General features: G+C 43.8%; 1 protein-coding gene across 1 annotated transcript; it reads left to right on the top strand.

Moving 5' to 3' along the window:
* Nucleotides 1-42,092: 42,092 nt before the first annotated feature.
* On the top strand, nt 42,093-71,783 carry LOC119161044 (defensin). The gene is made up of 4 exons (XM_037413367.2): nt 42,093-42,228; nt 56,030-56,109; nt 58,937-58,996; nt 71,371-71,783. Exons 2-4 carry the CDS (start codon nt 56,067-56,069, stop codon nt 71,490-71,492), a joined length of 225 nt encoding a protein of 74 aa, XP_037269264.1. The 5' UTR covers nt 42,093-42,228; nt 56,030-56,066; the 3' UTR covers nt 71,493-71,783.
* The last annotated feature ends 306 nt before the right edge of the window (nt 71,784-72,089 follow it).

Raw genomic sequence — 72,089 nt, 5'->3', positions numbered from 1 at the left:
TTTCCAGCATTCGTCGTCCCGTAAAGTCTCTTTAACATCTCGCGAGCCAGGCGCTCCTCTCACTTCCCCAACACGTCGATAGATACCGCTAGTGCCTCTGGTGTAAGCTGACAACTTTTATTCTGCCGCTCATATACATGGAATCATACGTAAAGTCGAGGCAGCGGGAGAGTCTTCTCAGTCGAAACGAAGATGTATAAGCGCATTTCAAGCTACAGAACGTTATAATAACAAAATGTTCGGTACTTATATATTAATATAAGGATAATTAGCGAATTCAACCAGAAAAAAGAGTCGCGAAATGAGAATAACATTCATCTCTGCGCTTTTGCTGCGCGGACCGCCATGAGTAATTTTTTATGACTTCATTGAATAAATGAAATTGTTATCGTTCTTTAATAAAATATACAAAGGGTTTGTTTAGCCAGACGAGTCAGCAGTTTTTCTAATACTGGGGTTACTTCTGTTCGTGTTCAAAGCAGTTGTCTGTTACTTTAGGGGAAGTAGTCTATTGATGTAAACGATTCTGGCTGTCAAATTATGGCATATTGTTTTTTTAACGTGATATCGTTAGAGAGCTCGTCTCACAGAAATTCCGCCGTGGGTCTCGGCACTGTTGGTTGTGAGCGAAAAATCTTCTGTGAGCAAAAAATTCAGAAAGAAGCAATTAAAATAACGAATAAAATTTTCGGTCTCATTGATGATCGGACCAAAGCAGTTCGCGTGACAAGCAGTTGTCCTACCACAACGCCACGACGTTACTTGTAGCTGCTTCGAAAAGAGAAACACTGCATAAATGCTATGTAGTCGAAGGAGTCTCCTCCTTCCGCATTTTCTTCGACAGGTCTCGCGACGAAAACGAAACCATTCGGTGGTTTGTAGGCGCATTTGGGAGGCCATCAAACTACGTCGAAAAAGGCCGGGATAGTGCAGCTATCGCCGCTAAAAACACACAAAAACTTTCTGAAAATGGACAAAACAGCTCTGAAAATGGAGAAATCTGTTCATGTAGCACAAAACCTATCATGCGTTTCTAGAGGCGGTGAGCAAGCAAACAGCGAATGCTAGATAGTGTGCTGCCATCTGTGAGGCATTCTGAGACTCTTTATGGCATCCGAGATGGCGAGCGCGCGGCGTGTATCTTGGAAGCCATGCGAATGTTACTTTTGGTCAAAAACCTCTATGTGCCATTCTAGGCGCATTTGGGAGGCCATCAAACTACGTCGAAAAAGGCCGGGATAGTGCAGCCATCGCCGCTAAAAACACACCAAAACTTTCTGAAAATGGACAAAACACATCTGAAAATGGAGAAATCTGTTCAACTAGTACAGAACCTATCATGCGTTTCTAGAGGTGGTGAGCAAGCAAACAGCAAATGCTAGATAGTGTGCTGCCATCTGTGAGGCATTCTGAGACTCTCTATGGCTTCCGAGATGGCGAGCGCGCGGCGTGTATCTTGGAGGCCATGCGAATCTTACTTTCGGTCTGAAACCTCAATGTGCCGTTCGCACGCGCGCGCGTGTGTGTGTGTCTGTGCGCCATCCGTGAGGCATTGTGAAAAACGTGTCTCGACTACAGCAGAGTGCCTTTCTAGCAGAGGGAAGGGGCCACACTGCACAGTCACTGCATTACTAAAGATACGTCGCGCTGGTGCGCGCACGTGTTTGTGTTTGTGTGTGTGTGTGTGCGTACCTAAACATATTAAAAAGTATGCACTTAGCGATTGAAGGCCGCACTAGGGACCGGATTTCGCTATCACGTTCAACTCTTAAAGGCAAATCTTAGGGTCACCCAATTTTTTAAAGCCCAGTTAAATACGCGTAACATGAAGTATAAAATCGTTCGTGAACCACTGTTCAACGTATTCATAAGTGGCTTCAGAATCCGAGTTTATTACCTGGGGAATCGACTGCCGTCATAGTGTTTTGAATACTTCAAAAAAAATTGTAGTTACGCAGCTTTGTAGCTCGTTTGAACTGTTTTTCCCCTTCTCTCTTGCGCGGTAGCAGGTACACAGACAGTAATGCCACGTGGAAAAAGTTTAAGTTGGCGCGTGTTAAGACACTAAGCGCGTGCGATGAAGCGTACTCGTTCGCTCTCGTTACGATGCCTGACGTGCTGGTGTGATTACTGTATAATTATAACAAAAGTTTGTAAACAGAGGTTTGTATGGTGGCACGCCATGGCAAGAAGCGGTTTTGATACGAACATCTATCATGATTTATGTTGCCTACTATTGGCCAATAGCATGTCGTTTGTCATTAGACGTCAAACAGCAGGCACCCGAACCTTTGAATACAGTCATCTCATTCCCTGTTAGGGAGAGGACGGCAGATAAAATAATATCGTCGTGCTTTCCTTGGGAATTGTCCCTGCCACGCACCCTGCAAGATATGGCTCAGATTTTCAAAGCATTGTCGGCGTTTCGTATGATGTGTTCTTTATTAATCACGATGAACCATTTAAAACTCTTTGAATTATGGTTTGAAGGCCCTAGTATTGAAACCGAGTGCATCAGGCGTGCACAGCGCTCGCAGTTATTAACAAGGCATTTTTTCTCAACGCAGAGTTGCAGTTCGTCTGTGAAAACTACCGGTGCCTTACTTTTATAGCGAGTTTCCTAAAAATCTTGGCCGTTAAAGAAACACATCTATCATAGTTCCTAATTAAGTGATTTATTGCAAAGATAATAGCAAGAATGATTGAGCAAATGAGGTTTATGCATGCTGATGCACTGAACATTGCATTACTGATTGTGCTAGAAAAAGTAACTTCTATTCTTCTCGCGTACTTGCGTCATTCACAAAAATATCAATTATACGTCTTCAGGGTAATATTAGTTGCTTAAGGCACACTTCAACTAACAAGGCAGAACGAATAGCACACCAGGAATTACTAAAATTAATTAACTTACACGAGTGCACGTCTTCTATTCCTGTTTTTGGGGCTCTATAGTAGGCACATGCTTGTGTTGATTGACTAGGAGCTTGTGCACTGTGGCACTCGGGCCGTTCTATGGGTATTGAATGCATTGCTCGTATTGCATACATACTGATGGGCATGGACGAAAATATCCAAGTTTCCACATGCCATAACTGCTGTTTAGGATGCATTTCCGAGTGCAACCGAAAGTCCTTGACCTGTACTAAAGTGCTTATTTGGGCCGGTTGGTACATGGTCAACGAAGTGAAAAAACAGCGCGTAACACAGGACACAGGACAGAGAAGAGACGGACGAGGCGCTGACTTACAACCAAAATTTATTTCGTACAGGGGTGTATATATAGCACACGAAACTTGAAAAAGAGGGAGTGACATGAAAGAGTAATTTTTGTTATGATTGTATGCGTATAACAAATAAACTGTGATTGCGCAATCATTCGCTTGTCAAATACGCCAATTCCCTGGTGAGGAGCGTTATCGAAGGTGCACTGACACACATATCGCCTTTCTTGATTATGCAGAATGCCTCATAAATCTCACGTGTCCTTTTATCTCTGTAGCGTCGAAGTATCTTGCATTTGTCAAACAATGCACGGCATCCACAAATGGAGCTGTGCGCAGCTAAGTGGCTGCCAACAGAACCCCGCATTAGATTGCGGTGTTCCCTGAGGCGGTCATTTATACAGCGGCCAGAATGCCCGATGTAACAGCGGCCGCAAGAGAGGGGAATTTCATAAATGGCACAAAAACAACATTCAACAAACTTGATTGCGTGTTTTTTATCACACACGCGAGGCCCTCTGTCCTCTCTGTTCACCTGATGGCACATACTAGAGAACTTATTTCTGGCTGAAAAAACAACTCTGATTCCAGCTTTTTGTGCTACCTTTTTTAAACAATGTGACACCTTATGCAAGTAAGGAATGACTGCTGTTCTTGAAAAAGAACTTTTTTCTTGACCACTAGTCGGTTCGGTTAGCTGTTTGATGTCTTTTAAGATACTTTCAGCTATGGAACACAGTATGTTATCCGGGTACCCTGCCTTGCGCAATCTGCGCACCTGTGACTCAAAACTAGTACACAATGTGTGATGGCAAGACCGCATCAGGGCCGCCTTTAGACAGGATTTTGCAATCGCTCGCTTTACAAGTTTTGAATGCGCAGAACTGTAGGGTAGCAAACTTTTTTTGGAGCGGGGGGCATACTGCCAGCACACGTGGTCGGACAAAAAAACTTCAATGTCAAGGAACCGGAGTTTGTTAGCAATGGGGAATTCAGTGGTTAGTTGCAGTGAGCCCAAGCAAGTGCGAAACACATCAACAATTTGATCAGCACGTTGCTGAGCTTCAGAGTGGTTGGACCGGTACAAAATCAAGAAGTCATCAACAAATCTAAACACTTTCACGGCGCTCGTCAGTTGTAGGCAATTAATGAGAGATCTGTCATATTTGGCTAAAAGAATGTCACTTAGGATCGGGGCGAGACAGGAACCTATGCAAACACCTTCTTTTTGAATATAAAGTTTGTCATCATGCTTTATAAATGTAGAACGTAAATAAAAGGTCAACATTTCTAAAAAGTTTCTGACGCTAATTCCGCACGAGTCCTGAAATTTGACGTTCCCATAGCGGTCTATGCAGTCGCTCACCTCTGCGCACACCTGGTCCATCGGCAGGGAATAGTATAAGTCTTTTACGTCCACAGAAAAGAAGCTCACTTCTGAAGGGCACTCTTGTTGAAGAAATTCGGATACTATTTGAGGCTTTCTGATGAGGCAAGGGTCTTCCACAGGAAGGACAGATAGGGAACGCTGCAGGTACCTTCCCACCAGGCGCTGCCATGTGCCCTGTTCCGAGACAATGACGCGGAAGGGAACTTCCGGCTTGTGCGTCTTTGCTGAAAAGAACACTGAAAGGTTCACACCCCTCGCTGCTCTCACTGATGACGCCAGTTTTTGAAGGCCAGCCTCTTCACAAAGTTTGCTAGCTGTTGCCTTGACCTTGGAAGGTTTTACATTCGCGACTTGGAAGTTTTCGGTGACAGCAGCGTCCGCCTTTTCTTTGTAGACGGTTGTCGGGGCAAGGACAAAACCGCCTTCTTTGTCCGCCTGAAGGAGCTTGAGATCTGCAGCGCGTAGCGACTTAATCACGGAAGGCTGACGTGATGTTCCGGTTTGCTTTGTTGGCAACAAACAATCCACGCCTTCTTGAATGCACCTGTCTCTATTATCAACAGAGGCTCGTGCCGCCGTGCTCCTTACTAAGCTCAAAAGCTCTACTTGGTCCAATTTTGGTGGCTGCTGTCACCGAAAACTTCCAAGTCGCGAATGTAAAACCTTCCAAGGTCAAGGCAACAGCTAGCAAACTTTGTGAAGAGGCTGGCCTCCAAAAACTGGCGTCATCAGTGAGAGCAGCGAGGGGTGTGAACCTTTCAGTGTTCTTTTCAGCAAAGACGCACAAGCCGGAAGTTCCCTTCCGCGTCATTGTCTCGGAACAGGGCACATGGCAGCGCCTGGTGGGAAGGTACCTGCAGCGTTCCCTATCTGTCCTTCCTGTGGAAGACCCTTGCCTCATCAGAAAGCCTCAAATAGTATCCGAATTTCTTCAACAAGAGTGCCCTTCAGAAGTGAGCTTCTTTTCTGTGGACGTAAAAGACTTATACTATTCCCTGCCGATGGACCAGGTGTGCGCAGAGGTGAGCGACTGCATAGACCGCTATGGGAACGTCAAATTTCAGGACTCGTGCGGAATTAGCGTCAGAAACTTTTTAGAAATGTTGACCTTTTATTTACGTTCTACATTTATAAAGCATGATGACAAACTTTATATTCAAAAAGAAGGTGTTTGCATAGGTTCCTGTCTCGCCCCGATCCTAAGTGACATTCTTTTAGCCAAATATGACAGATCTCTCATTAATTGCCTACAACTGACGAGCGCCGTGAAAGTGTTTAGATTTGTTGATGACTTCTTGATTTTGTACCGGTCCAACCACTCTGAAGCTCAGCAACGTGCTGATCAAATTGTTGATGTGTTTCGCACTTGCTTGGGCTCACTGCAACTAACCACTGAATTCCCCATTGCTAACAAACTCCGGTTCCTTGACATTGAAGTTTTTTTGTCCGACCACGTGTGCTGGCAGTATGCCCCCCGCTCCAAAAAAAGTTTGCTACCCTACAGTTCTGCGCATTCAAAACTTGTAAAGCGAGCGATTGCAAAATCCTGTCTAAAGGCGGCCCTGATGCGGTCTTGCCATCACACATTGTGTACTAGTTTTGAGTCACAGGTGCGCAGATTGCGCAAGGCAGGGTACCCGGATAACATACTGTGTTCCATAGCTGAAAGTATCTTAAAAGACATCAAACAGCTAACCGAACCGACTAGTGGTCAAGAAAAAAGTTCTTTTTCAAGAACAGCAGTCATTCCTTACTTGCATAAGGTGTCACATTGTTTAAAAAAGGTAGCACAAAAAGCTGGAATCAGAGTTGTTTTTTCAGCCAGAAATAAGTTCTCTAGTATGTGCCATCAGGTGAACAGAGAGGACAGAGGGCCTCGCGTGTGTGATAAAAAACACGCAATCAAGTTTGTTGAATGTTGTTTTTGTGCCATTTATGAAATTCCCCTCTCTTGCGGCCGCTGTTACATCGGGCATTCTGGCCGCTGTATAAATGACCGCCTCAGGGAACACCGCAATCTAATGCGGGGTTCTGTTGGCAGCCACTTAGCTGCGCACAGCTCCATTTGTGGATGCCGTGCATTGTTTGACAAATGCAAGATACTTCGACGCTACAGAGATAAAAGGACACGTGAGATTTATGAGGCATTCTGCATAATCAAGAAAGGCGATATGTGTGTCAGTGCACCTTCGATAACGCTCCTCACCAGGGAATTGGCGTATTTGACAAGCGAATGATTGCGCAATCACAGTTTATTTGTTATACGCATACAATCATAACAAAAATTACTCTTTCATGTCACTCCCTCTTTTTCAAGTTTCGTGTGCTATATATACACCCCTGTACGAAATAAATTTTGGTTGTAAGTCAGCGCCTCGTCCGTCTCTTCTCTGTCCTGTGTCCTGTGTTACGCGCTGTTTTTTCACTTCGTTGTCCTTGACCTCTTATGCAGTTAATAGACCAGAACTAATCACTACCCTAAAGCACGCCGCTATATTGGAGGTCGCCGCCACCCCGATTGTTATGAGTGGCGTAAAGCAAGAGGGCTTAGAATAATAAATATATGTGATTGATATGTGGGGTTTAACGTCCCAAAACCACCATTTGATTATGAGAGACGCCGTAGTGGAGGGCTCCGGAAATTTTGACCACCTGGGGTTCTTTAACGTGCACCCAAATCTGAGCACACGGGCCTACAACATTTCCGCCTCCATCGGAAATGCAGCCGCCGCAGCCGGGATTCGAACCCGCGCCCTGCGGGTCAGCAGCCGAGTACCTTAGCCACTAGACCACCGCGGCGGGGCAATAAATATATCTAGGATTCAACATTCTAAAACTACCATATGAGTGTGAGAGGTGCTGTAGCGGAGGGCTCTGTCGATTTCGACCATCTGGTGTTCTTTAACGTGCACTCACATCACATAGTACACGGGCCTCTACCATTTCGCCTCCATCAAAATGCGACCGCAACTGCCAAGATCAAATCGGCAACCTGCGGGTGAGCAGACGAGCACCGTAAAGGCTACACGACCGTGGCGGACAAGCAAAGTGGCTGTCGAGTAAGAACAGGCGCCAAAGGGCAAAAATGAAACTTGCTTATTATAAAAAGTTTCGGACGATGATAGCAGTTTTTGTTTTTATAGCAATTTCAATATTCTCGGCACTCCAGGCAAACTTTGGAACTCCAGGTTTCGTAAAAGGTGCGAGTTCCGATAACATCACTATGCACATTGCATTCTCCACGCATGAGTGAACTCGCGCTAGGGCAAGAGATGATCGCGGCTTAAGCAGAAGGGAACGCAACGGCCGTCTTTTGTTGCGCGAAGCGCCCACACGGATTATCAGAGTGGAGTGAATGGTAACTACATGGCTCCTGCAGAGACTGCGGATTTTTCATATAGCCCGAGATTACCCCTTGGTAGTTTCAATTAAGCTTGGAGACATCACTTAGGTCTCTAACGACTTGAATCGTGGCCGGCGCCGGTTGCTGTAGGGAAAATGTTGAGGTAATAATATTCTTTTAGACTGTACAAAAAGTCAGTCATAAAACCCGCATATATTTTGGCTCACAACCTGTAAAAGGAGACCACGCTGTTCAGGTGCGTCGTGTTATGATGGGCTACATAATGCAGCTCTGTGAGAACTCTGCAAATAATACTGTATGTCGCAGTAACTTGTGTACACGGGTGTTAAATCTTTGATAATTCGAACGATGTAGCGGCGTTTGCATAGCTACTGCCTTAATTGAAAAAGAGAGTGACTGCCTTCTATATCTCACGTCATTGATTCGTTTTCTGTGCACGCCCTTACAGTTATTTTTATATTAACTGCAGCCGTTACACAATAGCTGTCGTACAAATTACCCCCACTTTCTTTTACGCTTTTTTTGAGGAGTCAAAACAAACCTATAATGAGCAACGAAACGTTTTTTGGGAAAATTGTAAATGGGAGCAGATGAAAAAATTGCAGCATATCCACGGGGTGAATGATGGAGAGTGGGGCGAATCATCCGTCTCTCCATGCGTCAGTCTGTGTGACCGTCTATGCATCCATCCGCCCGTACGTGCGTGCGTCTGTTCATGCGTCCATACGTCCGTCCACGCGTTCGTCCCTGCGTTCATCTATGCATCAGTCCCTGCGTCCATCCATGCGTCCATCCGTCCGTGCAACCATCCGTGCGTCCGTCCATGTATCTGTCTGTGTGTTCGTTCGTCCATCTAGTCAACACTCCAAGTACCACCATCTTGCATCTTTTCTTCATATAATTCGCATATAAAAGTACCGCCATCCAGCGGACATTCCAAGGACTAAACGAGAGGTGGCACACGCACACTTTCTTACGGCTTGCGCTTCGTGTCTACTCCCCACCTTTAACCACCTCGAGTTCATGGTTTATACTAGTTCACTGCATTCATAGCACAGCGGCCCAACGCTCGCTAAACTTTTCTAAAACCAAGGAGGTCACGCCCAGAGGGTATAACGAAGCAACCCTTTCTTGTCAGATAGTGCTCAATGTACATGCCAATGGCTGCTAATGGGGAATGAGACAGGAGAATTCGGCTTTTAGTTAATGCGCACGCTGCGAATATTTTGTTGTTCAACAACGCACAGGAGAAATCCCCCACCGGCACCACCTTGCAGGTAAAAGCGTAAGACAAGTTACGTACTTGACCAGGGACTAACGGGTGCCGCTTTAAGGAGCTCTGCCCCTGAAATGAGCAGATCCTACGTGCAGCGGGAATTGATGATTTGCGAAGCACGAATGAGAAGGGCTGATGATGAAGTTTGATGCTTTGTGGCGCAAGAGCCATTTCATGACCAAAGAGCGCCACTACATCTTACTAGAGATATGGACAATGATTGTGATAAGTGGCTGTAAAGGGCCGTAAAATTCCTCGCACTAGGGCGGGTAAAAACATAGAATAAAATCATGACCGTGCCGTGAAAGGTGTATGGTGCTAATGGATGACAAAACTTAGTTGTAATAAAAACGATGGTGGACATGTATGGCATTAGCAGAAGTGCCTCACTCATTCCCACCTTGCGTCTACGGGCCGTGAGGCAAGTGCTTTATTGAGTGCAGCTACCACAGCGGAGACCTCTCTGGAGAGGTCTTGCGGAACGAATTTTTTTTAAAAACGCTAACAATGATTTATGACTAAAAAGTGAATCCCTACCGACTAACATTGCAGGATGGAGTGGTATCTGTTGTCGGTGTAACGGAAAGTGTTGTCTTCTCAGCGCTTCTAATTCTTTACACTGGAATAAAATGTGAAGTACAGTGAGTGCTTCTCGACATCTATCACACAAAGGTGGATCGCCCCCAAACAAAAGAAATGAATGTGTTGTACTTGTACGCCTTGTTATTAACCTTGCAAGGATTACTTTTGTGTGGCGTGACTTTGATACTGGCGGCCAATGACCAAGTTGCGGCTTGATGACATGCAATTTGTTATCTGTGTGTGTGTCCCATAGCTCTGCCAATAACCCCTGAGCTTTCGCTTTAGAACAGCTTTCAAGTCGAGTGCAGGAATCGGTATCGAAGTATTGATAGCGGTTTTGTTGGCGGATCCAGCAAGCTGGTCCACTAGAACATTGCCTTGTATTTCGCGGTTTCCTGGCACTCAGCAAACTTTGACATGCTGCTTGGATGAGTAGACTGTGAATAAAAGCAAATAAAACGAGACAAGAACAGGGTTTTTGTGCTTTTTAGGTGTTTTCAGAGCTTTTACTACACTTAGGGAATCTGTATATGTTATTGCCTTCTGTAGTTTTAATTGTTTAATGTGTTTAACAGCCGCTAGTATCGCATACGCATCAGCAGTAAAAATGCTTGTATCAGGGTGCAGAACGCCGGCTTCCGAAAAGGATGGGCCGACGGCTGCGTACGAGACAGAGGTCTTAGACTTTGAAGCATCGGTAAAGAGCTCAGGATATGTGTATTTGTGTTGCAGTTCGACGAAGTACGTCTGGATGTGTGCGTTTGGTGCATGCTTCGTAACCGCCAAGAAAGACACGTCGCAATCTATCGCCTGCCATTGCCACGGTGGCAGACAAACTAAGGGTGCCGTTAAACGGTGTTCGAGTGGCACACCGGTTTTTCTTCGCTTTGCCCCTCACACGAAGCGAGTAGGGCTGTCTCAAAGAAGGCTGTTTTTCAAACACAGCAAGGCTTGACATGTCATTAATTGTGGAATGTGATGAGTGATCCTTGTCTGCGTTTACAATAAAATAATATTTTTAGGACATGTAATATCTCTGTAGGTGGAGCGACCATTCGTTCGATTCCACGCACAGGCTTTCCACACGGCTAGTGCGAAAAGCACCCGTGGAGAGACGGATGCCTAGATGATGAACAGGGTCAAGCATTTTAAGGGCAGTAGGTGTCGCAGACTGATATGCTATTGCGTTATAGTCTAGGCAGGTACGTACAAGGCTTTTATACAAGTTCATTAAACACTTCTTGTCGCTTCCCCACGTAGTGCGTGACAACACATTTAGAATGTTCATAGTTTTTATGCACTTGTTTTTTTTAAATATTTGATGTGTGCTGTTAAGGTTTGCTGGGTGTTCAAGATTATGCCTAAGAATTTGTGTTCAGTATTAACAGAAAGACGTTGGCCATGCAGTTGAATATCGGGTTCAGGATGAATGCCTCTTTTTCCGTGGAACAAGATACACGTGCTTTTCTGTGCATTCAGATGGAACCCGTTTTCTTCAGCCCATATGGAGACTTTGTTCAAACCAAGCTGAACCTGGCGCTCACACATGGCCAGATTGCAAGATCTAAAGCCAAGCTGGACGTCATCGACTTATGTACAATAAAACATATTGCGAAAGATGGAAAAGTGCAAAGAATTCATTTTCATGAGAAAACGTGTGCAACTAAGTACAGCACCTTGCGGTACACCTGTTTCCTGGACAAATGTTTGGGAAAGAACGCTGCCTACTCGTGTTCGGAATGTCCGGTTCGACAAGTAACTTTCGATTATAGAAAACATTCTGCCACACATGCCAAGGAGGGACAGGTCTCTTAGTATTCCAAAGCGCAATGTTGTATCATATGTGTTTTCGATATCAAAGAACACAGAGAGGAAGAATTGATTATGAAATAAAGCGTTTCTGATCTGTGCCTTGATACGAACAAGGTGGTCGGTGGTGGATCTACTCTCTCGAAACCCGCACTGAAATGGGTTGTTCGTTTCAAGGAAATGTACAAGTCGGCAGTTTATCATTTTTGTTCGAGAAGCTTGCATAAGCAGCTTATAAGAGCAATAGGCCTGTAACTCGAAACTAAAGAAGGGTCCTTGCCCTGTTTCAAAATAGGAATAACAATAACCTCTTTCTAGGAAGTAGGGATAGTGCCAGAGAACCAGATAGCATTGTACAAACAAAGTAAAGTTTTTTGACTTTCGATTGGTAGCTTTTTTAGCATTTCGTGCCCAACACAGTCAGAAACTGGAGCGGAATCACTGCAAGAGTTCAGTGATGCTTGAAGCTCAGCTAAGCTGAAAGCTTGGTTGTTCGCCTCGTATCTAGTACATTTGTGTTCGAGTTTCTGCTTTTCTATTCTTGTTCTGTATTTTTGGAAAGCATCAGTATAGTGTGACGAGCTCGACACCCGCTTGAAGTGTGCACCGAGGAAGTTCGCCTGATCTTCCAAGGTGTAACCATGTGTGTTTACGAGTGGGAGTGTGTGTGCTTGTCTTTCTGCTACCCTACCAACCATGTTCCAGACTTTAGCCTCCTGTGTGTATGAATTGATCCCTGATAAAAACTTTTGCGAACTTTTTCTTCTGGCCTGCCAACGTGTTCGCCTGGCCTGAGACTTCATTTTTTTAAAGATTTGAAGATTTTCGGCTGTCGGTGAGTTCTGAAGCAACCTCCATGCTCTGTTTTGCTGTTGGCGCACGTTTCGGCACTCAGAGTTCCACCATGGCACAGCCGTTTTCTAGGGTGTCCATTTGTTTGTGGAATGCATTTTGTTGCAGCATCAATCAAAAACGCTGTGAAGTAGTTGACAGCAACATCAATGCTCAAAGTACATATGTCACTCTAACCTAAACGAGCGATGGTATAAAACTGTTCCCAGTCGGCCATTTGGGAACACGCGGTGGACACTCAGTTTCTGTGGTTGTGCTCAAAACTACGGGGAAGTGATCTCTTCCGTACGGATTACTGATCACTTTCCACTGGAGTAGAGGCACAAGAGATGGAGATACTATGCTTAGGTGTATGGAGGAGTAGGTATTATTAGCGAGATTATAATAGGTTGGTTCTTTTCGACTTAGGAGACATGCGCTCGACGAGAGAAGGAACTGTTCAATCGGTCGACCTCGCGCGTCGCAACGAGAGTCACCCCATAGCCTGCTATGCGCATTAAAGTCTTTAAGGAGAACATAAGGCTCAGGAACTTCATCAATTAATTAGTATAAATCACGTTGTTGCAGTTGATAGCTAGGATGAATGTAAATAGTGCAAATTGTGATCAGTTTACCAAAAAGAACCACTCGAACAGCCACTGCCTCAAGGGATGTTTGGAGTTGTGTGTGCATGCAATCCCTTTATTCACTATATTGGCAACACCTCCGGATGATGTCATGGCATCATCACGGTCTTTTTGGAAAATAACGTATTTACAAAGAAAGTTGGTGTGTTTTGAATTAAGGTGTGTTTCTTGTACACATAGCACTTTTGGTGAGTGTTCATGCAAAAGTTCTTGGATGTCGTCAAGGTTTTCTGAGAAGGCCTCTGACGTTCCATTGTATAATTTGAGTGTTCTTGGTGAATGTAAAATAGTGCTGTGTGTACGAAAAGCGAGTGGCTGTTTAGACAGGGAGTTTGAGTTCACGTAACAGGGCCGTCACCAGGCCCTATTATCTGATTCACATAAAAAACAGCGCCAATAACGAGGGATAAGAAAAAAAAGGAGACAGACAGTGGCCCTGACTTACAAGATTTATTTGCTAGAACCGCCCAATATATACTTGGGCAGTATCTCACAAAAAAGAGAAAAATACAAAACAAAGAAAACAGAATTTACCTAACAACCACGTAATCATCGTCATAACGCAGCATGAACAACACGTGTGCCAACGTTCTGAAGAAAATCTATTTCTTTTTGTGATAGCGCAATCGAAGGCCTGCTGACACATGCACTTCCCAGCTTTTCTATTTCTACAGCCTCATAAATTTCACGTATCATATAGTCCCGATGACGCCTAAGGACGATACAATGCTGAAAATTGGGGACACAACCGCAGTCTCGGCAATGAATGCCGAGGTGGCCCGAAATGGTAGAGAAGACGTTGTGAGCGTGCTCTTTCAGCCGCTCATTTACACACCTGCCTGTTTGGCCGATGTACCACTTGCCGCAGGACAGGGGTAGAGAGTACACTACCCCTTCGATGCATGGAACGTACTTCTTCCGATGGTTAATTTTGCAGTCTCGCTCTCCCCTGGAACCAAGGTTCACGGCCCTGCACAACCTAGCCAGCTTTTTTGGGGCAGAAAAAATCAGGTCTACGTCGCACCTGCTGGCCACTTTTTTGAGGTTGTGGGTGATGCTGTGGATATAGGGAATAACGACGAGGTTTCGTTTCTCCCGTCCCTTTTCCTTTGTACGGGTTCGAGCATTATTCTCTGGGCTCATTCTGATTTTTGGGAGTAGACACTCAGCAATCGCGGTCAAAACGTACATCGGGAAACCAGCCTCAGTAAGGTGTTTAGTTTGCTCATTAGAGCTAGACCAAATCATGTGGCTCCTTGGAGTCACGCCACTTCTTGGCGGCGCGCTTCAAGGAGCCACGCCACTCTTTTGGCATTAAGGGTACCGACGTATCCATTGCCTCCTTGGAGGCACTGGTTGCCCACACGTGCGAGCTGTTAGTTCAAATTTTGGGCCTCATCTGGTGAGGAGATGCTTTGAGACCTGATGACTCTGGAGTCTCCGGTCTCTGTTCTGGAGTAGGCGGTGTAGCGTAACTACAGCCGCCTTGGGGGCAGGTGCCACAACCACCAGCTCGCTATGTGCGGGCCGAAGGAGTGGCGAGGGCTGGTGCGGCTGTGCCCCCTGACGCACTGCATCAGCGTATGTAGGCCCATAGAAAGGTGTGACTCTTCGCCATGCTTCCTTAAATGAAATGTTCTCCTTCACCTTCAATGTAATTATCTTTTTCTTTCTTCCAGTATGTTGTGCAGGAGCGTGAATATGCGGCATGGTTTCCTTCACAGTTTACACAGTGTGGCGGTTGTTAGCAGTTCTAAGACACGTGGCCTAGGATTCCGCATTGTGCAAAAGTCTGGCGACCACGACAGCTTTTAGAGACATGGCCATACCTCTGGCATTAGAAGCAACGACGAGGGTTTGGTATGTACGGCCTGATAGATGTCTTCATGTGCCCTGTTTGAATAGACTCTGGTAGTTTACTGGATGCAAACGTGTGTAATAAGTGTTTCGTCGGTGTTTGCTCGTTATCTCTTTTGATGATAATTACTGTACATTAGTGAAATTCTGGCTCTTCAACCCCTCCAAAAGTTCAGTTTTGGTCAGGTTAAGTAAGTCTGCGTCAGATACCACTCCGCGAGTTATGGTCATAGATCTGTGTGGTGTTACGGTGATCGGTACATCACCAAACGTTGAGAGGCTGTCTAGCTTTACAAAGTGTTCTTTGTTCTGAATTTCAGTGAGAAGGTCTCCGCTAGCCATTTTGGTTACTTTGTATCCATCCCCGAGAGTTTCAGTAAGACACCTGGCAACTACGAAAGGAGATATGGTCCTGGCTTGCTTTCCAATTTTCTCACTGTGAATGACGTGGACGTGGGAAATATTTTCTATTGGCTGGTTAAAAAATTTATGCCATCGGTGCGTACCCGCTTTAAGCTGGTACGATCAGACAGTAGGGAGAATGCTCCATGCATGCCGGTCTTATTTTTATTAAGCAGCGTTGGTGGCCACCCACCACGGAGCCCAACAAGGGGACGCTGCTAGTTTGCAGGTGCTGAAAGCTTGCAGACGTCAGCCGTACAACACTGCCATAACCCAATGCGCCTAGGCTAAGGTAGGTAATTTTCACAGGGTTAACCTTTGCCGCCAGGAAAATTGGAAGTAAACAGAAGAGATAAGTATACAGGACAGACTAAAAGTGAGAGATAAAGATGAAGTTGTAGGGGAGAGAGATAGGAAAAGGCGACTGCCGATATACCCTGGGTGGGTCAGCCCAGGGGTGCCGTCTACGTGAAGCTGGGGCCAAAAGGGTGTGTTGCCTCTGCAGGGGGCCTTAAAGGTCCGACCACCCAGCGTCAGCTCCACCCCCAGGATCCCCTTTTCCCCGGACACGGCAAAGCCACGCACGGCTGGGCGTTAGAGGGAGTCGACCCCCCCCCCCCTTCGTTAGCTCGGGTCAGTGGTGTCGCTACACACCAAACGCCTGCTTGCACAGACGCCCCTGCAGGAAATGACAAGGGCTGATATGTAACTTAAATTAGCACAACTTAACGAAATGGACGTAAATTATGCCGTAAATAACATTAATGTCATGATTATCATGTTTGGACTTGTCATTTAACTTCGCCGTCAATTAACGTCACGTGATACAAAATTTAGCCTACTCCAATGGAGGCGAAAATGCTGCAGGCCCTTGTGCTCAGATTTAGGAGCACGGTAAAGCACCGCGGGTGGTCGAAATTTACGGAGCCCTCCACTACGGCGTCTCTCATTATCATATCGTGGTTTTGGGAAGTTTAACCTCACATATCAATCCAATTCCGTATATGTGCAGCTCGCTGAACGGCCGTGCATACGCTATGAGCGTAGCATGTCATGGTTACAAGACACGAACGTCCTGATTACCATGTTTTTACGTGTCATTTACCTGCGTCCTTCATCTCCGCCAAGTAATACCAAATTTGGTATATGTGGTAGCTAGAGAAATGGCGGCAAGTGCATCATGAACGTGGTATGTTGTCATAAGCTTAAATAGCACGCATGCCATGTAAATTCTGTTTGCACTAGTCATATACTTTCGTCGTACATTGACGTCACGTAACACAAAATTTGGTATATGTGAAGTGAAACAACCACGAGGGCGCACTTTGAGCGTATTATGTAGTGATGTTTTACATGGCAAGCATATCACGATTATCATGTTTGGATATGTCATTTACGTTCATCATCCACCCACGTCACGTAATACCAAATTTGGTATATGTGAAGCTAGCGAAACGTTTGCGAGCGCACCGTGAGCGTGGCTGTAGTCATGACTTACACGGCAGGCATGTCATCATTTCCACTTTAGGGTCCGTCACTTATGTTGGCCATGCAGTCATGTCATACCATACGCAATAAAAACATTACCGCCTAATCACTCCGTCCAATTAGTTAACCAGCGAATTCTGAAACGTGTGGCCCTGGTGTTTAGTAGTGGGTACAACTCGACGTGACGATGAAGCGTTTCACAATCGCTGCTTACTTGTTCGTGCTTAATACTGACATTAGACACACATTTCACTTGGTTTACCACAGTGTTTATTTCACATGCCCCACATTGTGTCTTGCAAGATCGCTGTCATAGAGGAATGCAATGAGTGGTTAAGTGCGTTTTGTTACGCAACGATGAAAGTGGTGTTTCTCGAATCCTAGGCGGTAACAGACGTCGCAGCCGAAGCGAATATGCTGCTGGAGAAACTCCCGCCAAAAGCGACGTTCGCCGTGGTGAACGCGCTTACGCAGTCATCACATTGACGCTGCAACGCCGCGTTGTTGCAAGCGTCTGACATCGCGAGCCAAGTCGGCGGCAAAGACTCAGGAGAAACTTGCCCGAGAGATCGGCGCCAAGGCTGCGACGACGTCACTCACAACGCTGCCAATGGTGTGCGTGCTTAGGAACGAAATAACTGATAGTGCAGCCAAAGAAGACCACTCAGAGCACCGCTGCCGAAGGGATTTTGTTTCTCCTAGCCACATGCGTTTTTCACGCTAAAACACATTTAAGTGAATAGTGCAATGGCATTAACTAGAAAAAGTTACACAATGCAGCTCTGTGAGAACTCTTCTATTAATAATGTATGTTGCAGTAATTTGTGTACTTAGGTGTTGGCTTTTCGATGATTTGAAGGCTGTAGCGCCGTTTGTGGGGCCAGTGCAAGTAAACGCTACTACATGTATTAGGCATATAGAAATGTAAATGTATTATGCATATAATAATGCTCATTTTGTGGCATGCACTATACCCTTGTATTGCAGCTCAGAAATACTTAAGGTGCACCAGTTTTATAGTTATGCGTTAAGACAAAAATTTTGATAAAAAGCTCTCAGGGACATAAAATACCTCGGCATTCTAGCGAAACTGCGTGCAAGGAATGAAAATTACCCCCCCCCCCTTATCAAGGAGTAAAATGAGAGGTTTATATAAGACGGTTAAACTTAGACAAGCAGCGTTTCTATTCCATACTCTCAGCTCTTCTAAATCATTTTGACCTCAAAGATTTTTACTTATTCAACTGGTCATACCGCGGAATTCATAAATTATTTGCAAATAAGTAACATTTGACCTTTGAAACAGCAAAACATTTACTTGTATACCTTTTCTTTCAGTCACAAAATAAAACTTTTGGATATAGATTTTGCTTTTTGGTTGCATGTAGGTGCTTCTGGGATTATGATCTATACAGTGTATAATGTGCAATGCAAGTCTTTTTGTTGTAGCGTATTATGTGCCTTATATTTTGCTTCTAGATGAGAATCGCGTTGTCATGTTTGTTTTTCACACAGTTTAATAATTCCAATTTCAATATCCAGTACATATAAGTAATAAATCATAAGTACAATGCATACGCGTGGTTGTTGCGCGCTGCTCGTGAACTTCTGCTACCGCTCCGACTTTTGCTTTCTATTTATTTAGATGCTGTTATTTGGTACGGGGCTGTGAATTTGTCAAGCTGTTTTAAAACAGAGCTTTTTCCAGTCCCTTTTTTCTGTACCACTGAGCTGAAAATGAAATTTGATTTGATTTGACCAAGTGTATATTGGCGAAGACAAACAAGCAATGTTTGTGTGCGAGCTTGTTCTCGTTGCGTAAGTAAAGAATTCTGAAAAAAAAAAGAAAATAACAATGCAACTGCAATTTTTATGGCCGAGGTGCAGTTTGTTTTGCGTCTCTACAATATGGCATTCAGCGTACCCGTATACAGTCATCATCTTTGCACGAATGAATATTTGTGCTCATAACATCATCACTACCGCATCAAGTTCATGTGTTGTAAAATGTTTTTGTCTTTATTTTTGTCTGCGGCAAGCCCTATTGCACACCAAGCTCATAGAAAAACATAAGAGAAAACAAAAAGAGCACTACATGCATTCACTCGTCGTCAGAAAGAAAACTAATATAATGACTGAACCTATTTACGATATATGCACAAAAAATATGCCCAAAACCTCACGATTGATGACACGGAGATGCAATAGGGCAAACTGCCTTAAGAAATGAGAAGTGTAATCAAGCAGCTTCAAACTATCTGATCCTTTGACTTTTGCTTCTTTCATTTTCGAGTTTACACAGTCCAGAACCTAAACGCACTAAATAGTAAAGCGCAGCACCTTAATAAAAAATGCCAACGGCGTCACTCCCCCAATCTGTCGAACTTGCCGCAGACAGTGCTGAGTATACGGTATGCTCCTTGTACTTGCGAAGTTTTGCCTCAAAACGCTGCATGACGTCCTTTAATTGAGGGCTCGAACTTTGTAGTGGCTCAAGAAGACATATTCCTCATACTGTATATATAGACTCGAAGTTTACACTCTTGTTTACATAGCCATACAGACTGTGGCAACTTAACGCAGAATGACGAGTCATCCCGCTGCGAGGGTACATACTCAGTTCACCTGGGTGCGAAAATAGAGGGCTCTAGTCTAGAGAGAGCAGTAGCTATGGCAAAGTTTCCATGTACTCTCCGGCGTAATATTCACCACTACATTCATTGAACGCACTTATGTGACACTAACTGAGAAGTGAGCAAAAGAAAAAGCCTCTAAGTGACCCTCGATTCATCTCACTTCGATATATTTTCTCGCATCGTTTGTGATTTCTACTAATCCCCGAAGAGACACGACGGGATCCATGAACAGCTGTCTAGGATGTTTCTCAATGAAGTGTTTACCAACTCACAAGCAGGTTTCCTTATAGAATAATTAAAAAATTGATCAATATTTGCTTAACTTCATAGAAACAGAGCACGATAAATTTCTCAAGCGCACACCGAAAAATGTTGAATTCACTGCAGGCGTGTGACGCACATTTAGGCTTAGGGCGTTGCACAGGTTTGGTGAAACAACTTGCATGAGTGTATGAGTAAGAAACTGTTATTGCTAAAAGCCCCTCAAAGTTACCAGCAACACTTTTTTAAGTAATCGTATGATGTTTTAATTAGAAAAGTTATTGACTTCTGAATTTACTATAGCGTATAATATTTTTCCAATCTATGAAGTACAAGTTGAGGTGGGAGTTATTTGCCGCATGCTTTAGGCGTTTTCTTTCTCCTCTCGTACTAGCGAGCGCCCTGAAAGCTACGCAGAGAGAGGAGGGGTTGATGACCAGGGGGCAAAAAGATGTTTCCTTTCGTCAGAGCACTTCATATCCTTGGGAACGCCGTTTTCATTCATTTGTGAGAACGACAGGCAGACGTCGATGCTATGAGAATAGAAGCGATGTATTCGTCAAAAGTCATGCAGGCAGACACGAACAAGAACAGGAGCAATGAAGTCGTACTTGGCGCGTTGTCAGCGTCTTCTTGTCGGATCCTTGTGTCACGTACTAACGAGTTAAGAACGCACTGTTTACCGTTCAGTGTGATCGCGCTCGCGCACGCAGTGGTACGTGGCGGCGTTCACGGTAACTATGCAGAAGACGATGCTCAACTCAGCCAACGTCCGTGGGCTTTTTGTACAAGGCGCAGTAATTTGGGTATATGGCCTAATTTGTAGCGCGAAATGAAAGTGGTGTCTAGCTGTTTTCGATAATTATTTGTAAATTTTAGGCTGTGAAAACTGCGCTGTATCAGTAGCGTGTTCCTGGGAGTCTCGATTACCGACTGGGGGCTCTTTATGACCATGACAAAAAGTGTTCAGGGCCCCTATAACAACTACGCATACTTAGCGAATATTTCATTCTCTGGCTTGGCTCACTATGAGTAAGAACGCCGATATTCAGGTAAAGTTTTTACGGTTTGCTGCATTTCCTCCTCTGAAGCAAATGCACACAAAAATATAGCAGAAGACGCAAACTTCAAACTGGCGTCATGAGCATGACAGCCGGTGATCTTCCCTTCAGAGAGCATTGCCGAATGTATGAGCCGAATCATTTCTTCAGTAGCAGAGGTAATCGGATGCCGAACTTCGGTAATTAGGGTTGGTTCTCAACGGACTTCTTAAGCTGTATTTAATTTTAGGTTTCCAATTAGCTTAGAAAGATCAACGTCTATCTAATCAAACTCTCGTGACAAGTGACAGATTGGTGAACAGAGCTCCGAATTTAACTATGCGTGGCTGCTTCATCAATGGCTGATGCAGTTTTTCGGAAACCGTTTCTTAACTATGCAAGCATTACTATCAGGGAAGCATCGAACCACGCTATGTTGAAAGACTTCAATATAAATGACCCTCTGTTCTAAGATAACATAATTATTATCTGTATTCTCACATGCCAAAACTACAATATTATTATCAGGAATGCCGTAATGAAAAGCTACAGAAATTTCCGCGATCTCAGTTATTTCGATATGGATCCTGCCTGGGCCACTTTTATTGCCAGTCTCATTGACGTAGACTAATTTATTCGATTTTGGACTCCTCCTTATAAAATAGAACACACGACTTAAGTTTTTTTTGCTTTTTATGTGAGCGAGCTTCTTCGTTGTCGAAGTGAATTAGTGCCGTAAATATAACCTATTTAATCCCGCTCCAAGCCTCCAAATTTATCACAGCAGTATTCAGTGAATAAAATTTGAAATAGCTTCACACTTGTGCCGCCAAGCTCAAAGGAAGTGTACACCCTGATAGCTTTCTTTATTTATTTTTGGTTTTCTTTTTCCTTTGTTCTCACTTTTTTAATTGCGATAGCGTATATAGCGACACTCTCGGCTGGATTCCACCGCTGGCGTCACCACCACTCTATGTGTATTTATACGTATCTGCATATATGAAAGTGCAAGAAAATAATTGGCCCCGTATCTGCATGTTACACTGCGAATGTCATCGAAAGACGATAGTCTTGTGTCTGGAGAGAGTGAACAAAACGTTTATTTGATGTTCTGCACATGATAATCGGTAGATGGTATACTGGAGGCGCTGCGTTATAGTGCCTCGAGTGTGCATCGGAGGCGAACGAGTGCATCAAGTCACGTCACACGTGAGACATGAGTGCTATCTGGCAGTTAGATTGGAAAACAAACTACGCGCGCCCTGCGCGCTCGTCTCGGAGGTGATAAGGTGTAGAACGTAGGGTGACCGGTAGGTCCCACCACCGTGTCGTCTTAGCGAAGCGTTGGAAACATTTGCATTTTCGTGCAAGAATTGCCTGGTCAGTGGAACGTGATAAATGCTACGGTCCTTATGATTACTTATGCATGCCTTTTATAGTAAGAGACACACGTACAGAACATTCAGTCTCGAAACAGCACCAGCACTCAGTCTCGAAACAGCACCACCTTCAATGTTCAAACGGCAAACTATTTATATCTACCACTTAACACTGGTGAAGGGCATATCGGGGGGAACTATCGTGTTTTCACCATTACCAGCAAGATGGTGCAATAAGCGCCTCGCCACATCGTCAAGACACGGTGGCGCGTGCTCTCATAACCCGCGCGTAAGTACTTTGCCCCGCGAAGAGGGAGCACGGTAGACGCTCACGGGTGCTCTTATTTCGCGGTGGGGAAAATCGTAAGCCTTGGATGACCTTGGGCTTTTACTGGAACAATTCTGTTGTATTTACCAGGTGCACAAAGGTCACTGCAATCGTTGCACAGTCTCCATCGCGAAAAGCGTGCGCTTTTCAGACACAGTGGAGTGACAACTGAGACGCTTATTCGCGTTTCTTTGTGCCTTTAAGTACGTTTCGTGCGTGAGAATCGTGGGTCACGCTTCGATCTACTTACTATTCTGCACGTGACCATCCAATTTGTTGTTATCGAGTTCATTGTTTTGCTTTTGCGGCAAATCTGTAAGTTTTTGTCTTTTTGTGTCTGTATTTTTCTCTTCTACTTATTTTAGCCTTCTTCCTATTTTTTCTTTCTATTTATCGTTCTTTCTATTTCTCACTTGCTTCCTTTTTATTTTTGTTATGTTATTTTGTCTGTGTTGTATCAAGCGACAACAGCATAGGAAAGCCCAAGCCCCTAAAGTGCTCCGCTCTTCATATCTGCATCAAGGCGCTAGAAGAACAAGAGAACGAAAAAATTCTTGGCACTGGCGCACTTGATATGCTACAGATATGTACGTTATACGGGATTTTGCCCACGTGCGTTAATTTACACAATGTGACGACAGCTACGACAGCGCAGGCCTCTACAGCGCTCGACACCTTAGCAATGAATAATAAGTAAGCATGCGAAAGCCTACGTCCTCAGCAGCTTTTTAGCACGTTTTCTGCTTTTCACCATTGTGATACGCTTTTCTTAAGCGTAAAAGAATACGCTAAGCGTAAGCAGCATGCCTCCTATACATATTTATTCCTTGAGATATATCCTCTTGAATGCCATTCATAAATACGAATGCTTTCCTTGATATATATACACAAACTCTTTGCAGTTTTTTCTAGTCGTCTCTTGAAACTTGGTATTATGTGATTTTTTTATGTCATGCTTCAGTTTGGCCATTCTAATTTTTTTTGCTATGCCAGCTGAATTATTTGAGGGAAACAAAGCTTTCAATGAATTTTCGTCGCTGAAGTTCTAACCATGAGGTTCAGTTGCTTTTTTAACAAAGTTATGATAAAGCCGTACATGACGGGTGAATATACAAGATGATGGCCATGAAGCGGAACGCTCTCGCTTCATCCAGTTTCTTTTCTGCTTCGCTCCCAGGATACCGGCGCCAATTTTTCCGGTGTTGAATGCAATAACTCTGTTGGCCGACAGATCTAAGTTCCGACCGAGAGAGAGAGAAAGAGATAAAAAAGAAATGAAAAAACGAAGACCCATTTTGAAGAAAAAATTCTTTTGTGGCATTCGAGCCCGCATACTGATAATCCGATAGCGAGCGTCACAGCCTGCTATCCCGGCTCACAAGCAGAGGATAGCATAGCCTTGGCTAGTATGGAATAGTGTTTTGTCCCAAACCGCCCTTTGGTTTCGAGCGAGCCTTCGAGCGCTACACAATGAAGCAGTCTACAACCGGTTGCAAACGACTTCGGTCATTAGGACTCCTCCTCCATCCCCTGCTCCATATGGTAGTTTTGGGACGTTAAACCCCACATATCAATCAATCTATCCTCCGCTCGACACAACAATTCGCCGCTCACTTACCCATGGCTGTTCGGCTGCCGCCCCCATCTGAGTAGGAATAAACAAGTTTTAACCATTCAAGGTTGCCTATGCCTTTTCACTACTGTTCCAGGAGTGCGTGTACGGGACGACCACAACCCCGGAAATTACAGTGGCGACAAGGAAGTAGATTAGGACCTGCATTACGCAACGTTTTTGACAAGCAATTTTTGGCTATGCACGGGCTCCAGAATCGGCTACCCGAATTCAACGGCTCATCGTGGTCATCGCGGTTTGGATGCCTGTAGTTTTCCTACAGCCTGGAGGCTAACAAGATCACTGGTGCAACAATGAACAGAGACAACCTGCTAACGCTGTGTGAGGAGCAGACATATGAGACAGCCTGTGCCCTAATTCAGCCACGCACTGCAGCAACTGTCGACTAAGACGACACCGCAGCTGCGCTACAAAAGCACTATGATCCAAGGTCATAGAAAGTCTACAGCCATACCCGCTTCCAATGGTGAGACCAACTGGAAGGCGGAAAAGTGAGCGATTACGTGGTGGTTCTAAAAAACTCGCTGCTGACTGCAATTTTGGGACGCCGACTTCAGTAACTTCAGCTGCTGCGCAGGGGGCAGGATTGACTACTACGCCTGCTAACTCCACTATGCTCCCCTTGGACGTTATGTTGCGGAGACGTTTTGTGTGCAGACTGCGTGACGAAGGCCTACATTAAAGCCTGTTCACAGATACGGGTCTCACATTAGCGTACGACATCACCCAGCGAGCGGAGAGCGCAGGTCACCAGCAGAGGGATATCCGAGGGAACGTCCAGCCAGTGCACCACACCAGTCAACAGCCAGGTCATTCTGCTACCACGGCCCACTCAAGGAGAAAAAAACACATCGCTGTTGACGATGCGACGACATGCACGATCCCCACGTAAGTCGATTCAAGACAACTACGTGCAATTTTTGCCAACAACGGGGACACATAAAAAGGCATGCATAACCAAGTGCAAACAACCCAGGCCGAAGGGTTCAGGGCAACGTAAACACAATATCGACGCTGAAGAGGGCCAGACACAAGATAGCACAGCCAAAACATAACTAACGTCAGCGGCTCTATACGACTTAAGTGCCGTTGCGAATCTCGGCATGAGACCGAAGATACTGACATAAATTTTAGTTCACCATCGCCCCATCAAGTTTGACATGAATTCTATAGAGCAGCATGCACACTCATCAGTTCCGAGCTACTTGGACTGAGAACGCGCCAACTCTCCAGAAAGACGACTCACAGCTGTGAACGTGGTCACGACATTCCCTTCAACTACTGGGTTGTGCCACTGTAGAGCTATACTACAATGGCCAGACTCACCATCTGCCATTGCTAGTCGTCCACGGCTCCAGATCAAGACTTTTAGGCTGAAATCGGTTAACCATGCACCCAGCTATCCGTCAGTGGACAAGCTTCAAGAGAAGTACAAGGTGGTTTTTTTCCGAAGAAATACCAGAAAGAAACGGAACTTTAGTCATGCTAGAGCTGCGAGAAGATGCAACGCCAAAATTTTTTAAAGCCATGAGCTCGACCGACTACAGGAGCAAGGAATCACCGGACCGACGCAACATTCAGAATGGGCTACACCACTCGCTGTCGTCTGAAAAAATAATGGTACCCTACGCCTCGGCAGAGACTACAGGAGCACCATCAACCTGTCTACAATGGCACTATCTTACCCACTGCCGACTGCAAAAGAGGTATTTAGCACGCTTCAGGTGGAAAAATCTTCAGAACCTTGGATTTGACCCCAGACGACCAGCAAGTAAAGGTGAGCGAATCAACACCTAAACCGCACGAGTAAGGGTCTCTACAAAGTGATAAGGCTGCCCTTCGGCATAGATGCAGCGCCAGAAATTTGCCAGACGTTTATGAAGTCTACACTTTGGGGGATCTCGGGAGTTTGCATCTACTTAGATGATGTTATTGTCGGGGGAACCTCCAATGAAGAGGACATAAAATGTTTGGAGCTCATTCTTAAAGGCTATCAAATGCTAACTTGCGCGTCAGCAAGAAAAAAATGTGTTGTTGCGGTGCCTGAAGTGAAGTTTCTTTGACCTCAGATTGACGCGCAGGGTATTCACCCTACTGAAGGCAAAGTGCGAGCAAACACTGAAGCACGAGCACCTACTCATAAACAAGAATTTCAGTCGTTCGTAGGGCTATTAAAGTTCTACGACTGGTTCATGGAACATCGAGCTATAATTGCCTAATCTATATGAGCGCCGGCAGAAAGAAGTCCCATGGACTTGGTCGCCACGCCACCAAGAGTCATTCATTACCCTTAGGGAACTGCTACAGAAGTCTATTGTTCTGTGACATTGCGACGAAAAGAGACCCCTACTGCTACCCTGTGACGCATCACCATACGGAGTGAGAGCAGTCCTCTCGCAAGCTGATGACCAGGGACGGGATTCCCAGCTAGAGAAAGAGGAACTTGCCATTGTCTACACAGCAGACCACTTTCGGCAGTGTATTACTGGCAGAAAAGGGACCTTCATAACTGATCACCGCACCGGCTCTTATTGGGTATTACGTGTTCCTAGAAACCAATGCAACAGACGTTGCGGCCAAGAATGACACGATGCCGTATCAAGATGTCGGCAACGATTATGAACTGGTACATCACACTGGCAAGAAACACCAGAACGCCGACGCACTAAGCCACCTGCCGCTAGACACCACAATAGGCGAACCACCTCCGCCAGTTGATATACTCATGTTTGAAGTGCTGCCGAGCACTCTGCTAACGGCTGACATGGTAGCGGTATCAACGTAGGAGTGCACGTTCTTGAAGAAAGTCTACACAGCCATACAGTAAAACAACGTGCACAAGCTGAAGGGTGAACACTTCAACGCTTACTACAAGGAAGCTACGGAGTTGAGCACTCATCATGGCTGCGTCACCTTGGGATCAAGGGTGGTGATTCGTGTGGCCTTCACAAACAGGCCATGTCACTTGTCCACAAAGGTCATCGAGGCATTGTTGTTATGAAGTGCACCAGAAGTGATCGATCCGTGACATCGAATCAACCGTTCACGATGGCCAGCCTTGCTATCGCAACCACAGAGCCCCAACAAAAGCTCCTATATCGAAATGGGAAAGGCAAAGAATGCCTTGGCACACCGTGCACAGATTTGCTGGACCTATCGAAGCAGGTTCAGTCCCGGTGGTTGTTGACGCATACAACAAATGGCTGGAGGTAAAACAAATGGCCACATTGACATCGGTCGCAGTTATCGACACCCTGCGGTGGTTGTTTGCAACGTTCGGACTACCGCGCAAGGTTGCCACCGACAACGGTATACTTCGTTTGTGTCCACGGAGATTCTCAATTTTTATAAAGCCAACGGCATCTCGTGAATTACGTTATCGGCATACCACCCGGCGACCAACGGGCGAGCCAAGCGCAACGCTGCAGAGCTCGAATGCACCCTCGCTAAAGATCAGGCTAGGACAATGCAACGCCATGCCGCGCACTTTCTTTTCAGACAGCACAACACTGTTCAAAGCTCTACAGGAGGAACGCCGGCGAAACTGATGTTTGGCAGAGAAATGCGAACCCAGCTGACCGCAATTGTCCCGGAGCCCTCGGCGAAGACATTGTTCAAGGAAGAAAAACTACCACGTGGTGGTAGTTTTTAGAAGGGGAGAAAGGCACCTAATTTCTGCAGCCCGGTAGGGAGCATGGCGCAGTGCCTGCACCCTGCTGCATAGCAAGATAATTGAAAGTGGGCAACGCATATACGCCCGCCAGTTTAACAGAGGACATGGTTGGGTTGAAGTACTAGTTGAAGCGCCGGTTCTCAAACACAGAGGTTGGCGGTCATGGCTTGTCGACATCGGTGGAAAGGCCACACACCGCTACCTTAATCAGCTACGTTGTCTTGGTAGTTTGTTAAGAGAAGCTTCTATTCAAGCAGGCACCCTGACAGCAGCTTCGTCCCACTTAGCCAAGCATCTCATACTGGATGAATCAGTGCCGCCGCCAACCGGCACTGCACGCAAGAGAAATGACACTCAGCGAGCTGAGGCTCCTCTTCCCCACAGAGCGTCCACGCTACAACGGCGGCCCCCAGATCACTTCCAAGCGACAATTTAAGGAGGCAGGAGATGTGTCCCAAACCACCCCTGGCTTCCCAGCGAACCTTCGAACGGTACAAAGCGGTGGACGACCAGTTGCCTATGACTTTGGTAATTAAGACTCCTCCTCATCCTCCGTCTTCCGCTCAACAGAACAATCCGCGGCTCGCTTACCCATAGCAGTTCGGCTGCTGCCCACGTCTCAGTAGGAATAAACAAGTTCTAGCCGTTCGAGGTTGCCTATACTTTTTCCCTGCCGTTCCAAGAATACGTGTATAGAACGACGACAACCCCGGACATAACAAATGCTAAGTAATTGGGAAAACGAAGTGAGGGTGAACTGGAGGACAGAGAGTAAATCACGGGATATAAAAAGGCAACAAGAAAGAGTAATAGAGCGAATGGCCGACGGAGAAAGAATCAATGAAGGAGAGAGAAGGCAACAGGGAGAAAGAAAATGGTAGAAAAGATTAGAAATTAAGTGAGACGCTGAGAGAAAAGGAATAAAGAAAGAGAGAGAAAGAATTAGTACGAGAGAGAAATAAAAATTATTAAGAAGAAAAAAACAAAGAAAATTTGAAAATTGATATAAAAAAGGAACAGAGAAAAATAACAAAGACGCAAAGAAAACCAACTAGTTCCGCACTTTCTTGACATCACCAGTGCGAGCTTCCTTAAGTTTTTACAACTTTGGCAATCACTATTGGTTGGTAATTTGACCTAAGATCAGTACTCAATAGCGTCTTGCTGTTTACCACAACCTATAGTTTATCACTCTTTTACACCCGTAGGTCACGGGTTCGAATCTGGGCTGAGGCTGCCACATTTTAAATGAAGGCGCGAATGCTTGAGGCTCGTCTACTTAGATTTAGGTGCACGTTAGAGAATCACAGCTACTCGAAATCTCCGTAGCCCTGAAATATGGTGTCTTTCTTAATCATGGGGTGGTTTTGGGACTGTATACTCCAACAATTATTGCTAATAATTATAATAATATTATTAATAATATTAATAATAATGTAATATCTATTTATCAATCTACATCTGGGTGCTCTTGTTATTGCCACGTTAACATGGGAGAGACCAAAAGAAGTATGGGAGGGTGGGAGGCATTTAAAAATACGTCTTCTTGTTATGACATGAATAATGTGAAAATGGCGTCACGTACGCCGTCGCCGTTTTATCCAGACACATGCAGCACTTGCCCGTCTGCGCCGCTGCTGATTGACATTTCATATCTACCCAAGAAGGGCGAAAGCAGAAATTGGTTTTTAAAAACGACAGCGATCAGAAAAAGAAACATCAGCACCGTTGACCCGATGATTTCAATAAATAATTATCAGGGTCTTAAGAGGAATCGAAGCTGAATATTCTGCATGGCAGTCAAGGGTTCTATTATAGAGAAATGGGAGGTCGCAAAAGTGCTTTGGAAAAATACCATATTCAAGGCATATTGCGGGTGAAATGTCAATTATGGTTGCCGTGCTGGCCATCTTCGTCTAATTAGATTTCGCTTCAACTCCTATTATACAGGTGTCACGTCGTGGTAACGTCATCTACTGAAGTTGGTCTACGTAGCGCTAGCCAGGGCTACTATCCTCGCGAACACAGGAACTGCATAGCGTCTTACCGTTTCTAGTGTTGTTAATTCTCACTTCGCTATTTGTATTGTTGCGGAACTGGCACAAATGGTTGAACAAAAGACATACGACTGTTCAACATACATTTGTGCGTACCACATTTGTGCATATTGTTAGCGCCATTTGGTAACGATTCACTCAATAAAAAGAAATGTCGCAGCAGTCAGCTTTCCTCCGCATGCTTCGCATACCATCGATTCTTTTGGTACATTGGATCTGAATGAATGAATGAATGAAAAAAAATGAATGCATGAATGAATGAATGAGCTTTATTTGAAATCTGGCAGTTTCATTTGCGCCGCATAGGATCTTCCATATTTCTTTGTTTGGTGCTTACAGCGTGTTACAGCCTGCAATAGAATTCTCTCACTTGTTTTTGGTAGTTTTTATTGTTACACCTAGTCCATAAATCAGCTTTTGTTTATTTTTTAGGAAAAGTACTCTGAGTGACACAAGGAGTTCAAATCGGCTAGAACATCAGTGATCAGTGGTTCAACAGTGCGATAGGATATGAGAATCTGCTCCGACGTCCTGGACGTAGAAGCAGCTCAGTATGTCACAATAGTTATCGTTGCCAGGCGCCTTTCCCGGAATTCATGCACGCAAAGACGGGACCGGTTGTTGTCAAGTTTCCGTGAGTGTGCATCAGAGGCACTCGATAAACGTGCTGCTCATCATGCTACACGTGGCGGAAGAGGAAGCGAACACGTCTTTATGTAGTCACAATGCGGATGCAAAAATGCATCGGAAGAACGAAGAGGTCACAGAAGCTGTTGTACGTTTACTGATTAACTGCTTCGAAGTTTCAGGTAGAAAAGATGATCATTGACGTCATAAAATAAGTGCGTTAAAAACAACACTAAAATAAGACTTGAAAATTCTGTTCTGGGAGCGATGAATCTTAGGGTTTTCGGCTTCTCGGCGTGTGATATCGTTACGATGTGTCATGTAGTCATGGTCCATCATAAAAACTAGTATGAACCACAAAGTTAGAGTGAATCGTACAACTCACCACCGGTACTAGATAACCCCGATCACACATGGTTCACAGCAGCTATCTCTGGCTGCGCGCCCACCGGCACTAGAATACCATGGGCCTGCACCGACTCGCAGGTCTCCTGGACCGCTGAGAGTTGGACTGAGAACATGGTGCTTTTGAGGGCCTTCTTTCAACTATGTTGTGTGCCGAATGTTTTGCTTCCTAACGCCGGGCACTGCCAGAATACGTGGGCGAGTGTGCAATTATCCGCCTCAGAGCTAGTGCATCCTGGGTTTATGCCTTCAGAAAAGTGCCTGGAGAGGCTGCAAGACAGGTACGAACCTATCTGCAGCATCCGGAAAGCTCCTCGTTAAACTAAAAATGAAATGTTGAACCACTCAACAGGTGACATTAGCTGGGCAGAATTATTATTCACTACATGATCTTGGGCAATTAAAGCTTGCATGCAGAGAAGAAGAAGAAGAAGAAGAAGAAGAAGAAAAGGAGGAGAAGAAGAAGAACAAATAGATTTAAACTTCAGTCTTCGGCGCATACAATATTGGGCATATGTGGTACGACAATAGCAGATGCAACTCACAACATTTGCCTGAGGGCAGGAAAATTTCAACGCAGTTTTATGAACGACGTTATTGGAGCAGAAACACCGTTCCCCACATGGCGGGTTTCAGGTTTCGCACCACTAGTGTCTCATCAAAGAGGCACTTGTGGTGCCTGATTACCTGCACGTTTTGTCAGTGCCCTGATTTCACGCTAGTAAAACCTGGGGATGGAGGAAACATGCTTTACCCTATATCACTTTAGTTTAACGGGTGTATGTGTTTTCGTCATTTAGTACATTTCACTTCACGTTTATATATTAATTTCTGTATGACACTGAAAACAGTACAATTAACGTCAACTATACTACCTCAGGCTCATTATTTGTTGGTTTTCATTATTATGGTATTTCTTCTTTCGGTCTCCAATATGTGGAGCCATACGCCCTGAAGCTGAAGTCATGCATGGTTTCATGCTAGCAAGATTTACGCATATGTTTGAAAAGTGATTGGCCTGTTTCAATCAAAGCCGTTTATGACTTTGGGTCTTCTAAAGAATGCCAATATATTATTTGTTGGACTTTAATGTACCAAACCCACGATATGATTATGAAGGACGCGGCTGTGAAGTGTTCCAGGAATTTATAGCACCTACAGTTTTTAACAAAGACCTTAATGTAAGTATGCTTCCTTCAAGCATTTTGTCTGTAATAAAAATGCCGCTTTCGCAGCCCGAATTCAATCTCACAACGTGTAAATCAGCGGTAACTCACGCCGAGCACCATAACGAACAGAGAACCGTGGTAGGATTGACAAATATAACTGAATAACTTGTCTATGAGGGGATGGGATTGGAGCCCCCGTCCCCTTGAACCAGATTCAAGAGCCTTGACCACGATGCCACGTGCCCAATCTCGTTATTCTTACACATTTACATTACATTTACTTCTAATATTATCAGTTATACTTTCTGTCCCTTGCTTTATTGTCTGCTAGTTCTTATTACATTTTCTTAACAAAGAAAACGAGCCCTTCAGTTTACACTTTCCTTCATCCATGTCGGGAATCTTGTTCTGGCAGGCTTGATGCTGTGAGGATGTATGTGAGGGATTATTGGTCAGCTGCAATTTTATAATAAGATCACGTAATACGTGACGCCACAACAAGCAACAAGAGTGCGCCACACTTGCGGCAATGACATCAGATGATGCTGACAGAAGTTCTCCACGTTAAAATGCACATATACAACCTATAAAGTGGACGAAGGGATGACCGGTCGCTCAGTGGTAGAGCATCAGATGGGTTACACGAAGGTCGCAGGTTTGAATCCCGCCGGTGGCAAGGTATCTTTTTGTTGATTTTTATTTCTTCTCCATTACATTGAAGTTACTTTTAATAACAACCCCTATGCGCTCTTTGGCAATATTGTCTGTTAGCTTTCAATAATACTGTGTCTAAAAATGTAAACGAGCCCTTAAATTTACACTTTCATTTGTACAAGTTCACGCTAGACAAATGAATTATTTTTTTTTGTTTTCGTGAGGTCTGTAAGCAACCTGAGATTATGCCCGCTCTTTATAAACAGCAGCGTTTCTTAGCGAATAGGTTGGCTTTACAGAACGCTACTTATATGTTTAGCCCAAGTGAGTTGAAATCAAGGGCTTTTCATTAAAGTATGAAACATGGCATCGACGCCTTTAAGATATGAAAAAGAGTAAGTGAGAACAATTTTCAAACAGTTCAGTAGTACACTTCAGTCTCGGTGCATACAATATTGGGCATAAGTGGTACGACAATAACAGATGCAACTCACAACTTTTGCCCTATAAGAGAGCATTGTGTCAATAGACTGCTTTTATAAATTACGTAATGGCAGCGACTTAGGGCGTCTATAGTAAGCGTTTCATGTTTCATAGCACATTAATAGCTCTTGCACAATTCTTAAGCTCCACGGCCATTGGTGGTGATAAAATGGCTTTTCTATTCGTTAAGCCGATACTTACGCAGTGAATTAGTAGCTGCATCGAAGACTTCGCCAGATGTTGTTTCTCTTAACCGATGGAGACCAGTGGTAGTCCGGTGACCAAAAGTATGGACAAGATAACTAGAAAAAACACATTTTGGCCTGGTCTCGGTCTTCATCTGGACAAACGTAGGATGATGAACACATAAACGGTGTTGCGTTTCAGTACCACGCTCCTTTGCAAAGGCAACTAGAAACATATATTGCATTATTGAGACAGTTTTTTCTCGTATTCATGCAACGTCATCGTAACAAAAACTTACGCGATAGAGTGCCTTCCTACTGTTTCAACCGCGCGTATTCTCCTAACTGTGACTACACATTAGGTGAACTTGATATCAAACACTTGAGCACTATAAGCACACCGGAGCGTAGTATTGAGTAGTAGCATTGCTATATGTAACTGCATATAAAGGGTTTACTATTTTTTTAGTGAACGATGTGATGTCATATGACGATATATATAATACCACCACAACAATAATGTATTATACAAGAAAAAGTATCAGATCCTACGTACAGTGGGAACCAATGATAAGTGAAGCATTAATATATATATTAATAAGGAAGGTTGATATGTCACTTTAAAATCACTAAAACGTTACGAGGTGCATAGTATTAGTGCACAGTAAGCACAAGTAGAAATGTAAGGCGCCTTCAAGTATAAGATTAAGATGCAAGTATGTTGTTTATAGTTGCGTAACCGCAGTACACTAGTGTTTGCATTACCAGCCTCAGCATTGGTAGGCATGTATATTGTGCCGTACATGACGCTTATGTCATGATTTTCATGTTTGCGCCTAACATTTGTGTTTGTCGTCAATTCACGTCACGTAATACCAAATTTGTTATATGTGAAGCTAGTGAAACGGCCGCGAGCGTGCTATGAGCGTAGCCTGTGGTCATGTTTTACATGACACGCATATCGTGATTATCATATTTTAATGTTTCACTTACCATTGTCGTAGATACATGTCACGTAATACCAAATTTGGTATATGTGAAGGCAGCGAAACGACCGCGAGCGCATTATGAGCGAAGCAATCAGTCATGTATTACATGACATGCATTCCATGATTATCCTGTTAAGGTGGGTCTCTTATTTTGTCCTCTGTTCGCGTCACGTAATACCAAATTTGGTCTATTTGAAGCTAGTGCAACGGTTGCGAACGTGCTGCGAGCGTAGCATGTTGTCATGTTTTACATGTCGCGCATATCATGATGATCACGTTTGCGCCAGTCATATAACTTCGTCATGCACTCAGGTCACGTAATACCTAATCCGGTATATGTGAAACTAGCGAAACGTGTGCGAGCGCACTATGAGCGCCGCAATTAGTCACGTTTTACATGAATTTCAATTCATGATTATCATGTTAGGACGTGTCCTTTCCTTCATCGTCAATTCGCGTCAAGAAATACCAAAATTGGTATTTCTAAAGCTAGTGAAATGTCCGGGAGTGAGCTTATTGCTGGATATATGAGGTTTAATGTCCCAAAACCACCATATGATTATAAGGGACGCCGTAGTGGAAGGCTCCGGAAATTTCAACCACTTGGGGTTCTTTAACGTGCGCCGTAATCTGAGCTCAAGAACCTACAGCATTTTTTCCTCCATCTAAAATGCCGCCGCTGCTGCCGGCATTCAATCCCGCGATCTGCAGGGCAGCCGCCAAGTACCCCAGCCACTAGACCACCGCGGCGGGACCGGGAGCGTGCTATGAGCATAGCATGTAGTTTTGTTTCACATGACACGCGTATAATGGTTATGATGTCGAACGTGTTTCTCCTTCGTCTTCCATTCACGTCACGTAATATGAAATTCGGTAAATGTGAAGCTAGGGAAACGTCGGCAAGCGCACCAAGAGCGTAGTATGTAGAATTGTTCTTACATGACACGCATGTCATGGTTATCGTGTTTGGACGTGTAATTTGCCTTCGTCGTCCGTTCGCAACAAGTAATACCAACTTTTGTATATGCGAAGCTAGCGAAACTACCGCGACTGCACCGTGAGCGTATGGCGTGTAGTCATAAATTACATGACATGCATGTCATAACTTCCATGTTAGGGACTACCGCTTATGTTAGCCATGCAGTCATGTCATACCATACAGTCTTGCAATATGTCATTTGAACAAAACCACCACAAGAGCAGCAAGACCATGATATGTAAATCTTCACATTGATGACATACGTGTCATGATTTTCATGTTATGACTTGTCACTCATGCTCACCATAGAGTCATATTATCCATAAGATTTTTAGTGTAGATATCATCATTGAAACTAACAGGAGAGCTAAATGTCCTAGGCGGCTAGATAGATAGATAGATAGATAGATAGATAGATAGATAGATAGATAGATAGATAGATAGATAGATAGACAGATAGATAGATAGATAGATAAATTATTACGCTCAAATTAGCTGAAGCCTGCAAAGGAACGCTTCGCATTTATTTATTATTACCTAGTTTAACAATAGTTTAAGTCTCTAATTGAGAGACATAAGGTAATAAAAGAGCGACAATTCTCGCCATTTTCCAAGGCAAATAGAAGGTTGACCGATGGAATTAGGAGGCTTTAAGAGGCTTGAACTCCAATAAAATCGCCCCCATCTCCTCAGATATGCTAGTAATCATGATATCATTATAAGCCATTTGGTAGAGGAACCTGCGGATTTATTCTGGAATCCCGGTTTTCAACCTAGATTGAAATCCCCACACGCGAGTCTTTTTATTCCATTTTATTTAGTTTGGCCCCATTAAAATTTCCCGGACGCTGTTGAGATTGAAGCATTGACCCGAGGAAAAATTGCCATAACCATTGCGTTACGGTGACGTGTATGGCATAGGATGATGTCCAAATAAAGCTTTAATCAAAATAACCGCTCTTATAGGGTAGATGCTAATAGCACAAGAAATTCTATAGCTCTCCTATCATCGTGCACATTGTACTCGTAAAGAAGGGTGTCTTTTAAACAGCTCAGTATGCTATAGGAATGAAAACATTTATATCGCTACATACATCTTGGAGGTGAAACATTCGCCATCATACTCATGAAGCTACGCAGTGGCCGCATCGTCCATCTTCTGCCCGTGGCTTTCTATGGTAATCCATCTACATCTACACATGTGTAACCAAAGACAACGAATGTTGTGGTTTCCAACCTCCATGATCCCGGAACAGTATCTGCACAAGCTGGCCTTGGCTTCGTTTCTTGGCATAGATTGTATGAGCGAGCTAGTCAAAATCACTTGTGGGCCGCTACCATTGTGTTCGCCAATGTTGTATTGTACTTGGGAGAAACACCGCGCGTTTGGTTTGTTACCATGAGACTGAGCTCGTCAGCTGCGATCCTTTCAAGCATGAGCCACGCGACGTCTTTGAGAAGCCGTCCGGTCACAGTATGGCTGCCCGAAACTAGTTCGCCATCCGTGTTCACTTTAGTATTTGTGTATTCTGCACTTGGAAGATTTGAGCACGTAATTTGAATTAGTGATGTAATGATGACTCCTTCTGTTACTATTGAAGGTCTATTAAAGAATTAGGGGGAATTTGACATACGTCTATGTCAACCCTTTATTATGCTCATCATACGCGAGATAAAGTTTGGTCAGAATATTGACATAACTAGTAAAGAAAGGAAATGTGTCAAATAGACTATTCACCACTACCTCTACCATGTTAAGGTGTTTGTTAGTCTCGAGCTTTAAATATAATTACCAGCGAAGCTGTTAAGAATTAACAGCAAGAGTCACGTGCACCGCCGCCACCGGTGTCCGTAACCTATATCGCGCGAAATACAAAAAAACATGGTAAGTAAAAACACCGAGGACACACTTGAATTTGAAACCGGGTCCCTTGCGTGTCAGCCCATTATTCTTCCACTGAGGCATGCTACTGCTTGAAACTCTGTCAGAAACTACAGTATTAGGCATACTTTATGTTCGTAAAAGAATCGCGTTGATCAATAATAAGGCATTTTAGAACAGCTAAGGAACAACCAGACGTCACACAATGCGAATCGCGCAACAAGTAGGTTTCGAATGCTCCAAGTGAATATTGAAATTTGTTCTTGTTCGCATAGTCACTGTGGCGCATACCTAGTGTGGGTTATTGGCCGTGAATTGAGCGGTTTTGTAAAATATTGGGAAATTTCGAACAAGGCATCGTATATATTAGAAAAAATACAGACTACTAAGGTAATTATAGTGCTTGATCTAATGTACATATCTATTCCTAAATAAGAGCGAATGGAATAAAGCCCTATGCCTATTTTTATCACATATAATGTTGCAGACATCTTGGTATGCAGTACTGATTAGTTACATAACCATTTAGTTTCATAAATATAGTCTTTGACAGCCACGCATACCTTCTCATTGAAAAACTCAGAAATGGAGGCTCCAAAAGAAAAAAAAATAACAGGTACAGACAAATTCATTAACACGTAAATGTACTTGCAAAAAATTTTTTTCATGCTGTACCTAATCTTCTGGCATAATTTTTGGCGTCCGCAACAGCATACAAAATTGCACAAAATGTCTTGCAAGTGTGTTGGGGTTACTTCGCTTTCCCTAAGATTGGCAAAGGATGGATAGCGAAGTCCTGGTCAATCCCCCACAGTGGGTATGAGCCACAAGAGAAGGCGAACAAAAACAAGAACGCGAATGCCTGACAGATATGTTACTTTAAGGCATAGTGCGTACCTTGCAGGTGGGATTGCAGCATCTACAATAAGTGTGTTAAAAAGACTCTGAAAGGCCGCTCTTTCAGGTTGCGCTGTGAGTGCTGCGCGTTCCGCGCATGCCTGGCGGCTTTTTTCCCCTTACCCTGAACTCTAAGTGACAGCGACACACATATGGGCAAACATTGATAAACAATAACGCAGTTTCATGATATAGTATGCGTCTTCTCATCCTGTGTGGTATCTTGTTTCTGTGCCAGCGTTTGCACAAGTTTTCCTCATGGGCTCGCTGGTTAAGCAACTAATTGCTTTGATTTGTCAGTCGACATGATATTGTAACGCTGAACATGTGTGGACGTCTTTTGATTCATCTGGAGCGGTAGCATTCTGAATCAATAAAATATGAAAATGCTAGTATTGCGTCCATTAGGAGAACATTAGAGAGAATCGCAAGTCATAAGCTAACAAATCAGCTATTCAAGTTGTGAGCACATCTTCGCTGTGTATGAATTAACTATCCAGATCCACAAAGTGTGAGCCTCGTTGTGTTCCTGGCAAACCTTTACATTGTTGCGAAATTTCACTGTAGCTTGTATGTTGCACGAGTGGCATCGTAGAATAATGCATCTCGCTGCAACCAGCGATTCTTACACTATAGGTATCACCTAACCTTCATTCACGCGTAAGATTTCCAAGAGATCAATAGATTGATATGTTGGGTTTAACGTCCTAAAACCACCATATGTTTATGAGAGACGCCGTAGTGGAGGGCTCCAGAAATTGCGACCACCTGGGGTTCTTTAATGTGCACCAAAATCTGAGCACACAGGCCTACAACATTTCCACCTCCATTGGAAATGCAGCCGCCGCAGCCGGGATTCGATCCCGCAACCTGCGGGTCAGAAGCCGGGTACCTTAGCCGCTGGACCACCACGGTGGGGCGCTTCCCAAGAGACAACGGCTGCACTTGCCTGCCCCTGTGAACTGGAAACAAACTAAACAAAATATTCAGGTGCCCTTATCTTATTGGGAAAAGGGGGCCAAACAAGGCTTGGCATGGTTGTGCCTTACACACTGCTTGTATCAATAGAATAACATATAGATGGGCAAGTTGGTTGGTTCATTGTCTTATGTGGAAATTCATGAGAAAGAATGTAGTAATTCATGAGAAAGAGTTCGTCTTGGTGTAGCATACACCAGACGTCACGCACATATCATCGGTCGCAGTGACAGCGGTCCTAATTGTGAACACTGTGATCTGCCAGAAACACTTGAGCACATATTTTGTGTCTGCCCAGCATACGCACGTGAACGACACACACTGATTTCTTCTACTGAACTATATCGCAGTAGGTCATTAACTGATGAGACCATGTTGGGCCCTTGGCCAGACACCAACAGTGCAACTGCGGTCACAAGAGCAGTTATTACCTTTTTAGAAACAACTGGACTATGTGCGCGGCTATAAGATGTGTCTCAGCTAGAAAGAACACTACATACTCACCTCTCTATCTCACCATCGTCATCCATTAATCTTTCTTTTCCCCTTTCCCTTCCCCCAGTTTAGAGTAGCAGGCTAGAGCAAGCTATCGCTCAGGCCGACATCTCTGCCTTTCTGTAAATAAACTTACCTCCTCCTCCTCCATGAGAAAGAAAAAAACACTGCTTATTTTTGATCTTCTATCAGAGGACATGACGTAGTGCCTTATAAAGATGAAAAACTACGGACAGAATGAATACAAAAGGACAGAGAAGAACATTAGATAGGCCGTTTTTTTTTTTGTTGCAGATGACGTTCTCGGAAGCAGGAGAGGCGGTTGGTTTGAAGTTTATTGTAACACCAGTGACATGGTTCATAAGTACTACAGTAGCAGGTCTCGAAAAATAAACTGGAAACTTAATTTAAAAACATGAAAAGTAGCAAATAGAGAAATCAAAAAATTAATACATAAAACAAATCGACGCGAACAGGTGTGAGCATAGTTCCAGTCTTGTCTGTTTGTGAGGCCACCCTTATAATCAATTTAGTGCGTACACTGTCCCTTCCCCCTGGCAGTTTTTTTTTCAAGTTCAGCCCAACGCTCGCTTGGTTCATTTCCTCTTTCTCACCTCGTTCCCACAGAACAAAAAATTATGATCGCCCAAGAAGATAGGCTCTGTCTGGCTAAGCAGGTGTCATCCACACTGCAAACTACGTGTGTGTGTGTGAGGGGGGAATGGAACGTATGGCTGGAAGAAGGCATGGTGATAAAAGAGAGGGCTGCCGCGAAGGCTGCAAGTACGCTTCGTTGGGAAAGGACACTTTTTCTTACCTTGCTGTATTATCTCCGGGCATTCTCCTGACCTTCCGGTAAGCTGGCTATGTGCGCCAACTGCGGGTTAGCATGGTTTGTTGTGTGACAGTGACATTGACAAGTACTAGCTTTATTGACATATTCCGAGGAAAATAATTAAGGTGATGAGGCAGCTCCCAATTACAATTGGTGCGAGAAGAAATGCGGCGAAACTCACAAGTCTCACAAGTTGTGTACTGCAAACTTCGCTTGAAAACTAGCGATGTGGTTTGACCAGTACTCCTGTCGCAACTCTTCTGGTGCATTTTGTGAAATAAGTTAGGAAAGCAAACATAAAATTGGCGTGAAACCGTGGGTGCGCCATGGGACAGAAGTTTACGTACTCACAGTTGGCTTGTATTTCTGTTACCAGTTATGACACCACGGTGCCGTTTTCCCGTCCATCTAGCTATTACGTTTCTAAATCTGACATTTCTCGCTAGCACGTATAGTTTCGCTAGTAGCCACTTTTGTGCGAGGTTTGCGTTTTATATTAGTGCCTACACAGATTGAACATTTTCTAGTCAACCTGAAAATGTTTTGCCTATTCATATACGCAGCACCAAAGTATGACATGTTTCTAAACAGGTGAGTAATTTTTCCAGTTTTGATTGAAAAATACGTAAACTGATTGCGCCCCATGGCGCTCGATCTTTTCAAAGAAATTGCCGTTACAGCATGAAGCAGAAGGCGACAAGATCACTGACGCTGTCTAACGCTGGTGAGAACACCGACCAAACGATAAAACATGTAGTGGTATGCAACCATCGTTTATGGGTTGCATAAATAAGCGTTTTTCTTACTCTCATACCACTTTATTTTTCAACAGACATGTCGCCAGCCAACCTGTCTGTCATCTGTAGGACAAAAGTATATATTGGCACAGTTATTCCGCAGCCGGTGTATCTCCCCACCATCCGCCCTTGTGGTTCTACGCTTTCAGCTCTCACTCTACCTTCGATTTCGATTACGCCCGAGCCTTTGCAAAGAGTATCGTGTTTTGAGCTCTATGGAGAAGACGCAACCAATGATCAACTTGCTGTGGTTAACGAGAAGTCGTTCCTATACCCTTTCCACGAATAAATGCAAGGTCCAAAACGTTCGCACGTCGCCGTCATGCTATACTCCGGCGATGAGTTCAGAGGCAGATACATTTTGCCGCGACTGAGCACCACGTCAACCTCGTTCTTCTTACCGGTGAGCTTGTCTCCGTATGTCAGTCTAAATATTTGACAGAATTAAACGAAAAAAAAATTTGGAGCAGTAACTTCAGAAACCATAAAATTTTCCCAAACCAAACCACTGAAGGGTGTTAGTGCTTAATTGAGGCTAATGGCACACTGCTGATATTTTCTATATGGAGCATGGAACTACGTTCTTTTTAAAAGTGTAATGAAAATAAGTGTGTGACTCTGTATTTAGGAGGTGTGAACAAAAAAATAAATTCTACTTTGTGTCCGTAAACTTGCGACCTTTTTTTTTCTTTAGCGCATAAGTCAAGGATATTACTTCAAGCTCCTATCGACTGCTATAGGAGCTGCCGTATGCAGATAAACTCTACGAAAAAGAAAAAAAAAGTGTTTGCTCGAAGCTCTCCAGGATATGATACTTCCCGGCAGTTACATCTTCCGCGTCGACTTCGGCATATCTACCAATTTCCGTTCATAACTACTGCACCTGCGTGCCGCTACGTATAAATACAGTCGGTGAAGCACGGGTGTGTTTCACTCCGGTTTGAGACAACCAGAAAAGTCGACTACAGTCACAAAGGTAAGGGCTGTCTTACTGTACAGGAAGAGAGGCTTAGTGCAGATGGCTCAGGGTTGAAATTAAGCCAATAAAAGGCTCTTAACACAATACGAGATGTATCGTTTTAGGCCGTCGCTTTTTAGTTGATCGTGTCGCTGCTATGGATATAGTCACAAAAATTTTAAAAATGCGCACATCCGTGAGTAACTAAAATGTGAAATTATTTTGTGTTGCAGTGCGATGAACTGTGCTTTTGTATTCAGCCGCTCTCTGGAATATGCAGTGGTTTCGCAAAGAAAAAAGTTCACCTTCCCGTCCTAGGGATCCGTATGATGCGGAAGTGAATCATTTCCTCATGGTAGTATAGTTTATTTTTTATAGTAAATAGATGTATAGGATCATGTACAATGTCTATATATATTTGGAAGTTAGAAAAGCATTTACGAGAATGCACCCACGTTGACTCCCATTCTGAATGTAGGTTTATGCGACTCTGAGGTCATGCAAATCAACGCAAGTTTTTTTTCCTTCTCTCTGCCACCTGTTACCGCGCCTTTCCGACGTGAAAAATGTGACAAAACTGATGTCAGTAAAATCTTGGGACAACCGGGCATAATACATTTTCATAAAAAAATTCACATCAAATATTAGCAGCGATGACTATCTCCTCGTGCTTGTTAATTTTGTGGACTTGAAAGATGACTTTACCTTTGAATTAGTCAATCAATATTTCCGCTTTCCTTTTTTTTAGCACCAGAGTTTTTCCTGTTCTGAACCCTCTTAGAAATATCTGTTTATGAAATCTTTTTATATTATTTTGGTGACTTTGTGCCAAAAAAGTGGGAGTGGGCGAATTGTACATTCACTTTCATGACCTCTTTGAACTGTGCAATTATTGTTTTTGCTTTATTTATTAGTTTATATGATATACACTTTGAGGCAGCGAAACTTTATAGGAATTCCAATAAAGGCCCAGTGGTACCGCGTTTTCACCCTAAACGTGTCCTTTAAGCTTTTTAGAAATCTCATATAATTGATAAGCCAACATGTTTATCAACATTTGAAGCATTACGAAAGCTTACCGAGTACTTGTTGTCGCTGTAAAGCAAAATGTACTCGCGTGAATGAACTTACGCATGAAATACACGAGGGGCTCATTAAAGTATTACGGATGGAAAAAGCAAAGTCCACGAGCATCCAGGTTTGAAGGCGCAAAGTACTGTGTAGGCACCGATGCATCGAGAAATACTGGACATAAAGAATAATATATAACAGAATTCTACACCAACTTTGCGTTATAAGAAAGTCGTGGTAAAAAAAACAAGATTAAGAGCTCAGATAGAGAAAAAGACAACCCCCGTTTGCATAGGACAAAGCCACAAGGAGATCCGTATGAATTTTTCAGAAAGAAAAGCCTCTTAGTTGTCGAAAAATTTCTCCTAGTCTGGCGTTGGAACCCGGGACTAATGCCTTTCCGTGGCAGTCCCGGGTTCGAACCGCGGACCAAGACAATTGTTTTAGCAACTAAGAGGCTTTTCTTTCTGAGAAATGCCTACGGATTTTCTTTTGGCTTCGTGCTACAAACGGGTGGTCGTGTTGTTTCCTTTCTTAACCCTTCCGCCACGTTGCAGGTTTCCGCAGAACTCATTTACAAGATTAAGAGTTGCCGCTATTTCTGATGAAAATTTGGGTTATTGCAGTGGGTTGCAAGTGTCACGCATATAGGACATCAATTGTTTAAATGATATATCTTTCCTCTCAGGTATACCTCCGTATTATATACTTAATTAGCCCATCCTCCTGGAAGATAATGCAGGCGTTGTACCCCTTAGGTGACTGATGTTCGTCTGATCCGCCATTCTATTCAAATTTGTCTTTTGTGTATTTTAAACATGCAAGTAATAATAATAATATTATAACAAATAAATAGAAGCTTTCCTCTAGTAGCATTAATATTATTCATAATCATTCAGCCGTTGATTAAATTCACGTACGTGCACTGTAACAACCAAGAAGCCTTAATGCTGGCGCCCGCAAAAATAAAGCAATAAAAATAAACAAAACAATACAGAAGCTCTTCAGAATAATCAAATAATAAGATTGAAAATGCACAGACAAAAAAAATTAGTGCGAAATGGGAAGAATAAAAGAAAGACGAGAAATATAAAATGGAAGTAAAAAATAAAGGGCAATATACAGACCTATGAAGAAACCTTCCTGAAAAACGAAGAAGGAAACAATCTGTACATTGCCAAAACTATGTTAAGACAGTGCAGAACTGTAAGAAAAACACAGACAGCAGACTGTGAAAAACGTCCATATCATAAAAAAAGACATTACACAGACTTTGCATTATTTGAACAGTGGAGTGTTGAAAGAATTTGGCAGGCACATAAAATGCTCAATCATTTCTGGTTAACGTGCACGGAAACCAAAAATTTACACAACTGAAAAGTGGGCAAGATATCATACTGTCACTAGTTTGTGAAAAGTAGAAGGTCAGCGCAATTTTGTTGGCAGTGAAGTGATAACATTGACAATAATCTGGCAGTGTTAAAATGAGATCCCGAGTCATTTCCAGCGAAACGATTATTTCAAATGCATGTTCATTTTTTTCTCGACTTGCTCAATGGCGTCACTGCCAGCTTCAGCAATCCCATTCCACATCACAGATGTATATTCAAGTTGAGGAAGACACACTGCAGTGTAAAATTTGCGGAAGGCTGTAGAGAAACTGAATTCTCGAGAAATTCTGCAAACACAGCTGCGTGAGCCAAGGCTTCACATGATAGCACGTTTAGTGTGAGCAGAAATATTTAGCATGCTGCAAAAAGGACACCAAGATCACCTAACTCATAAACCTGACTTAACTACATGGTTTTTGCTCAGTACAGCCATCGGCACCTTTAACACGAACACTTCGATGCGTGACCAGGGCTAGTTTGATTGATAGCAGCCGCGAAGGGCTGGGCGCTTTTGCCGAGATAATACCTTGGTAGGCTTGGATAGTATGTAGGCATGTATGGTTAGCATCTTGGCAACATAACCCAAATGTACGTGGTGTCAGCAACCAAACTGCTGCAGGACACACGGCGGGGCGTTCGTGTTAAAGGTGCTGACGGCTGTGCATAAATGACACTATACTTTGTGATATATCCTCATGAATTTGGTCTTTGAGGTATTCAGACAAGGGTTGTTGTTGTCACAACATTAGTAGAAAGAACACAAATCTGACTGCAGCAAGGAACAGTCGTCCATTGAATAAATTTTCCTAAATATCTTGATGCAATAAAAAAAAAACAAAAATACGAAATTGCAAAAGAAAGATCGTGAACCCAAAATAAAATTAAGCTTGGGCTAATACTGACCGTTAAAGAACTGCACTAGTCACTGTGTACAAAAAAGACGTTTGGCCAGTTACAGCAACATAACATGATCTGATAATCAGATGAGTGGGCAATAATAATAATAATAATAATAATAATAATAATAATAATAATAATAATAGATACCGTGCCAGAATGCACCTGAAACTAGCCAGAACTTTCAGCCAATGATTGTACAAACTGAAGCAGAAATTTCCTCGAGAGAAATTTCATGATAGTTTCTGAGCAATATTATGTATTCAGCAGTATATGACAAACTTAAGACAAAATAAGCCGTCCATATTTGGTATGATACGGCTTTTTCCGCTGCATCAGCGCTTCTGTACTTGCTTTTCACCTCAATTGTACAGTGTGGTACCCGCCTCAATGGTGTAATAACCATTGTACTCCTTAGTGCTCCAATGTTGCGCTATCGATTTCCAACCGTGGCAGTCACATTTTGATAGAGGCGAATAGAAGATTTTCATTATTATAAGGCTAGCTTTCCTGCGATGCAGTTAGCCCATGTAATGGCGGCACCCCAAACAATAAAACAGTGTTGAAGCCCACTTTATTTCCGCTATGATCCTGGAAACGTAATAAGTCTCGACATAACGTGCACAGTAGACAAGCCCCCGCCCGTGCAACTAGGATCTCGTTTCCAGTTGAAGGACGAGAGGAATCAACATTAGACGAGAGAGTGGACAGCACATGGAACTGCGCATGCGGATTATTAAATGGCCCTTTTGCCAGAGGCCCATGTCCTTATATTTCAGGTCACTCTACGGAGAAACGAATGATCTAAATTGGCGGAACCCTCTACTACAGCACTCATATTCATATCTCGGTTTTGGTACGTGTAACCGTTACCGTTATTCGTACTGTATGAAGTGGCTTCTGCATGCCGTGGCTGTACTGTGGGAGTTTGCTTCTGCGCGACTGAATGGTGTGGTTATAACTGTGCTGGCTGTATGAGTTTTAGTTTGTTGCGTCTACTAAATGGTGTGTTTATTCTTTGTGGTGACTGGAACGTACTATCTTCGCTTTGCAGAAATTTGCACAAACTGAGAAATATAGTTACTTGTTGCAGTAACTGTGGGGGCGTACGTAGTTTAAGTGAGCAACGACTTTCTTTTGTTACACTGTGACGCTAATACAGACGTGTACACGTGCCCATGCACACGCATAAAACGACGTAGAGGAAGAATGCGTACGCATTACACCTGTGTAAATACGGCCCTCAACACACACACACACTATATATATATATATATATATATATATATATATATATATATATATATATATATATATATATATATATATATATATATATATATATATAATGACCAGAATCAAGGATATCTAACAGACAATAAGACAAGGAAAGAATAGGAGAAGATAGTAGACCTAATTGACCTGTAAATGTGGAGAAAGGAAAATAAATTGATTGATATGTGGGGTTTAACGTCCCAAAACCAACATATGATTATGAGAAACGCCGTAGTGGAGGGCTCCGGAAATTTAGAGCCCCTGGGGTTCTTTAACGTGGACCCAAATTTGAGCACATGGGCCTACAATAATTCCGCCTCCATCGGAAATGCGGCCGCCGCAGCCGGGATATAAACCCGCGACCTGCGGGTCAGCAGCCGAGTACCTTAGCCACTAGCCCACCGCGGCGGGGCGAAAGAAAAGTGAATGAAAAAGTAACTTGCCATGGGCAGGAAGCAAACCTCCAACCTTCAAAGAACGTGTTCGATGCTCTACCAACTGATTTACCATGGCGGCAAGATCCCTATCCGCTTTAATGGATTTATATGTGAAATAAATGTGGGAGGGTCAGTAAGCGCCACCAGCAGCCATGGCGGTGAGTGTGGAGCACTCTTTATTAGCCTGTTTGGCGTCACGTAGCCATAAACATATTGCGAGCTGGCAGCGGACCAGTAATCCCTCTGGCAGACTTGGTGCCTAAAGGCACTAAGTCTGCCAGAATGAGACCCTCATCAATAAATTTAGGAAGGAAGTGAATACTTGAGAGCTCGTTTTTTGTTAGACACAATATTAAGGTGATCTAAGAAACAATATTGCTAGGAAAGTTCTAGGGAACCTATTAGACCTAATTGTCATGTATATGTGAAGAAAGGAAAGTGGATAAAAAACAAATTGCTTGGGCAGAAAACTTATTTTTTGATTTGCCTTGTTTTGCGTTTAAAACACGCTTATCTTCCAGCGACAACGATGGCTATTACTTCTATGTAGACCATAGGACGGCAAAACTTGTTGAAATCACTCATGCTCACTCATAAAACATATTTTCGAGCATTGACTTGCTCGGACTTCGAATCACAAAAGATTTCTTGAGCCATGCTCACGAGGACTCAAACTCATCAAACATTTACTCACATGGACTCACTAAGACTCAGTTTCATGGCTTGATCTGAGTCTTAATGAGTCTGAGTGAGTCGACTCATCAGTGCGACAGCCTAGAATTAGCTTCTTCGACCGTGGTTTCAGTGCTGTTTAAGACCAATATCTCACGTAATTGGTGCTCATCTTAACGCCTTTTACATGGTAGATTTGAAAATGAATTCTCAATGCTCAGAAACTAGTAAAATACATTTTTCTTTTGAAGAGATGACAGCCTAAGATATAGTTCTCTGGAAAAGTTGGTAAGGGGAGATCGATTGCACCCTAATCGGTTGCTCACACCTCCAATAATTAATACTGAAACAGTCTATGAAAGACACTGCTTTGCAATATCTGTGAGTAGTTGTCCAGGTAAAGCTGATAGTAGTCCTAAAGATGACTAGACAGGACCTTAGGTCTGCAAAAGAGATCACTCACTCAGACTCACTCAAGAAATATATTTTGCACATTGGGCTCACTCGGACTCAGACAGACCAAAATTTTCCTGAGCTTAACTCTCTCGGACTCATACTCACCGAAATTTCCTTCAAACGAACTCACTCGGACTCAGGCTCACAAAAGTATTACTCACCCGCACGTACCCAGACTCAGACTCATGGCTTGATCTGAGCCTGAGTAAGTCCGAGTGAGTAGACCCCTGAGTAAGATCGCCGACCTATGATGTGGACACATGTTATATTGGTTGACTTACTTAGTTCTTGCTCGAAAACACTGCTGAGAGCTTACAAAGGGCATTACGCCCGCATGCCCGCTTGTGTTATATGCAAGTGTAGTACACTTTATGTACAAATGTATCCTTAAAATATTTTTTTTTTCGAATTTCAGCGTTACGTTTGAGCTCACTCCCTCTAAGTTTGCTAAATTTTGGTAGGCGAGTATTGAATGCACGTATTGCCCCTTTGGTTTCGAAGAGTGTTGTGTTCGTAAAACGAAACATAGGCAAGCACCATATTCAAGCTCTCTGGCCGCATTTTTGTAAGACATGGCATACGAATTTCTTTTAGATGTTGCGAGCTCACAGTTGGGTATCGCAGTGAGCAAAACTTATGTTATCTAGGTCAGAATAACACGTTTATTGTTTAAGCAGCATTGTGATAAATGCAAGTAGCAAGTGGTACAAAAGCAGCAAGGATATTTTGTCTATATAATAATTAAAACATATATACATTGATATATCACAGTGCAAATATTTAAAGCATTCTATGCACTGATGTGGTGGTACGCCAAATTGGTGTGAGATTTCTGGATCAAAACTTTTCAATAGTTTTGGTTCGTTCGTTCTCTTGACATAGTAGTGTGTGCTATTAATGCGGCCAGCATATGCAATGCCGGACCTTTGCTTACATGCGTAATCTTGGGCGTAAGGCTTCTGTTTAGAATGAAGGCTCACCTTACGTAGGACAAGAAATGTACGTGGGTGTTATGTGTTCTTTTAGCACCGGACAATAATTGTGGTCAGTTGTCACACTCAAATGTAAATACGAGGTGACAAATTTCGAAATTGCCAAGTGTATATGACACACTGTGTTGAACACCTGCAGGTAAATTTGTTTCATTCTCATTCACTCAGACACTCACTGTTCGAAATCGAATTTACAACTTCGTGCTTGAAAACACATTGCTAAGTGGACCAAAGTGCTGTTGACTACTTCTGATCAGAAAATATTAGGTCTACGTCTATAGAGGAGCGAGCTCCGGTGAGGTAACTAATGCTTAAAAAGTGCCAAAAACATGCAGAAAAGAATAAAACATATGCTCAGGACAAGCGCTTTATGGACGTATTTTTTCTCATTCCTGTCTGTTTTGTCACGCCCCTTGAAGGCACACTCCACCAATTTTATGACCATGTCAAGATAAGGGTCCTTTTTTGTTCTTGAGACACTCTTTTCACGCACTCAGTAGCTAAAATGCTCAATAAATGCTAAAATACCTTTTAATTACCGAGAATTAAAATACCAAAACCAAAACGCAAGCGAGTGCGCTTCTACGTTTGACGTAATTATTTGACTGAACCTGCCTGATTCCACATGATGCCCACCAGATAGCACTATCAACGCCATCTGCTGCGATATGCTAAAACAATTACGCTGTTATTTTGAATACATGCCAAATCGTCTGTGGCTCGCAACGCAACACCGCTTGCCACCTATCGCATGCTCGCCAACACGGAAAAGTATATCCCACGCTCAACTAACCAAGCATCGGCCAAACTCGCACAATCCATAGCAGACAAGGAGACGCTGTAGCGGAACATAAGTAGCGGCACTTCGGCCATGCAAATCTCAACGTCACACACAAAATGTTGCTGATAATTCTGGCAAGCGAGGCTAGCGTTTTGAAGCAAGCTATAAAATTCATTTGAAAACAATCTGCTAAACTCCCAAGCTTGCCATCTGGCATAAAGGCGCAAACGTGCCAATGAACAAATGTAGTGAATTTCATTGAGATTGATCGACGTCGAAAAATTACCGAAGTTGGCGTTCAAACAGCCGCTTATCTTTTATATGCCATATTTACAGTTTCGTAACGATGGCAAGAGCAACATTGATGTTATCAACACTGAAAGCGGTAAGCTGATATGAAGCGCTAGTGCTGACGAGGATGTTATGCCTGGACATTGCTACATAAATTAATTTAGGCGGATTGCACTTAACTGCAATCGACGTTGCCCAACATGATGGCAGTACCAGAGGAGTACATATGTAATGCGCATAAGATTGACGATTGATATGTGGGGTTTAACGTCCCAAAACCACCATATGATTATGAGAGACGCCGTAGTGGAGGGCTCCGGAAATTTCGACCACGTGGGGTTCTTTAACGTGCACCCAAATCTGAGCACACGGGCCTGCCACGCATAAGATTGGATAGCCATGACGGCGACCACAATTGACGTTTCACGAACACTATAGTCTCTGTTTGAAATGTAGTTTCAATACATGGCACAGCTCTGTGATAGAATACTTAGTTGCCATGCAGAATTCTGGGGTTTGCTTCCTGCTAAGGCCCTGGCATATATTCTTTGCATTCTTTGGATGAGCAAGGCCGATATGACCTTTCTGTCCCCCTCACGTGTTAAAATTACCCAGGCCGTTGTAGGCATCCCTGGGTAGACATTAACTGTCAATTACCTGTAGAACATAACCACATAGCTGTGGTACATACTCACCTGTGGGTATGTGCCAAAGTGCCTGTAGTCAAAGTTGCTGCAGTTGCTGCAGTCAAAGTTGCTGCAAAAATGCTTCACATTTAAAAAGCTGACATCGGCAGCGTTGACCAAACAAATGCAAAGGATAAAAATCAGGGTGCTAGAAAATCGAACCCCTCCCTTATGCGTGGTTATAAAGCATAGGTCGTCAAAACTTGTGGAGTCCACTCAGTCCATTTGTTAATATATTTTAGGCTTAGGGCTCACTCGCACTCAGAATGACAAAAAAAAATTTTTGAACCACTCTCAGTTAAAATACACTCATAAAAATTTTGAACTGCATCCACTTGGAGTCAAACTCACCAAAATATTGCCCACTTGAACTCATAGCTTGTTCTGGGTCTGAAAGAGCCCAAATGAGTTGATCAATGCCCTTTAAAGGGACACTAAAGGCAACAATTAAGTCGAAGTTGATTGTTGAAATAGTGTTCCAGAAACCTCGCAGTGTTACGTTTGTGCCAATGAAGTGCTTATTTTGAAATAAAATCAAGTTTTAGTAGCCATGTTACGTTATGGTACTTCAAATTAGGCGCCTCAAGCAGAACGTCTCACGTCACTGTTGCCGTGTACAGCGTTGTACGGATTTACTGCGTGGCCACGGACACTGTAGCAGGAGAACAAAAGCAGTGAGAGCCACAGCAGCAACAAACGGTCATTGAACAACTTCCTGTCATTAGCTCCAAGATGGTAGAGGTGCTTGAATCAAATCGGCACTACTCAATGGCACAAACAGTCCAGTTTAACCAGGCGAAAATTGAACTTTTGAGTCACTCGCGTCATTACTCATCGTAACGTCCGACTGTTACTTTTACCATGAATCAAACAGAAACAAACATGCAGCGTATTATGTCTCTTGATTCATTGAAGGTTCTATTTGGAGATACAGCTAGTTCGTTTACTAGGTATTAATTCTAGGCTGAAATTCTTACGTAATCGGGATCATTTTGCGAATGCCCTACTGTGGCGCATGTGGTCTCGTGCATTTACCTTAATTTCAGGGTAAGTAGGGCACTTCTGTTGATAATATTGTCGTTTTGGACGTTACCATAAATAAATCTTTCACTCTCACGTCAATTGGCATTTTACATTAGTGTCCTTTTAACACTGATATTTCACACTATCGCTGCCTTTCTTGGCGCCTTTTGGGATAATTCCTCTAAAAACGAGTTGTGACTGCTCGCAAATAAGGAAGGTCACTTTTCTTAAAATAGACAACAACATGGGATATATTTGTCGAGCGTTTTTCTGCAAAAGTTAGAATAGGGAGTTCCAGGCACCGCCGTACGTGATACACGCCTCTGAATGTTAAATATTGAAATTGCTGTATGAACTACATGGCTTCAGAATGCACGTCAGTAGACAAACGTGTACACGTGAATTCATGTAGGGCTGATAGAAATGGTGAAGGTTGGCCCTTAGGCTGGATAAAACACAAAGAACTTAATAATTAACTTAATTAATACATTTTGCCCTATGGAATGACTATAACTATGGCTCAAAAAAATTTTGCCTGAGCCGCACTCACTTTGACTCTGTGAGAGTTCCATCTGAGATAGCTTCATTGCGATATAGCAATTACAAGGAGACTATGGCTGCATTTTTGCCGTCGCTGTCACCGTCAAGTTCCCTATCTGTCCCGTAAATTACCATCGCGGTCTGATGCGTCGCATCATCTATGTGCGAGTGAAAGGGTTCGAGGCTGCCGATGATCGTGCCCGAGCCGAGAAAACGTGCCAAACATTTTTTTGTCATGCGAAAGACACAAAGAGATAAGACGAGAAGAGGCGAGAGGAGCTGCGTGCTTCGGGCAGTTAATGCGTACTTTGAATGACTTCGCGTTATCACCCGCAGTCGCGCGCGTGTATGTATCGAGGACAACAACAGACGGCTTGATTACTTTTCAAATTGTTGTGCTCCGATTGCAAAGCTTGCGTCGAAGCCACACCCACTACAAAAGGAACTCAACGCAGCAACTGCGTATGTTCCCTAAAGGACTGAGCTTTACACTTCGGATAACTAGAGTCCTTGAAGCATTGCAGGACTTTGGTATAACACAACTTATTGCTATTGTATTCGCTACTTTAATGGACGTTGGCAGCATTTCGTCTTGGTGGGTGCAAACTCAAGCTGTGTCGCTCTAGAAGAGGGGGAGCGCGATGGTGTTAAGGGGAAGGGGGCGTGGTGGGCCGGGGCAACTGCTTATGAGGCTTGAGGGGGGCTAGTGCTCTTTTGCACCACCCCGCCAACGCTGCCCATTTTTTTCTCTTTTCTCGTTCTTTCTATCTTTCTTTTCACGTTCGTCATTTTCTTGGTTTTAGTCGTTCTGTTTCTCGCTTTTTTTTCTATCGGGCTATCTGTTTTATATTTTTTCTCCGTGCGTAGCTTATCTTTCTCTTTTTTCTTTCGCCCTAGTCCACCGTTGTGGTGTAGCGGTTATTGTTATTACATTATAGTTACGCTCCTTGATTACCGAATGCTCAGGAACAAGTAACTTCAAAATCAAGTTGTCGAACAGCACTAAATGCAGTTGTTAAATAAATAACACTGATTTCGATTAGTAAACATGTATATGCTTTTATTCACACTGAACATGACACTGTGAATTAAGCGTAACACAAAAAAATTATTGTCAATACAATAATATTCGAGTCCGGCACCTTTTTCACTGGGAGCACATTCTCCAAAGACTTCCGCGAGAAGAGAGAGAGGGAATAAATGCACGCGGTGCACGAGAACCGAATGCGCCCTTAATCAGTGGCAGGGGCTCAAACCAGCTGGCTGCATGCTCCGGGCTCTCGCCACTGTTTCACGAAAGCCGTCTTTTGTCGAACGCTTGCCGGTAAGCTCCAAGGCTGAGGAGCACGGAGGGCTCTTTACGACTGAGGCGACAAGTCCCGGAGCAACGACGCCATGGTGAAGAAAGAGGCGGAGGCCAATGGCGGTCCGCCAAAGGCCGGGCGAGGGAAGCGTCAGGCTGCCGCTGACCAGAATGGAACTGGTCATTCTAACTAGACTGCAGCTACGAAGCGTCCACGCGGCCGGCCACCAAAGACATCGTCGGAATGACCGCTCGCCCCGACACCCATTGCACCCACGCCAGCTCGGAAGTTGCACAAGGGGACGTAGCCCGAGAGCAAGAACATTTTGGCAGCAAGGAATTGGCAGCCAAAGCCCCGAGAGTGACCCGTCCGAAGCGCTCCCGAAGCACCTTCTTGAGGAGCAAAAACGACATGGCAAGTGAGGTGACAAAGCGTCACCGATCGAAAAGGGTGAGCCGTGGTCGATCCAGCTACTCATCGCGCATTCACCATAGCGGACGCGCTCGTAAAGCCCGAGGCCGTAAAAGCTCTTCTGCATCCTCTGAAGCAAGCCACCCAAAGAAGAGGCACCCCAGGAACCACCGTCATGTCTGGTCCATGACATCTTCTTCGACCAGTAGCCTGCGCTCGAAACGCGGCAAGAAGGGGCACCACGGTCATAGTCACTCGTTCTCGACGCACGGGAAGGCACGGAAGGCTTGGAGCAGCCGGTCGTCGTCTAAGCGTGGGAGGCGCACTAGGACTGGCAAGACGTCCAAGGATCGGAAGGAAAAGTAGGCGAAACCTATAGGACTGAGTTAGCAGAGCCAGACTAAAGGAACAATTCATATTTCCTTTTTTTTCTGAAAAATTTGTGAGGCTCAAAGTGCCTCTTCTGCTAGGCACAATATTGTGCAATAAAATCAGCTTTGTGGCCCTTGTATTGCTCAATTATTGTCTGAAGTGCTCTGTACCAGTGGTGCACCCAAACGGTGAGAGGAGGCGGTTTGGGCGATCGCCTCCCCCCCCCCTCTAAACCCGTGTCAGGCCCCACTCCCCTATTAATCTTCATTCTCTGTTGCCCGCCTCCTTGTCGGACATCCTGTGTATGTTGCCTCGGCGATCACTGCCCAAACTGCAGTGCACAGTAGCCGAGTAGGTACAGCCTTCGCTTCCGATGCAGGAGGTACCGTGCTCGATTCCCAGTGCCGCCGGAGACCACCACCTTTGTGTAATGCGAAGAATTTTGCGCACTGCAGTCGCTTTTAGCTTGTCTATCGGCTTATCTATCTATCTAGCCGCCTATTTATGGGTACCCTCGTCCTCACCCCCTTAACTTTGGTAAACAAAAAGTAGTACGGGAGGGTAAGACGGTTTGACCAATATTACTCGCTGATCATGGCAAGAATTATGTAAAAATCCGGTCGCGTAGTTCATCGCACTCTTCCCACCGCCACACGCGTGGCACATACCCATATTTCTTGCATGGGCGGATACGTCACAAGTGATTGAGAGTAGATATAAGGAACTGGCGAGAAAAGAAAGTAGTATTTGTAACGTGAGAGTGTTAAGAAAAATAATTGTCAAATGCCACGTACCTTGGGCATCGATGTTATGGGAATGGAAAATGACTGTACTGTAATTTTTTTTACTATGCGCAGCAATATGAAGTGGAGCTAAAGATATAGATGCATAATCAATTTCAGCGAGTTCAAACAGCAGTGTTGAGATAAGTATTTGACCGATATAGAGAGATAAGGCCAGCGCATTTTCGGAAATTGAGAAGTTGGTGCGAGACCTATTTATATATTAACAAGACTGATGAAGTACTATTTTTATAAGAATTGAAGCTACAACGAGTTCGTATGCATTCGTTTTGGTTGATACAGCACACACGAGCAGACGATGAAGAAAAAGATACTCAGAGCTTGTGTTTCTTTTTCTTCGTCATCATGTCATGTGCACTGTATCAACCAATATGTATAATTGCCAGTTGTATACAAATAATATATTTTGTTTTTCAGCTTGTTCCCCGTGTGGGATTGCAAGAAGGTTGCTAAAATGCGTGGAATTTACATATGCCTTGTCTTCGTCCTGGTTTGCGGTAAGTTTTAGTACACAAATACAATATTTTCAAATACAATATTTTCAAATACAATATTTTCAAATAAAATATTTCCCCCATCATATAATACTTATGGATGAGATCGCATGTATGTAACATCTCTTATAGTATAGACAATGAGAAGTTCAACCAGGTAAATTTCATACATAATGGAAGCTGACTTATGCCATCCAGTCATATTTAGTCTTACTTGTGAGATAAATTGGGTACTCTACCGAATTTTTCGTGACTGATTGTCAAGTTGAATTACTAGCGTAAGCGAAGCAAAACATAAACGTCTGTTGTAAATGAGGCATCCCCTCATACTCTGACAGCCTTATAATGTGTTGAAAAAGATTGCTGGGCCCAATTTTTTGGTCGTTTTGAATAGCGCTCAACACGGGCAAAACCTAATTTTTTCCTTTCGCTAAAACATATAATTTTCTCGCCAAAACCTCCTGCCTGCCAAAAAAAGCCGTGACATGGACAGTGAGCGACTTGAAGTTTTCAACAAAAAATAGCAGTAGAGGCTCTACTATGCCTCTACAACAAAATAAGTGGCTCGTGAACGAATATTTCCGTAAGAAACAATGTATATAAGCCACCAGCTGCATACGCCTGCCCACTAGAGGCCACCGCCATTTGGCCATGGCACATGAGCCGTCATGGACAAATAGAGTGCAGGCGTCGTTTCCTACCAAAGTGTAAGCCACTGTAAGGCACACTTTTCTGTACTGAACTGAAAAAAAAGCTAACATGATATCGTACGTGGCTCGTCACAGAACAATATCGTTCGGCGGAATGCACACGCTCGTACAGCTGATTGATATGTGAGGTTTAACGTCCCAAAACCACTATATGATTATGAGAGACGCCGTAGTGGAGGGCTCCGGAAATTTCGACCACCTGGGGTTCTTTAACGTGCACCCAAATCTGAGCACACGGGCCTACAACATTTCCGCCTCCATCGAAAATGCAGCCGCCGCAGCCGAGATTTGAACCCGCGACCTGCGGGTCAGCAGCCGAGTACCTTAGCCACTAGACCACCGCGGCACGCTCGTACAGCTAGCTGCTTCTGTTGTCATGGCTCACGATTGCACTAATGTTGCCCGACTGCCATGACGCTCACGTGTTTCTAAAATATTCAATTATAGGTCAAGTTCTCAAACCAAAAGCGTTAAAATTTTGACTGCTTATTTGCGAATACACAAGGAATAACTCAAATAACATAGATTTCGTTGAAAAAGTAGCAGTCAAGGCCCCCTTTAGGCACAGCTTAACATGGCTTCCACTAACAGGGAATGTTTTACGGAATTGGGTGTATCGAGTGATTTCAAATTTTATGTGTTTTGGGTAGCTTTCGTGACACCACCACTCTACTAAAATTAACGAACCAGCTGGGTTTTCAAGACCCTGAAATGAACACATGGCCTAATTTTGCCAGCAGCTGTCTCGTTCGGCTTCTGGCATTCTGTTTGTTTGTTCGTTAAATAATACAATTAAACCTAGAAGGGTTATTACAGAAGTGAAAGAACAATCAGATACATTTTATTAAGAAACATTCACGCGACATAAACAAGAACTTGAACTCAAGGTCACTGCCTACATCAGAGGTATGCTAAGAGTAAAGAGAGGAGAAAAGCACAAGTGAACTCGTGGCGTCTATGGCGTAACGTTAATTATAAGTGTTCAAGAACGCCGAGTGACGCGAATACGCAAGAGCACGGAGCACGTTCAAGATTGCAGTAAGGCAAGGCGAGCCGACCAGTGAATCAGGCAGCATGCTCAATCCATGAGTCACTCGTGAAAAATAGATATACTAAAGATGTCAATTCGAATCAGTTTAGCTATAATAAACATGCCATGCCTGTTCCTGAAACACTGATTGGGTGCAAATGTGAAAACGTCGGGCCCGTTAATCTTAAGCTGGTTACGAGCAATCAGGAAAAGGGCTTTTAATCATTCCACTGCTGTCCTTATTTCGAAAGCAGTAATATTTGTATTTTGGCAAAAATCAGAACGAGAGTGACAACGACGATTGATTGATTGATTGATATGTGCGGTTTAACGTTCCAAAACCACCGTATTATTATGAGAGACGCCGTTGTGAAAGGCTCCGGAAATTTCGACCACCTAGGGTTCTTTAACGTGCACCCAAATCTGAGCACACGGACCTACAACATTTCCGCCTCCATCCGTAATGCAGCCGCCGCAACCGGAATTCAATCCCGCGACCTGCAGGTCAGCAGCCGTGTACCTCAGCCACTAGACCACCGCGGTGGGGCCACGACGATATTTAATAAAAATTAATCGAGCTGCTAGGCGTTGGGCTCGATCAAATTTGTGTCGATATAATGCCATTTGGAGGTCCCGCAATATTTTAATATATTCTTTAATGAATCGTAAGAAGGCTCTGGATCCTACGTTTTTAATTCGAAGAGCTCCACTACGTAGCTTACGTCTTACACTCCAAATAGCTCTACTGGCATTTTTGATCACCATATGTAAGTGGCTTCTGTACTGTTGTTGGAACTACACTGAAAAGAAGCTGTTCGCCGAGAAAATGTCTGCAGTTACGGCGCAAATCAATCGTGCCGTGACATACAATTGGCAACTGAATGCACGCCTGACTTCACTTCTCCACATCAGATAGACTTGCCTCACCCTCTTTTCCGCTTGCAGTTATATATTTAGCTTTGAACATTCGACAGTGGGCACTTAATTTTCATAGAATTGTTTTTGTGGTATCTTTCAAGTTTTTTTTTGAGGTATTCTTACCAGTGACAATATTGACCCTCATACGCATTCTGATTGTTCGCGCTTGCAGGTCTTGTTTCTGGACTGGCTGATGTTCCAGCAGAAAGCGAGATGGCTCATCTTCGTGTCCGTAAGTCACGCATGCAACCTGTTCCTTAATATTCCACAAATACTCTTCAACTTACTATACAGAGACAAAATAGCTAGCATGAAATGCATTTATATCGTGTGGTTACTGAAAATAACTTCCTCATTGATGTCTTACTTTGAAAGCGGCGGCTCCACTGGTGGATTAGGACAAAATTTTAGACATGCTTGGCATCAGCATGCTCGTCAAGGAATATTAGCGTGAATACGCTAATAAAAATATATTAAAGTGTGCCTGGTTGCCATTCATTCATGTCGCAGAAATTTAGGTATCAGTAACGTTGGTTGTGAGTGAAAAATGGCATTGTGCGGTAGCCGAAAATTGTGATAGGTGCAAATACTAAAAAATCAGGGGTTCGTGCTGGACTCAAACTCAGGCCTTCGGCACAGCCGTCATGCGTTTTTTTATAAAGCCGTGCAAGCGTGCGCTTAATAAAGTTTCGGAAATAGAAAAAAAAATTAGCCATAGACGCCTGCTCTAGAGGGAGGAGCCACAATATACCAAATATAGTATTGTCACGGTGTTGTGGCGTTAAAAAACACATCAGTTGACAAATGAAAGATGGCACTTTTTATTTGACTGAACTTGTGGCTGCAAAACAGAAATTCACAATCATTGAACGCTGTACACTGATATCTGCGCACAAAAAGTCGGTAGTCGTTAAATTGACAAGCAGTCAAGTTGGCAAAATTTGACACATGTAGCATCAAACATTCCAGCGTTTTGGATAGCGGTCGCGTATGTTTCAGAACGCGCGCAAAGCATGTACTTTGAACACGTGATTGAATTGGTAGGTTATAGAATTATTTAAAATTCCCAGTCATTCAGGCGTGCTCCGTGCAGAGCAGCAGTTACATTGCAATAGGGTGGTAACATGAAAACGAAAAGAAAAGTTTAGTGACAATATTACGTGGTTGAAGTGCGTAGTCATACCAGGAATCGCGCTGTATCGTCTGAAACACTAAACAACGTATATTCTAGGACTTCGCGTCGTGCGCTCAACGTTACATAAGAAATCGTTGCTCCGCATCAGTTAATTCAGAACAAGGAATTCGTACGGATCTTGAAACGATATTTTTTATTTGTCTTGACATTGGTCATTGACTTTCGTCTTCAACATTGCTTTCATCTGAACAGCAGGTATACCGTTGAAGTCTTAACTACCTTAGCATCAGCAACTACTATAGACAACATGCTATCACTGGTATTTTTGACACTTTTTAAGCGCATCAACGTGACAGGCGGCCTTGAAGACGCACATGCGTTTTATGTTAACCTGTAAGTCCTAGCAACTCATCCCGGGATCTTTGCATCAAAAACACCCTGCGATATCGGTGTTCAGCCACCAAGTAATTTCTAAAGCATTACAACAGCTTCTTTAGGCATGGATAGAACACTGAAAACACACCGTGGAGCACCTTGAGAGTAAGATTTGCTTCACAGCACGCCAACTGGAGTACATCATTCCCAAATTACTCTTTGAAATACATTTTTTTGCAAACCAAGCTTCGCGACGAAGAGCGGAAAAGCAGGAAGCTTCCCAAGAAGGCCTTGCTAGAAAAGACAGAGAACTTACGGGACCCTAGTTCGAGATCAAGAAATTTCCTTCATACGAGCTAGCTTCTGCTGTGTGGCATGTTTTAAGTCATAATCTCATTTTTAACCAAGCAAATCAACCGGACACGTGAAAAGTCGTGTGTGCTGTGAAAAATGCCATAGGTCTACTTGACGAAAATGATCGAAACTAAGTCTGGACGAAAACAGGAGGAATACTATTGAAGCTTCATAAGTCTGGCTGCCAGCAAGAGTTCTCGAAAGACGAGCGAGAAGTAGCCAAGTTGTACGAAAAAAAGAAGATTGCCGTCGTTTTTTCCGATAAAGGCAAAGTGGTAGTAGTGCTTCATTGGTCAACGTATGACTCGAAGATGGCGGAAATAGAGGGGGGGGGGGGGTATAACGTAACCAAGTTTGACAAGAATCCTACTTCGGAAGTCCAAACACGTCTGCAAAAGGCAATCTATGGTAATATCCAGACGCTCCCTGCATTGGCAAAAAAAAAAAAACGCGGGACCGGCGCGGAAGGCAGACCACAGTCACAGCGAAAGCATGAACAGCAGCCTTTCAGAGGCTTTTTTAAACACTCTCCGGGTAAACGCTAGAATCACACCTAATGGGCACCCACTAAGCCATAAATCATAATAACTTTTGCACGGTAGGCAAGCAGTCACTACGCTATCCTTCGTCATTCTTTGGAGATGCTTGGTATCCGCAAACCACTTGTAATGAATTTTGTGTTGCATTCAGTGGCTGACAGCGATAAAGAATTACGCCTGAATTGGGTATGTGCCACAATTAACAGGTGATGAAGAAGGAGATTTTGTAAATGGTTGCAGCGTTGGAAAACCCACTCGTCACACGATTCACCTTGTATTGCGCCTCGTTGTTGCTTTGCTGTTACAAAACACTTTATTGCTCATATTCACGCAATTCCTTTCCCGACATCAAGCCTGCCTCAGAAAAATTCGCGAACGAATGCCAAGTACCAGCGCAGCTCAGCAGTAGAGTACTGGGCTTGCAAGCATGGGACACGGGTTCGAATATCACTATGTCGCCACATGTCTTTGGTGTTTCTTATTCAAGTTTTTTTTTCTCATTTTGTGTGGTAGTGGTTACGGGCAACGGCAGCGGTGGCGGAATACTATACGGCACTGCGGTTGACCCATGTTTTGAGCCAATAACCGCTTTCGCTGTCAAAGGGTGTATTATCAAACGCTGTGCACCATGCAATGGTTCTGCTTCAACGATTTATGGCTACCGAAGATTCACAAGAGTGGCACGCCCCTCATGCCCATTGTAGAGTTCACTATATCACCACTGTACAGCCTTTTAGAGTAGCTTCATGGCATCATGGATCCCTTGGCAATCAAGACGGAAGCTAACCTCCAGAACATCAATGACACCATAATCGAAATTAGAAGAATCGGTGTGGACGCCGAGAGAGTGCTGGTTTCTTTTGACGTCTGCTCCCTCTTTACTTCATGCCGTTCATGCCGACTTTGCTGTAGAAACTTTGACATAGTTGCTTCATAAGGACACGACATTGGTGGATCGAACACAGTTCAACGTTGCTGTGCTCTAAACCTTATTATGGCTTTGTCTGTCCAACAATAGTCTCATGCTGTCTCGCAGGTGGTGGAATTGAATCCCGGCTGCGGTGGCTGCATTTTTGATTGAGGCTAAAATTGTCAAGGCTCGTCTGCACAGATTAGGATGCACGTCAAAAAAACGACGGGTGGTCTAAATTTTCAGGGCCCTCCTCTACGTCGTCTCTCATAATCATATGGTGATTTTAGGACGTTAAACCCCACATATCAATCAATCAATGAACACTTACTTCGCGTACGAGGGTGAATAATACAGGCAAGTTTTTGGTACCTCGATGGGATCATCGATTTCCGTCACAACGGCGAATATCACGATGGAAGCAATTGAACACAAAGCATAGGCGATATCATAGGCAATATCACAAGGCATAGCGATCGCCTAATGCAGCACATTATCGTAGGCACCCATAAGGTCTAGGAAGATCGCCGCCACTAGTCTGCGTCGGCTTTTTTCCTCTTCAACGCTGGTAATCAAGTCGACTACACCGTCAATGGCAAATCTCTTCAGAAGCCGTTTATAAATGCAGGAAAGGAGTTGTTGCTCGCTAGAAGCCACTCTAATCTGGACAGTACCATTCTTTCTATTACTTTCCCGATGCAGCTGGATAAGGCGGTTGGTTTGTAAGAGGAAAGTGCATTAGGACATTTCTCCGGCTTAAGGAACGCAATATTGCGACTGCGTTTCCAATTAGCTTGTACTTTTTCTGACTCTCATGAGGTGTGATAATGAGATAACAGGATCTGTCATGCTTCTGTATCAAGATGGTGGAGTGCAGCATACGTGATTCTGCCAGGTCCTGGTGCCGATGAGCGTCGGGAGGCAGAAATCGCAGCGTCAAGCTCATGCATTGTAAAACGCAGATCAAGGTGCCCGTTAGACGACGAAGGCACAATGGTAGTAAGAGGCGCACTAGTGGCAACATCATGAGTGGTGTCCACAATGACGCTACAGTAGTCGCTGACTATTTGAACTTTTGTCCTCCTTTGGCGCAGAGCAACAGCTTGAAATGGTTGACGTTGTCGGAGAGGTGTCTCCAAACTTCGTAACACCCGCCAGATCTTAGAGATTGCCTAGGGTGCAGAGATCCACAGAGTTTTCTCCAATGCTGCCTGTCAATCTTGTCAAGATGCCAAAGAACATGCTGTTGAGCTCGACGACAGGCGGAAAACTCTGAAGGTGACTTCATTAGTCTGTGTCAGCGTTCTTCGCGGCGACAGATTGCACGAAGGGCCTCGTATGGGGAGTCAGCTGGTCATCTCTGCATCGGTAGGTTAACCTTTTTAGTTGTGTCACGCAGTGCAGAAGCAATGATGTCATCTACCTCGGATGGATCAGTCGCGTGCTCACAGCCGGACTTGACAGATGACTTGACCAGTGTCCAGTCTGTTTGACGGAAGTAGCGCGTGTGTGTGTGTGGTGAAACCACCTGAACTGAACATAGGTTTGAAGGTGGTCACTGCCGCAAGTGTCCAAATCTGTGCACCAACATGCGGAAGAGATAAGGCTCCTGGAAACGAAATAGAAGTTGAGGCAGCTGCTGTAGGACGTGCCACAAATAAATGTAGGTGATCCGTCGTTGAGCACAGTTGGTCCATAGTTGCATATAAAATTGGTCAAATTCCTACCCCGATAATTCATTGTAGTGCTACCCCAGAGAAGGTTATGTGCATTAAAATCGCCAATCACAATGTGTGGCCTTTGTGCGGGTTGAAGAATGGTCCCCAGGTGGAAGCCATCTATCTGTGCGCTGGGGGTTATGTATCCTCCTATTACTGAGAATGTACGCTTTTTATGTGTTATAGGCAGGCTCACGTAATCATTGCTGGCATGCGACGTGACATCATGTCTCAACAACGTCAAATCACGGCGTATACATACGAGAACTTTGCTCGTACGTTGATCACGGTGGGACCAAATCTCGTTATATCCAGATATACCAAAACTTAAAACCATATTCGGTTCAAGTATAACGGTGACAGGAAATTGATATTTAAAAACCCATTCTCTGAATGCCGACAGAGGGCTACGTAGACCACGAGCATTCCATTGCATAACAAGCGACTAGCGCATGTGCTTTTCGAACATCAATGCCATATTCACTTATTGAAGAACCACTAGAAGAGGCTCCAAAACCTCAAGTAGCTGCACAGCCGCCTTAGCAGCGAGAGTGTTTAGGCTGCTGGCGATCTTACGCATCAAACCCATCAGATTTTTAGGCATAGACTTCACAGCTGCGTTGTCTGTCTTCTTGTATTCGTCGTTGGGGGTAGGGGCACTATGTGATGATGGCGCTATGGCAGCTAATAACGATAGTAAAAGCCACAGAGTCTCCGACGTGGTGAGAGCCAATGACTGGTTGCCTTGTACTTTCATGGACTCTAATAGGAGTTGAGCATGTGTATCGCCTTTTTGGCCGACAAAGGTAGGCTAGGAGGTGCTGAGGGCACAGTTTTGTGTGTTGAATGTGATAAGCTATGAGAACTGCTGCTTTGTTTGCGTCGGTGTCATGAACGATGTTTGCGGCGTCGTACAGCCATTGCAGCTTGAAGCACGGGAGCCGACGATGGCAGCAGTTTCTCGAAACTAGAGTCTGTTATTTCCTCATCAACATCGTATATAACTGCTGTTGTCGTTTCTTTGTAATACGCGGAGAATGCGCGAACTGCAGGCCTTCGTTGTGACCTCCACGGGCAGGATGTTCTTTCGAGTATTTATGCGCATTTGTACGACTTTCCCTTGTGCGATGAGCTCGAAGTACTTCGATAGGCTCTGCCTATTCAGAGAGTTCAAGATGCCTGTCTGCGATGTCGGCACATACGAAATGGTGTACGACCGCACGCTACTCGCCTTTGTGTGTGCTTGCCGGCCAGTCGGTGATGTCCGGCTGATTTTTATCTTCAGGCGTCGGCTTGGTACAACCACGTAGTCGCTGTCCAAAGTCATAACTTCAACGGAGGAGTCATCAGAATTGTCGACGTGTACCACGATCGGGCCGGTTTGAGAACTTGCGTCAGACGCACTATGATGTGGTCGACCCGGTCTCGGTTGCTAGATGGGGTTTTGCGCCTCAATTCTAAGGGAGAACGTTCCTCTGAGTTGTGTCAATTATTGAAAAATCTTGGCAAAAGAATTAGAAAACTCACACAGCTCGATGCAGAAGCTGTTTTCTGTGACCACTCTCAGCGTCCGAAAACTTGCTTATTTGTACATTTGGACAAGGTACAAGATGAAGGCCATTGAATTTTTTTGTGATATGTGGTGGAATAACGCTTAAGATATGTCCACTTGTATCAAAGATGCCACAGGCGTCAAAATTGAGACCATCTACACGACCGATATGTGGTAGGTAACGACAAGTGAACGCCACACCTATTCCTAACTGGAGCAATAAGCTCGCACTGCACCTTTTCATGGTCGGCGGTAAACTAATGCGCATATCTGGGTCAAGTTCGTAAAGACGGCGGTGACGGTGGCTTGTTAAAGAGCAATATGGTACTGCAGTTTCTCTAATTAGTGTATACACAAAGGTGTTAGTATCTGGTCATGAAAATGAATTTGTCAATAATCTGCTGTTATCGCGAGCCATCTTTGCCTCCGTCACGGCTTCTTCATTTAAGTGGGCCGTAGTGCCCTGGAACCCGCTGATACCCTATACGATGGCCATTTTTCAGGGCTACATTGTGTGACTCGGCCACTTCTTGATTGATTGATATGTGGAGTTTAACGTCGCGAAACCACCTAATGATTCTGAGAGACATCGTAGTGGAAGGCTCTGGAAGTTTTGACCACCTTGGGTTTTTTACCCTGCACCCAAATCTGAGCACACGCGCCTACAACATTCACGCCTCTATCGGAGATGCAGTCGCCGCAGCCGGAATTCGATCCCGCTACCTACAGGTAAGCAGGCGAGTGCATTAGCCACTATAACACGGCGGCGGAGCACCCGGGCACTTCTTGAGCAAAAACAATTATGGCCCCCGTTTAAGCCCTGACTCTATGACCTGACGGGCTGGTTGAGAATAAAAAAAAACACGATCGAAGAGCGAGGAGGCTGCGTCTATGTATAAGGAATCGCCTCACGGATGTCCACAACATCATGCAACCTCAGCCGTCGTCGATCATGTTCGATGGTCCGGACGGAAACGTTCACTGGTTTTCAAACTTGGTATGACGAACGCCGTTGAAGAAGCTGTGCGTAACACAGACCCGCCATTAAAGAATTGTAGATGAGGCATTGATTGTAATGTGGGGTTTAACGTCCCAAAACTATCATAGGATTATAAGAGACGCCTTAGTGAAGGGCTCTAGTAGTTTCGTCCACCGCGGGTTCTATAACGTGCACCCAAATCTTTGCCCACGGACCTCTAAAATTTTAGCCTACATCGAAAATGCTCATGCCGCAGCCGGGATTCGGTCCTGTGACTGCCGTGTCAGCAGGCAAGTACCTTAGCGCGTGGATGAGGAATAATATGCCAATATATACGATAAAATAAATTGTTTCAGGCAACATGAAGCTATATGTGAAGTTTTACCCGGTACGGAAATATATAGGTGCAACCCAGGTTGTAATAAAGTCCATGCTGGTACCTTTGCAATTTTCGCTGAAGCAAAACCTGAGGGAATGATGCTCTCATGGCACAAGATTGCTACTTCAAAAGCGCTGTTGGGTCGGGGGGGGGGGGTATGAACTACCGGTATAGGGTGACAATCATGACGGGTCAACAGTTGGATATATACGCTTAAAGGTTCGCGTGAGAGATACATATCTATGGGAGTGATGTGTGATTCCACAATTACTCCTATCGCAGAAGTAGAGCATGACAGCCCAATATATATTTTGAATCCCAGAGCTTGCAAGATTTGCATTTTACGCAGGCAAGACGCGCCAGTACTGTTCATAATGAGGAAGCTATATCAACGGTAGTCTACGAAAGCAGCTCATACAATTGTAGCAATTACCTTTGTGATGGGCCGCCTTTCGTGCCTGTTATCTATTTAAGCCGGTAAAGACTCTGTCTAATTTGGACCTAAGCAACGACACGTGCATCGATACGTGCTTCGACCAGGACAAGTTGCGGTCCACCACGACTCTTACGAATCGGTGATGTGTTACATAAGGCACGCAAGTGCCATCAATTCTAATCACGTAACGTTGCATCTATTCGAGTGCAAATGCACAGGCCGCACACTTCGCCGTCACCCCCTGGAGACCTCGTGAAGGCAAATATCTAGAGGTGACCGACGCAGCACGTCGTAGTCTGGCATGCAGCTGTGGCCGTGAAACACCAGAAGCTCTTATGCAGATGTCGTCGACGTACAGCCTCATCTTGGTGGCCTCTGATACCACAATGCCGAGTCTAATGAGAGTAATGTTGAAGAGCGTTGGAATTAGAGCCCTGAGGACAACGGCAAAGGATTTCATGACGACTCGTCTCTCCAACCGCCATCGTCGTGTTTCAGGAAATGTATCCCCTGGAATAGAGGTATCCACGTACTACGTGTGGTGTTCCATTTACTGAGACAGAAGGCATCTTCAGATGCGTACAGACAATAATTACCACAGTAAATATGAAATTTACCCTCATCACCTTTTAACCGGTGGAAATAAGCGATTGAGTCATATGGGAAAATACAAGTCATTTCTGCAAATAGTCTATAGCCACCCTGAGATGTCTGAAAGGTGACCACTGGTAATCACCATGGGGTAATGAAGACTGGCCAAACTGAAACAGACGGGCCAAACAACGTATATACCATCACGTTGAAAACCCTGTCAATTAAATGTTTCGTATCAAGGGAGGAGGATAAGGGAGCGTCGACAAGTGGCTATGTGCCAGAAAAGCGCTGACACGAAACGAAATACGTAAATCGACGGTTGATAACGCGGAAGAAAACAGTTTCGTCATTAAAGGCGTTTACTAAGTGAATGGTAAATGCGCTGTTTGGTACATCGGTTTCAATTTTACCTGGTAAATTAGCCAGATGTCATCGCTCCGCTGTAATTGCCAGTGGGCGCATTTCAGAAATTTCAAGGTGGCTAGGGACTAATCGCAGCAAAAACTTTATTTTGGCTATTTGGCTCGATTAGTTATTTCCCCCGGTTCAAAAGTTAATTATGTATATTTCTGTATTAATGTTGAAAATATAGTTTGTACGCATCTGAAGATGCCTTCTGCCACAGTAGTGGGAACGCCGTAGGCAGCACGTAGGTTTCACTTCTGTAATTTTTCAAAAATAGTGCGTACAATTCCTGATACAATCTGATTATATATATATATATATATATATATATATATATATATATATATATATATATATATATATATATATATATATATATATATAATCAGGCTTTGTGGCAGCCCCTTATTCTACCAGGAAGCTATGCCTGTAGTCGAGGCTCCTGCACACGAAAATCCTATGCAAGCGGTTTGTCAAGAAAGAACTGTCTTTACATATATCACAGAGCATGTTCAAAAAGTGAATTAACAATCAGGCATCACAGAATGCGCATCATATGACCGGGTGTTACACAATATGAGTTGCGCAACAAGTCGGCCGTTGAATGCTTCCAACTTATAAAAAACTCAGCCATATTCCGTGATCGTTATCAGGTAATAAATCACTTCTTGGAGCAATGGGTACGTTGCAAACATGTTTGTATTACAGTAAAAAAGACTACAAGAGCACTTGGGCACTCCCTTTGAGAGAGTATTTTATTGTCTCATATTTCACTTTTTTGCAGAGTGAATTAGCTTTCTTTGAGGCAGTGTATAGCGATTACCACAAAAATAGTCAAAGTACTCGACCTCGACGGAGCAGTTGAACACAGCCAGAAGCAGCGTTCAGTTACCTCACCGAAGAAAGTCGTAGTACACCTCTAAAAATAGAACTACTCGAGCCAAAATTGGGCTTTAAGATTTTTCTGACAGTTTTTCCCACTTGCAGTCCATAGTTATGGCTAAATACGAGCACTCCGACAAAAGAAAAGAAGAAATGTTGAAAAAAAATGGTGGGTGAGATTAGGACACACGCTATTGTTCCATAGTGTTTCAAAGTTAAACATGTTTGTAACTCAATGCACACATAGAACTAAAAATGTTGCTTCGGCTTCCATCGCGACAAAATGGCGAGCACAGCGCAAAGAATTCACCATCTCTAGTATGAGTACATCAATGACCTTTTTCCTAACATACCCTAGAATGGCGGCAAGAATGAAAACCTTTCCAACACAATGTATCATTCTGTTTGAAACTCAATTTCCTCGTGTACATCGCATATATGAGATGCCATTCGAATAAAGCTGGTTGTTTACGAAATAATTGGTTCAGAGAGACAGAGAGAGAGAGAAAGTGACAGTTTGTTAGAAGGCAGAGAGGTCAGCCTGAGCTAGTGCACTCTAGCCTGCTTTTCTACACAGGGGATAAGGGAAGGGGAAAGAACGAGGGATGGAGATGGTATAGGGGACAAGAAGAGGTGGTGTGTATGTACCGTAGCCACTTAGCATAGCACCATACAGCTTCGTATCCAGTCCAGTGCTTTTGATAGAGCCTAAGACAGCCATTGTAGCAGTTTTGACCTTGTTTTTTTTTCCTACATTGCTCTCAAAATGTAGCTTTCACTGAGTGCTGTTCATCTGATTCTTGCCAACGCTGAAGTTAGCATCTGTCTTTGTGTCGTGTATTTCTGTGCCACATACGCATCTTCCACAATCTATGCATTGAAACGAGCAGCAACATAACAAAAAACAAAAACAATACTGCGTTCAAATGATTAGCTCGTAATGTCCCCAACAGAGTTAGCCACGGCTTCTATAAATGATGCTTTTCGAGCTTTCCCTGTCAGAGTGCAATACTTTCCTGGCGTTTTTGGTTCGCTCTTAATAGTATTTTGTTGTTGCCAAAACAGAAATGTGCGCACACCAATTTCTTACCCAACATAAATTGATTGGACGAATTCATTGTTGTAGCTTTGTTCACTGTTATCATGCTGTCTTAGAATTTGAAAATCGCGTACATCATGCTGCCCGGTATACCCAACTCCTCGGACACATCCGCTTTTTTCTGCCTTTCTCAGCTTCAGCGATGAGCATGCACTTATCCAGAAGTGTCAAAAACTTGGGCTTCTTAATGGTTGGTTCTTGTGTAATCCTTCCGAAACGCCAGACAACACTGCATCCAAGCAAAGTCTGAGAGTTCTCTGCGTGCACATGGAGGAATGCACTGCAGCAAGCAGTTAAGCTGTGTACAAAAACGTGCGTCAGCGTTATAGTGTGCTGTTCAAATCTAGAACACTATAGGCAGCATTATGTACCTTTTGCGGGTGTTGTCACTTGATAAGCTATGTGCTGACGAATCGCCAACAGAAGTACTAGCAGAAAACTGTTGTCTTTATTAATTACTATTGAATTCAAATATTACACGCTTGATGGTAGAAACCTGGTGACCTCAGTAGGTGAGCGCAATGTTCCAAACATTAAGCCACTATAGCGTGTATGCTTCCAGCGTGTCAGCGCAAAACACAAGCGTCATCTTTTATGTCATGTACGTCAGATATGCGATGTAAAATGGCGCGAAACGAGTGTGTGTGGGCACATACGCACGTAGCCTTGACGTTAAATACAAGGTAGTGAGACTAACAGTTACTCACCAGCCATAAAACTGTTTTGCGCGTCGTCTTCGCCAAAAAGACGGAACGAACAGTGCCATTTGTTTTTGAAATTGTGGGGCAAGAGATAAACTTGGGCTTTCATCAGTGAGACTAGCTACGAAAATACAAGTGTAAAAGTAATTCATCACCGAAAGTCAGAATGCTTCTCAGTTTATGAACCTTGGCACAAATTTTAATTAGGTGAAACATGTCTTATGGTTTCTCAAAACTTAGCGATAAGTAAAACTGCAACGTTACCTAAGAGACTCACTTCGGCAGTTCTAATTCTGCAGGACACCTCTTCTGATTGTGCCGATTTGCCTTGATATTTCATGAAAGTTTCTTGGGTACACATTGGACAGTTTTATTGCGCAAGCTGCCGAATAAACATGCAGTACGATGCATCATGAAACTTACTGAAAACAATCTTATATTGCTAAATTATCGAATTGCTATTTGTCACACGTGTCAGTGGCACTGTAATAGAACATTCAGGCACCGACTATCTTGGCAATCCTGAATGTGTTCTCTTTATTTCGCAGGTCGAGGGTTCGGATGCCCGTTTAACCAAGGAGCCTGTCACAGACACTGCCGCAGCATTCGGCGCCGGGGTGGCTACTGCGCTGGCCTAATCAAGCAGACATGCACATGTTACCGGAATTAACAATTCCGAATTGACCACGAACATGAATATTTCCTAGCTGCATTTACTGCTGATACTGGAGGTCCTGCATCGAATGGTGTATGAATATGGTTTTATATATGAACGGTATTTACGGTCAGCTTTAAGAGTAACTACGCTTTTGAACATTGTGTCAGTATAGCGTTTGTGCACACACTGGCGCTTTACTTTAGCAAGCTTACAACGTCACTTCTGTTTCGTACATCAGAAATGCTTTGACAATTCACTGTCAACAAAGCGAAATGTGCGAAATAAAATTATTTTTTAGCTGCACTGACTAAACAACTTTATTTATATGATCTTGAGGCTGAAGGTGGTTGTTGCTTGGTGGCAGTCAGCGCTTATCCCCAGGTCGCGAATCCTTTACGTACAATCGGAAACATTTACTTCCCAACATCTGGCTGAACGATCACCCCAGCTTTGTTTTCTGCCTGAAAAATCTTACCTTGAGCAATACATTCATTTGGCAGTACCAAAGCTCTCACCTCAATAAGGACATCAATATGTACAATCTTAGTCCCTCGGGCCGCTAACCAACTTTACTGTTGCATATGCAGATGCCATCATCACATTTAACAA

This window comes from Rhipicephalus microplus, chromosome X (assembly GCF_043290135.1).
Source record: "Rhipicephalus microplus isolate Deutch F79 chromosome X, USDA_Rmic, whole genome shotgun sequence".
Lineage (NCBI taxonomy): Eukaryota > Metazoa > Arthropoda > Arachnida > Ixodida > Ixodidae > Rhipicephalus > Rhipicephalus microplus.
Note: the sequence above shows the minus strand (reverse complement) of the source record. Positions and strands in the feature narration are given on the sequence as shown.

Excerpts from the sequence above, each read along its gene's own strand:
- LOC119161044 (XM_037413367.2), top strand. The coding sequence starts at position 56,067 with ATGCGTGGAATTTACATATGCCTTGTCTTCGTCCTGGTTTGCG. Across the intron at positions 56,110-58,936 it reads TGTCTTCGTCCTGGTTTGCG|GTCTTGTTTCTGGACTGGCT; the intron begins GTAAGTTTTAGT and ends TCGCGCTTGCAG. Across the intron at positions 58,997-71,370 it reads GATGGCTCATCTTCGTGTCC|GTCGAGGGTTCGGATGCCCG; the intron begins GTAAGTCACGCA and ends TTTATTTCGCAG.